Raw genomic sequence first — 58,435 nt, 5'->3', positions numbered from 1 at the left:
GGCACCTTTCCCTGACTTCTCAGAGCTGGTCCATGGAAATGTCATGTGTTGTGCAGGTCTGGAGGTCCGCAGAAATGAAGCTGCAAAGTGAAGAAAAGCTTCCAGGCAGCTATTTTTACCAGGCCTATTTCTCTTCTTCTTGGGTGGTTGACTCTTAACTTCCTGATGGGAGAGGAAAGGAAGGAGTAAAACTACAGAGAGAAGAAATGGAAAGTCAGCTTTTCTGCAGGGTCTGCAGATTCTGTTTAACCTTAAGCTGTCAAAGTCTCATACCCATGTACAGGGAAACCAGTACCAGTCATTTTGCAGTGCACAAACTAGAGGATTTTTCTGACTTTTTTATTTTGACTTTCTTTTCTTACCTTTTTTTTCTTTTTTTTTTTTCCTGCAGTACAAGAAGCAAAATCAGGTTTGAAGCCGTGAGGCAGGCTAACCATATTTGGAAGGAAGAGGTGACATGCATAAGCACTTTTTTTTTTCTTATAAGATTTGTTTGCATTTATTTATATGAAAATGGGCTTTCAGAAACTGCTGGATATCATTAACTCACATGTTATTTTTAATGTAAAGCACTGCAGTACTGTTCTTTGGGAGCAGTCTGTTTACATACAATAGTAGATGTAATTTTTCTCTATGTATTTTGTATCTAACTGTGGTGCTCATATGCACAGCAAATGGTGTCTTACAGGAAAAACAGCTGCAATGGACACTGTGGGACTTCCTGAAGGAAAAGTTCCTAAGATATGTGCATATACACACATGCAGAGAGGAGATGTCACAACGTACGAGCCAGCTTGTGAACATCTTACCTCCTTTGGTTGTAAGCTACTTTTCCAAGTAGACAGTTTGGTTTCAGAAGAACTCCCTGTGCAACTTCTTACCAGCAGTAGCTCGGGTAGCTCAACTGCCTTCAGGTGAATTTGGAAAAAAAAAAAAAAATCACAAACTCCCAAAACAATCAGAATCTCTCTGTGGAAACTTGCAAGATTCTGCAAAGAAACAAGCAGACCATATATACACACTTCCATCAATAATATCTTAAGCAGTTCTACATCATATCTGGTACAAGACTAGCTGACCTGCTGCAGGTACCTCATAACGTAGAAGTAAAACTCGGTATGATTTTCTGTGTTGCCATGCCATCTGGCAGTGTTGTGTTTGCAGAGATTACATATGGGTGTAATTTTGTTTAATGAAAGTCCTGTTCTAACACGAATACGGTTCAGAAATTCTTCTAGCCACACTTCAAGAAAATCTGAGGGGGCACTGGCAAAAGACTATGCAGGCACATCTGCCCCCAGCTGTTGCATACCTCCAGTTGGAAGGGCAATCAAATCCAGACTCCTTAAGATCCCTGTGACATGTTAACAAATTAGTAGAAGTCTATGAATTAACTGAGACCAAATATTAAAGAACATCTGGCTTTAAAAGGGGTGACAAGTCAAGGGATATTAGCTCACCCATTAATATTGCTTACTTGTATTATATGCCTTAGATATATCTGTGCAGTGCTTATTCTCTTCCCCCTATTCATATTGGGGTCACGTCTACTCCATAGTAAAGGGAAACATTATCTCATGCAATAAAGCAGTATATTTGGGGCTCACATATTAGATAATATTATTTAAAAGTGTAAGATGCATGGACCCTCCCATACTGTGTCATTTTTCAGTGAATCTTGGCCATACACAGGTAAACGTGCATCACTAGGAGGAATCAAACTCTAGACCCTGAAATAGAAATGTTGTAGACTGCAGTTACTAGAGAAGAGGCATAAACAAGCAGCTCCTGGATAGGTACCAGGAAAACTGTAAGAATTAAATGCTACTTGATATATTGCACTCCCCCCCCCCTTTTTTCTTTCTTTTCTTGATTTTCCTTTTATCTCAAAAGTGGCAAGGGATTAACACAGCATGAAATTGATCTTATCCAAATTCAGGAGATGCCTCATCTTCACCTCAGCTTCTATTTATCCTCTGTTCCCCAGCTGTCTCTAGAATAGGGCATCCCTCTGCAAAAGAGCATAAGACTGCAATTTTGTCACACTGTGGTGAAAACCATCCATCCTTCCAGAAAAGCCCATAAGATTGTACTTTTTGTCCCAGTGTGGTAAAAAACACCCTGCACTGAGGCCAGATGATGTCTGGCACGATCAGAGTATCTGTATATGAAGTATCTGCACTCTTGCTGTACTCAAGCACAAGGTTGGTTCACATTTATCTTTCAGGAATCTCCCCATGGTGCTGAAAAGCACCATGACAGAGTGTGCCCTTGTGAAGTGCTGGAAATCCATTGTGGGTGGAAGACACAATATGTTGTGTATTCCATGTTCATGCTGTGAGCACCATCATGCATCTCCTTGTAAAACTGTCTGCTGCCACAGAAATGATTAAAAACTGAATCTTAAGCATTCTTCAATAACCACCATGCCATCAGGGGTGGGAATAGGCAGGACTGGTGTTAATCTGACATTACTAACATTAGGCTTTCAGTACCATTTGCTACTATGGGCTCACAGAGTAGGAAAAGCTTATACAAATATGCTGATTGAAAAAAGCACATTATTGGCGGTTTCAGGTGGTATGAAGTAGGCAGCACAGAGGAGCTTCCATCAGAAGGAAAGAACTAGCCACAACATTTACTACATAAGTGTTGCATCCTCCTTTGATTCTTCTTTTCTTTATGATTTATTTCACTTTGATCATATTGCAGGTTTGATTTCTCTTAACCCATGGAAATTCTGATACAATTCTTTTTAGAGCAAGGCACCCTGAGGTATGAGATCCCATAGCCACACAGGAATGGATTAACCATACGCATCAGAAACACATCTCTGCTGATGCAAGTACTTTGCAAAACAGAAAAGGTGTGAGGGAGAGGGGTGTAAGCAAACCTCTAATGCAGATTAATCTTCATTTCAAAAACCAAGCACATTTTGTATAATCTATGTCACTAACAGCTAATGAAGAAAGCACATTTTCAGTGATGCAAAACAATAGATCAAGATCTAATATATTTCTGAATGGCAACAGTAATATCAGCTTTTTTTTAGAATAGGCTATCCAAAAAGTATTTTGACCGTGGTACACGTAGAAAGTCCTATGAGATGGCATGTCATAGGACATAGACACCAATGGCCATAAACCACATAAAAATATACACCCACTGGGAACTGAGGAAGGGTGGAAAGGCCAGAGGCAACAAGGGGCTTTGATTTAGTGCATTTAGAGCAAATGCACTTTGCCTTCCGGTTTAAAGGGCATGTACACAAACAAAGACTCCATTACGGATTAGTCCAATAGAGAATATCAGCAGTGTAGGAATATCAGCAGTATAATGGCTAGAGTTGTACATTACAGATTTCAAAAGCAGAGAAATTCTTTTCATAGCAGCACTGTGAGAATTGGGTAAGTTCCTGCTTGCTAGAAAATTTAGACTTGGTCCAAATATAACAAAACTGTAAGGGAAAAGGCTTGCCTGCTGTGTTGCTGTAGTTCTTTGCTAAAATGCTGTTGAAGCCATCTGGATGAAAACATCCCTATTTACAGAAATAATTTTTTATAGAGAGAACAGGAGAAATAAATTGATGCTTTGAATACTTTGGGAAATTATGTTATATTGGTTGCCAATTCTTGCTTACATATAACAGCTAGCTCCCTTACAGTACGTATAATAGTGAAAGATAATTGTGTTGCTGAAAAACAATCAAAGTTCATCCGTCCAGCAACACTTTATTGATACATAAGGAGTCTATCACTTACACTGGAAAGCAGAAAGTGTATTTAGTGGAAATCTACTCTGAGTTTGAGGAATGATATCCAGAGGGTTTAAAGGAATATTTTTTTCTTCTACTCCCTCTGTCTTTAGAGAGAATCAGAGTCAGGACAGCTTTCTAGCCTTCACATGGCCTACGTTGCATATGTAGGTAAGGTCTGACTCCTCTCTATGTGTTTCTACTGTGCCACAGTCCCCCCTAGAAGTGTCTCAGCAAAAGATTATGGCTCCGTTTCCCAGCATGAGGGAGAATGATGCTTCCTTTCAATTAAGTATCAGCCAGCTGATTCCTACTGACATCCCCATTTCAAAGGGCAGCTGGCTGTGTGCAGGGAGTTCTGCATTTATTTCAGTAATAAGGCTCATAAACATGCAATAAAGAGAACCTTAGACTTGTTCAGAGCACAGGTAAGAAGAACCTATAACTGCATTAAAACTTTAGCGTATGGAGGAATAATATTAAAAACCTGTTTTAAAAACAGGCTTACAAAACTCACTGATTCTGTAGGTGACACTAGGATTGGTAGAATGGTCAAGTTATACTTAGATCATTTGTGGTTCTTGCATGACAGTGTGTGCATGTGTATGTCTCTTGCTTCAGAGCTTCTAAGGTAACTACATTCCCTTGTCAGAGATAACATGGGGGAACCTGAAAGTCCAGCAGAGGTCTTCCCCCTGTAGCAAATAAATGCAATTAAGCCATTATTATGGTTCAATAATCACAGTTCTGGGAACTAAAAGAAACAACAGTGCACTAGCTCTGTTACAGGTACAGTTGAAGAAAACATTTAAACAGTACTGGTGGCAATTTTCTAACACTAGTATGTCCAACTAGGCACCTGCAGACCAAAATCACCAGTCTTGATACTTATGGGCATCAAAACCAATTCCAGTAATTAGATGGACACACAAAATCTTGACAAAATGGATTTGTCCTTGACCTATTAGTTTATTTCAAAAAACCTTCTGTTCATTAAACTTACATACATCAGGGAATGTTGTAGATCTTTGATCCTTTCTCTGGTATTCAACAATGTGATATATGTCAAAGGTGACCAAAAAACTGAAGGGAACTAAAGAAACACCTTCACTGACTAACCAAGGGAAACGCTTTCATAGTTGCATACTTCAAACGTAAGTGCACCACCATTTTTCAGAACAAAACTGCTTAGCTTTACCATGAAGGTAATTTAAAGAAGTTTTATTGCAGTCAACTATGACTGAAATTAAGAACCATATTGTTTTACAATTCTGTCATATTACCCTTTCATCAGCCTTTCGCATTTAAAGATGCTCAGCTACTTAGGCATTTAAAAGGTCAATTTGCAAGGCATTTTGGTTTGCTGATTTCCACAGTTATCTACAATCTTAAGCCATGTTCCAAATTCACTGTGAATCATCTTTGATTTTTCTAGTTCTAAGGAAGTTAATGGAGTGCAATCTATAAATTAGGGCAAACTGGCAAATTTATAGTACTCTTGAGTTTTCACTCAGGCACACGGATTTTTGCCTCTATCCAAACTGTATAAATTTTCTTCAATCTTTTCAGTCCTTGCATCTTTTCAATTAATAACTTTGCAATAATGCCTGAGAAAAATTTGATGAATTGCTGATCTGTTTGAAGCCTTCATATATTGTTGTGGGATTTTCCCACCACTCACACCTAGAAAGGACCAGAGGCTAAATTGGGAAAATTACTCTGAGCATGATTTTCTCATGCAGGCAGCCTCAGTGGCATGATGGTGGGATTTATGGCTCTAATGCCTGCTCGCTCCAATATTGGCATGCCTGAAGAGTTACTGTTGCTACCATACAGGCTATATTGCTCAGAACACATGGCCTCCTGTTTTCTCTCTCTGTAAAATCAAAGTTGTACAGAGGAAAGAAGAATAAGGCCCTAAAAGGAAGGATAAAGGTGTGGAATCTCAACATGACTGGAGTAGGACAATAGATTACTATCAGATTGAGCACAATTAATTTTCCCTATATTGTCACATATACAATTCACTAAGATAAAAGCCTACACTCTCTCTGAAATCCTTTTTACATTCACATAGGAAGATGTGCACATTAATGAATCCTGGGGTGATTTTTAAAATACCTTTCAACACAGTATGTTTCCCCAGAAGAGGAAGAAAAGCTGCAACACAAGATCAGGCTGATGATGAAGTGCCTCTTTACTCCTTTTAACCTAGACATGCTGTTTAAAGGTAACATTTACCATCATTACCACACAATGCATCCAGCAACAGCCTAGGGAAAAAAAAATCGAGGATGAGGGACACTGTCTTTCTGAGAAGCTCAGCAAGAGTCTGGGTAGCATCCATATTTCTTTCACAAGCCAGGGAAGGAACAAGCCAGGCTCTGTGCTCATCATTCAGATGGCCTATAGTATAAAGTCAAGTGATGGCAAAAACATAACTTCCAACTCCATGTGTCTAGGATTTCAGGCACCATTGTGATCATACCTTGATGCAATATTTCCGTACTAGGTGCAGCTTGTTGCCAGAGTGCAAGTAAACTTTGTAACTGACTGCCACGAGTCAGCCTGGGAGCAGTAAATTAGCAAGTGGCTTAGGCACTCTAGTCTAGGAGAAGAGTAAAAAAGGAGTGTGGCTGCAGCACTGGGAACAACAGTCCTTGTTCTCCTGCTTTGATGGAGGTAAACAAGTCCATTGCTATCTGACGTTGCCAAACCTCAAAGTATAATGCTAGAAGGAAAAATAAGCTTCACAGAATTGAGCATATACAACCCTTTTCTTCCCTTCCTTAATTGTATGTTACGCTAGTTGAAACTACCAAAGTGTTTACAGTATGCTATATATATATAATGGCACATTTAAGCTTTTTAAAGGGATTGGAACTTCAGAAATGTCTCTGGTGCTGAAAAAGGCTAATGTATTACAAATTATATATTATTTTAATTCAGAAAAAATATGTTTGGGTATTTTGGCCTAGCATCATAAGGGTTAGGAAACCGAACGAGGATGCCATGAAGCATGACTGACATATTAGTCGAGCTAGTCTGCTTCAGATACGTATTGTGCAAGGCATTATCGCTGCAATCAATCACAAAAATGCATATTTAGGTTTTGTACATTAAATACCACACCTGTGAGCCTATGTAAAAGATATACAAAATATAAATGTCATCAGGACTGTATATTTCAAACTTTTTAAAATAAACACAAAGTATATATATGTAGGGATATAGGTTGTAATTTCAATGTCAACACTAGCACAGTTTGTCTCTTCTAAATACAGACCTGTATACTTCCTAGTCCAACACATGCACCTACAAACACATGATCATGCATACAGCTTTATGTTCTGCTGTTTGCAGAAGAGTCAGAATATACAGCACTATACATTGTTTCAACTCAAAACTGATTGGCAAATTAAGGAAGATGCTATTTAAAAGAAATTCCTCGTGAGCTATTACCAAAAAAAAACCCAAACAACAACCAACCAAAAAAAACCACAGGGCTATAGTTATTTTGTCTCAATAAAAACACTGAAGACCATGGTGATGGTGATCTAAGATTCAAAACACTTTGTCCGGCATGTAGTGGGGGTCGTTCTTGGACAAGATACAACAGTGTAGAGCTGGTTGCTATAACACATAATGAACAGAGTTACCAGTTACAATGAGGCGTAGAGCTTTCACAACACCATCCAACCCAGCTCTGTGTTCAGACTACTGAGGTCTCTGACCGAAAAGAGATAGAGCAGTTATATGTCGTTCTTCTCACAGCAGGTGGTGCTGATGGTGATCTGGATGCCCATCTGGAAGGTAAGCGTCGATTTGCTGGCCGAGCAGGCCGGGAAAAACCCTTCCCGCTTGAACACTTAGCTGGCACAGAGATCTAGAACACAAAGGCAATTCCTTGCTTTAACAAGTTACGACTTCTGTGGAATGCAGTGGGAATGTAGGAAGACATTTGGGGTGACCTCAGAACAGGTGGTCTGAAGCTATTAAAAGTAGCACAGTTATGTGCAGAATGCAAAAGAACAGCTATTTCTATGTATAGGGATTCTCACATCGTCTGCGGTTTAAAATGTATGGAGACAAGTGTCAGACACAAGGAAAGGTATAAAATGTGAATGCAAGCCACAACTGACATTCACTTCTCATTTCTTTACATTTTTTTAAATTTTTTTTTCTCAATAAACACTGTACAGAGTTCTAAATGTAGAAGTCAGAATATCATCATACATTACCAGAGTATGTTCTACATACTTTTCAGGTATTTTTTTGTAGTTGCCATTTCAGCAGTCACATCTTGCTAAGAACTCTGTTTCCGTTAGTGCAATATGAAGCTGTTTACACTTGGTAACTAATTCATAATGTTTAAGTATTAATGCAGTGCCATGCCTACATGCAGAGCCTTATATACACAGGGAAACCAACAGCTTTTGATCGCAGCTACAGTGATGCAAATTGGAAATAATGAAAATAAACTAAATGCCTCATACTGTGTGTAGTTCATTGTATCTTCGTGACAGGAATTCTGCTGGACCTAAAATGGTATCCCCTGATCAGGCAATATTCTACACTTAGTTTGTACAAATAGAAATGACAACATAAACTGTGAGCCTATGGAGAATAAAATCCAATTGGTTCAGTAAAGTTGTTTTGGGCTTATATCAATGTAAACTCAGTCACTATGTCGTCATTATTTCTTCCCTACGTTTCATTGATGAAAATTTGTTTTCCTATCAAAAATTCATTGGATAAAAAAAAGAAGCTTCATTTTTTTTTTTTCTTTCTGTGCTGTAGTAAAAATCTGCTAAGCAAGATGTTGCATCACTGCAAGGCTGTCAGAAAGACATGCAGAAGAAAACCTGCATGGTAAGATTCTCAGCTGTTTAAAATCCACATAGCTCCACTGAAGTTTGTGAATTTGTGATAGTTTAAAGCATCCAGCTGACAGTCTGAACCCATATAAGTTCCTCAGCTCAAAACACATTTGATTTCTCTTTTCTGAGATGCTAAGGGACATATCTCTGTGTTTATTGGCCAAGGAGCATTTTAGGAAAAATTACTTTTCTTTCTTTGTGGCCTTTTACAGAACCTGCAACTTACAATGTATGTTCAAAATCATCTGTTTCTATTTCCATTAAGAAAGAATGTTGGCAAAGGCAGTATTTCTAAGCTTTTGCAAATAAAATTCAGCCAAATATAAATCAATTAGTCATGCCATACTCTCCTGTTTCTGTGAGCCTATGCATGAATATATAGGAGAAGTCTGGAACTGAGATTAAATAAGAGGTCATTTTATTACTAGAAACTTTATGGAATTACAGTACCCTTTTTCATAGGCAGTTCCAAGGATATCTTGAACCAAGAAGCACCCTGGATGCTGAAGAATGCTATCTAAGCCATCTAGGATTTTGATATGGCCAAGTGTGCTTAAGCCTTTTGGGAAGGCTTATGAAATAACTCGTCAGCTAAGGGAAGAAGGGAGGGAGTTAAAATCTGACTGCAGTTCTCACTAGTTCAATCCTTAAATAACTGCAGTGCAGTTAAAATCTTGCTTTACACAATGGTAGCAGAGATCAGAATCTGGCACACGTCTTCACTGATCATTCTTACTTTCAAGCTTCTGTCCTCCCACAATTCTATTATCTTCAGAGGAAATACTCCTGACTCACCCAGATCCTGGCCTAAAGTGTCTATTTTTACCTAATTGTTTACAAAATCTTGTTACCCTGCCTCACTTTAGAATCTAAAGTTTTGTATGAAACTGAACTATTTTGTTCTTGCAATTTTTGTGAACCTTACCTCTCGTAACTTCTGCCTCTCTTTTCCTTGCTTGACTTGCTGCCCAATATGCCTGGCTGAATTCCTCGGCAATTCTTGCTTTCCTTGCTCAATCTGGAGCATTTCTAAAAACTGACTCAATGGCTCACAATCCCCACCGGTGAATTCAGAATTTGCCCGTGTCCACTGCTCTTTGCAGCATTTTGCACTACATGAAGAAGTCACTGTTGATTTTTCATAGTTTTTCAAAAGCTTTTCAACAACTCCATAATTTGACCTTGAGTCAGCTGAACGTGGGCGACCAGATAAATTACTTGGTCTCCAGTCATGCTCGTGAAACATGTGCCTATAACCACTAGTATTTGGAAGTCCATTCATTTGCTTTTGTTGCCCTGCTGTTCTGACAGCTTTGCTAGGGTTGCCAGTCTTTTGCTCCTTTGTTGCAGAGAATTTGGGATTTGAAACACAAGATGTATTTAAAGTTTCTGTCCTGCTAATAGCAGAGTCACTCAGTGGGCTGCAGGGTTTATGATCTTCTGATGCTGCTTGAGGCACCTGGTTTGCTTGCAAAGCATTGTTACATTTATCTGTGTGAAATATAGTCCGGTTAAACTCATCAATCTTTGCTGCTAAAGTTTCATTTCTTTGGGCCTTTCCTGAAATATACCTAGAGTCTTCCAAAAGATCATTGTGCAGGGTAGCAGGGGCATAAAAGCCATTACTGTAACAGGGGCTGCTCTGAGACCTGGGATTTTGTTTCTGGTGCATCTTGTTGCTTTGGGCCATATTTCCATCTGAACAACTCTTTTGGGCTGACAGTGAGGAGGGTTCACTTCTATTGTCTTTTCCAAGTTTGCCCGCATCATATGCCCATGTGTTGTGGCAGAAACTTGTTGGCACACTGCACTCATTTTTGGTTACGGGTATTGCAGCAGTTGCTATCGCGAGACCTTTCACAGCCTGCCCTTCACTTGTAAAGGCTGCTGCAGTTTCATTCTGGTTTATAGGTGAAGGATTCATCAGTTTTCTTTCACTCTTACAGTCCTGAGACTTGCAATTGCTTTTGATGCCTGTATCTCTTATTGACGCTTCAGAAAGCTGTACAACCGCAGAAAGTGAGTTTGTTAGGTGCCAAGAAGTGCTCCGTGGAGGAACTGGTGGAGCTTCTTTCTTTTGCCAAGATCTGAAGTCTGTTTGTTTATCACCAGTAAGACCACCATAAGACATATCCTTCGTCGAGCTCATCAGATTCTTCCTATTATTATGTTCCTCTGTTTCAAAAGCAACTGAAGTCTGTGATTCATTGCTGGACACATGGTTCATCTCAGGCAGAATAACTGTGCTTTGGGTTTCCTCAAATTCCCCCAGGAAAGGAAGTGACTTCATTCTGGAAATAAAGGGAGAGGTGTTTTAGGGATGAGCAATAAGGTTATTCTCCCAGGGGACCTCAGCATGGATTCATTCTCCCTATGAGCAACTGGTTTAACACTGGCTGCTTAAAAAGATCTGGGAGCAGTTTTACTGCAGCTGATACAGCCAGCATCGTATTTGAAACATACATGAAGAATTTAAAGAAAGATCAACGAAAGGAATCTTGTATTCCTTTCTCTTATTTTTTTTTTTTCTGAACCTTTATAGGTGATTGCTTGTTTTCTTACCTATCCTACAGTAGGAACAGTGGAATCTTGTGAGTTCTAATGACTCCAGTGAGAGTCTACCTGACTATGAACTGAATAAAGAAAGCTCTGGACTATAGTGCATCCTGTGTATAGGTTTCCTAACATTATCCATGACAGTACAAATGTGTCTTTTGAGATCTGTTCAAAAATCACCTTTTTCTGGCCAGGATTTAGAAACTATTCATCAGATATGCATTTATTAGCTTTAAAAATACGAACACTAACCCAGCTACAATAATGAGTTAGTGACAGAAAGACAACTGGTTGCATGGAGGGGTATAAGAAGCCCCTCTGCTCTTCAGGAACATCTGAGAAGAGCCTAGCATGATGCAGACTTCCATGTTGTCTCAGCATAGCTGAGACACAGCCTTTCTTAATCTTTTTCATGGTGTGCACCCTGTCACACCATGCGTTCAGTTTTACCTTCTGAGAATTTCTGCACAACTCAAGAGGAAGACGGGTGTTTAGCTTGCTAAAGGGAGACTATGAACATTGAATTTTTAACAGATGAAGGAATAATCATTTGTCATACTTTTCAGGGTCTGGCTTACCATCTTTCCATCAGAACAAATGTATGGTTGTTTTTCTTTTTCTTGCCTTCTTTACACTCTTGGATTGTCAGTTCCTGCCACATCACCCACACTTAAGGCTAGATACAAGCTTAATGTAAGAAACCTCCCAGCCTAACCAACCCATACAGTGTTGTATAGAACTGCATGGAAATGGACCAGGGCAGACAGAAGTATGTGCTCACTTTCCCAATCCTCTATATAGCCATTAGAAACAAGTACAATTTAATCTTGTATAAATAAAAATTTAATTTTGTAGGTTCTACAGATACACTCCATTTTGCTAGTAAAATGTGCCCTTGTATCATATTTCAGTTTATTTCGTTTGAATATTTTTTACTGATCACTGAAACACTAGGAGTATAGGAACTGCCCAGCTCCTAGTAAACTCAATAGCAACTACTCCTTCAAAGAGAACAGAAGCAATCTCATTATTCATTTTCTTCCTCTAATTTAGGGTCCAAACATGTTTGTACCTTCTGTGGTTTGACTTCTTTCGGATTTCCTCTTGATAGCTGCATAATTCTTCACTGACTCTGGCAAGTTCTTTGAGAGCCTTTATAAATATAAAAACAGTCCTTTAATATAAGCCTTTAAAATGGTATCTCCAGAATTATTTTGAAACTTGTGGTCACTTGCATTTAAGACTCACAGCAGAGGGAAGCAGCACAAAGAAAGATACAAAAATGACCCCAGGTTATAAATGGAGGTAAAGAGCATGCTGTTAAAACATCTAAACAGTGAGAAACACTCATCAATAGCAAACCAAGGAGGAAGTAGAGACTGCCTTGGTGGAAAGCTAAAATCAGGGAGATCAGTTCTTTAGGCTACCCTGGCAGGCAAAAGTTTGCAGTATTTTCCTCACCCTTGTAACCAAGACATGCCCATACTTTACTTACTACATTGAGATCACCAATATAATTCTTGGCATTTTTCTTGGAAGTTTTGATGCTGAGGCTGTCTTCAGGTTTGTGACCATTCTCAAAGGCCAGATTGTCCATTAACAGAGCACTGTTTCTGCCCTTGGCTCTGGTTTCTTTACATTTGTGTCCTGTTTTATTGAGCAAACTTCCTTTTTCCATCCTGTCATTTGCAACATTGTGTTGACAGTTCAGCTCCACTGTGTCACTCTCTTCCAAAGTAGGGGAATGCAAGGACAGCTGCAGCATCTTGCTCTGAATCGTATTATTACCATGGACGTTCATATTGCTCTCCCTTCTAAGTTTTACCTCCTGGTAAAGCTGAAAAGACAATAGAACCTTGTATTAAATCATGGTACTGTGATGAACTTCATGGTAAAAGAATATATTCATATTCTGTTTTGAATGATGCTTCACTCAGTAGAAGAATACCAAGTAGAAAGATTTGTACGTGTGTTAGTAAAAATTGATTTTATGATGCTATAACAGTGCACTATGTGGTGGACACATCCCTGATCTGATGGATGGGGAATATGAGGGAGAGAGAAGGCTCTGGCTATGTTACCAGCTGGAAAATTATGTTAGTTTAAGGAGGGAAAGTGAATTCTCATTACATACAGTGTCATCTGCACCAACACAGACTCTTCTAGTTCTCAGGCAAGTGTAATCCTCCCCTATGATTCAAGATATAAATCAGTACTGCAGAATGGTATTATCTGGCAATGTGCTGTCACCTTCTTATCTTCTTTCATGCTACCCGCTGAGATGCAGTGGCTTCATTAGTAAATGAAAAGGTGATAATTCCTGTCACTCAGCAATTTCAAACTAGGGAACTGCGATAAATTATGAATTAGAAAAAATAGCAACATCATAAAAACCTCTTCTGCCTACAGTATCATTTCCAGTGCCAAGAATCCCAGTGCTCTTTATAAACATTCATTCTTAACTTGATTTTGTGAAGAAAACAAAGAGCAGGCACCTCTGAACAGCCATCTGCCTGCTTTCTCACAGTGCACAAGGCCGTCTCAACAGCTTTTGGAAGGACAGTGAAGTATAACAACAGGAAGAACATGCGGCCATTTCATGAGTAGTGCTGAACATCAGAAGTATTCTCACGTTCAGAGAGCTAACACTTGACCTCATCCTGGGCTTTCAGATTTCAGTCCCAAGCCCAGCTGCTCATGAAACCTGAGGGCTGAATTTTGTCATTTCCAAGGAATGAGGGCCTCATACGGATTCAGCATAGCAGTAAGAAGGAAGGATACCACATCGTAACAGTATCATCTCTTAAACCACATAAATCTTCCTGGAGTAATCCAGTAATTAAGTTAGGTTTTGGGGGGCTAGATAAAAATACTAAATAAAAACACAAGCTGAAAAGGTAGCACAAGTTTTATTGAGGAAATCCTTCTGCAGATGATGGCATTTAAAAGGTATCTCCCCTTTTCTCCAGCCATGCGGCTTCTGGTGAAGAAACATCAGGCAACTAAAATCAAGGGCTATAGCCACAGTTAAGGAGGTGACCTTAAGATACCGATAACCTTGGGATACCATCTGTAGTTTTGTCTGGTCCTGTAGCACCCAGTGATTTGCTTCATTCTTGTCTTCTTAGCCCAAATCCATTATTTATCTCTTTTTCTGTCTCTGTCATGTTTTCTTAATCCATATACTAATAAAAAACATTGAAAAAACATGGTCTTTGCTGCCATTGTCAGTACTGCTAATAGCCAAAATACCTTTTCACAACACATTATTGTCATTCCATAGCAGCCCATATACCTAACCAACTGAAATTCAACTACACATGCAGATTGCATCACTAACTTTTGAAGGACTCTCACCTCAGCAGTGAAATTATGCAAGATTGCATAGAAATGTCCTAACACAAAAGCAAAATATGGCAAAGACTATCATACCAAAGTCTGCAAGATCTGCAGGTAAAATATAAGACAGCTGATATTACGGAGCTATGCTGCAGGCTAGTTTAACAGGCAGTGTATGGCTGCAATGCATTTGGCTCTGATAATTTTTCTTCTCATACTTTCATGTGAGCAATCTCTGCTATACATTCCTGTGTTGCTCAGCCACAGGATGGTGTTGGCAGAGAGCAAGCAAAACTACTCCATGTGTATATTAGAATGAAAAATGTGGAAAGCTTAGTGGTGAAAAAACTTGCTTCTATACGTTGCCAAGGCAGATTCAATTTATGCATTACAGAATGCCAGACGGTTCTGCCACAGGGACAATTTGGGAATAAAAAAGTAATAAATAATTACCGTAACTATATCTGGAAGGACATGCATTACAAATGGCAAGGAGTGAGTGTTAGTACCCGTAAACACACATGGTGTCAGGACTTTCATGGTATTTACTGTAACTGTTTTCTCTACTGAAAGCTGTCTATAAATGGAGCAGGTTCTAGCCAGAATGATTCTGCATCATGCAGCATTTAATGTATGATCTTCTTTTTAGTATTACCATTTACCCCAGCAGACCTGTGATATCTAATCCATTTTTGCCAGAAAAATTATGACACCTAGAGTTTTTGCTACTAAATATGCATTTTCTAAACACTGTATATGCAGTTGTTCAGTGTATACTTGAAAAAAGCTTGTATGATATGAGCAGTGTGGCTCATGCCCAGAGAGCTGGCAGCAGTATATACAGCCAACAACATCATAGCAGACTTCACACAAAGCAACATTTAACCACCTGCTTCATATTTATGATTATTAAATGAGCAATTGTAAATACTGCTTAACGCCTGGCTTTGAGTCTTACCATCAGCTATTAGAAACTTCCAGTGACAAATAACAAAAAGGATACAAAAAAAAAAAATTGAAGCATCCCCCAATCACTTCATCCCAAGCGAAAATGTTAGTGTTCAGAGTTTTGTTTTAAAGTACCTCTTCTATTTTCTTCTGCATAACCTTCCATTGACATTCCCATTCTTTCCTTTCATTGTCAAATCTCTCCAGCAATTCCATCTTCTCTATATTCCAGTTCCTCTCAGTATTCTCCAGTTGTTTACTCAGGTCCATGGTTACAGCCTGTTTAACAGCAAGAAGACAGCTCTGCTTTTTCTCTTTCTTCCCTGAATGTTTCCTGGAAGTTTATCAGAATAAACCTTACTTGTGTTTGATTCTAACTTTCAGGGAAAAAAAGACTCAAGCAACCCCCCCCAAATTATGAACTGAAATGTGCTTGCAGGAGACAGCATCATACAACTGCATGATATATATCTGGAGTGTGACTGGAATACGGACAAACCAAGTATTATAGAATACAAACACAAGGGCAGAGAGGCCCAGTCTGAAATGGGGAGAAGTGATCCACATGCAGTACAACAGAATTCAGCAACATCAGCTACAGCGAGCTCAGTATGGTAGCCACTTTGCATTACTTTTCACTTTAAACCTGTTTTCAGCAAAATTCAAGTCTGCATGATACTGAATGGCACTTGAGGACCTTGGCATCCTGCAACATCTGCCCTTGAGGGTCAAAACTATTCTTACGTTTGTTCAAGAGACAACTGCAAGTGTAAAGGGATTATGTTTGCTCATGCACCCCTTTCATACATGCATGTAGCATGACAAAGACTGTGACATTCTTTTGGCAATTGAAGACTGTAAACTTGATACATGCAGATAATTCTCATGGCTACATGAATACTTTAGAATACATGAAGCAAGACAGGACAGGAAAGCTAATAACAATAAACACATAGAGTATAAAGCATCATTCTACTACATAAAAGACTATAGGTCACTATAAAAAGTTAATATATTTTGGATTTACAAATCTAAATCTAAAAATGCTAGTTCTAGGACCAGCATAGGAAAAACAAGAAAATATTCTCAAGTCTAGTTCAAAACCTTGTTCAGAATATTTAACTGATTAGCCCTTCTTCAGAAGTCTTTAGTATCTGTGGATGAAAAATTACCAGTTGAACCACTAAATATGTATATTTTATGGGAAATATTTTGGATCTGCTTCTCTGGCTTTGAAGCAAAACAGTTACAGACTTTATAGGCCTGGTGCTCCTCTTGCTTTCTTAGGCTTTACAGCAAGAACTCCACCAGCACATTTACTATGCCAGCAAGGCCAAAATAACACTCACTTATTCACGATGGCTCCTGTGGTACAATGGCTGGTATACACATATTGATACTTGAGTTTGTTGACTTTGGCTCTCAAAGCCAGCTGTTGTGTTAGTTAGGTGGACATGGAATCCAGTTCTAGTCAGAAAATGCCTCTGCAATATTTTGGTCTCCTGCCATAAACCAAGTGTATGGGCAGGCAAATGAATTATCAGAGAATTAACTAGGAGCAAACCTAGGAATTTGTTCATTTCCCTGACTGATGGTCTGTGATTGCCAACCCACAGGAACTGTCCATTTTATCATTCATATTTTCTTTGATTTAGTAAAAATTAATTCTTGAGCTTCACGTAAATTTCTTCCCCATCCTGTATTTTATTGACAAGTCTTGTTGATTCAGCTGTGGTTACTGTGTAATCTTCTTACCAGTGTCTGCATTATTTCAGCTGACTGGGCAGCTGATGCCAAACTTGAAATCAGCTTCTTTCATGAACAAGTAAGCAGAAGAGCTCAGCTGAAGCCCAGTGGGTTACTTAGGTCTTTGGGTCATAAGAAGTCCTGCTAAAGGACCTCTCAACTGACAACCATCATGGGCCCAGTCCTAATTCCGGGTTCGCAAAACTGGCTGCCCCAAGCAATTTTGGATGGAGCATTTAGAGAACAAGCTGACTATTCTTCCAACATCTTTGTCAGCCTGCTTCAGGATGGTGATAACCATGTCACCATGTAACATGGTACTGGAGCTTAGTCTTTCAAAATCTGACTCACACCTGCCCTGAAGGTCTGAAATGGAAATCTGTCCCTCAGCTATCTACAAACAGATTTCAGACCTTCTTCACCTGCCTGAAAACATACAGGACAGCTTTTATGAAAACATACACCCCTTGAAACTAAGAGCAGCATTCCCATCACAAAAGAAATCAAGCACTGGTTTGCTCATGGCTTCTTAGGGAAAGCAGCTAGGCTACAAAGACTGCACCTCTCCAGTCCAACATTTCAGCTTTGTGCCAGACTTTCATAAAGTGTTGGTGAAAAACAACTTACAAAAACATTCCACTGCACTTGTGACCTACGCAATCTAAACACCTATTGCTAATGAACTTTTAAACCATTTCAGTATTTTCTCTCTGCACTTTTTTTAAGGTTGCAATATTTAGTACAGTCATTTGCCCTTTTTTTTCCTACATTTATGTCTCTATAACCTTTCGAGACATCTCTAAGAAATAAACAAAAGTCAACTCTCTGCTCCACTAGAATCCTTCAAATGTATGTCAGAAAGAAATAAAAACTTACAAATGCTGTAAAGTCATGAACAAGACAGGCAGACACAATCTGTCAACAACTTTCACAAATGGTGATTTTGCTAGTGCACTATTAGTAACAATGACCATGCTTCGATCAGCAACATACTACTAGAAAGTCAATACTATATAGCACATTTTTTTACACACATAAAAAAAAAATATATATAATATAATATATATATAATATGTATTCCTTTCAAACATGCATATAGCATTGAAAAGGCCCCTAGTGGTTTCTTACTGCTGGGAATTACTATTGCTATGTTTACATTCATCTTAACAATTTCCAAATTGCTTCATATGGGAATCTGATTATAAAAACAGATGGGAGACCATTAGAATAAAATCAAGTCTTGGAAGAGGCTAGTTACAAAAATTACAGATAGTCACTTGTAGCTCTAAGATCCAGAAAAAACTCGTGTTGCTTCTTATGCTTCTCCAATTTCCTCCTGACATAAATTCTGAGACGAAAACTCATGTTATTGATGTTGGCAGCTGGATGACTATACAATTTTGCTGCTGTTGTACAGCGGATAAATTCCTCAGAGTGTTTTAGCTCCTATTTCTATGACTTTTTTTCCCTTTTTTTCTTTGGTAGTTTTTTGGTTCTTTTTGTTTCGTTTTGTTTGTTGTTTTTGTTTTTTTTTTTTTTTGAGGGGAGGCTTTGGGGGGAGGATTTTTGTTTGTTTTTTTTTCCCTACTAGCAATAAAATCCAATTTGTCATCCTGATAGTATACCCTCTGCCCGTATAGTGCATCTAGATGTCCCCATGGGTATTTCACATGGGTCAAGTAATCCAAAGAGATGCAAAATGCCACATTATAATTTGCTGTGTAGATCAGAATAATACTGTGCTCTTGCAGTATTGGCACTTTCTGCATGTCCTAGACAAGGTCAGAAGCTCATTACAGCAATCAGATTCAAGCAAATAATCAATTTTGTCTACATCAGCTGCATTTTCCCTCAACTTTTCCTTTAGCTCTTCCTTCTGTCAAGCAAAAAATGTTTTAAGCAACTATTTGATGTTAGTGTTATTATTCCCCCATGTCCTTCCCATGCCTTTCCTATGCACATATTAAAATTGCAAAATAGTTTGCAACCAACCTCTACTAACTTCTGAAAATAATCTGCAGTGACATGAGCTGAAATGCTGTTTTTCAACAGAGGTTAATTAAACTGGATGTGTACAACCATTCAGATACACGAATCTTCCCTTGATTTTACAGGTAAAAAAGCTATTAAAATATATTTCTAATAAAGTGCTGTGGTTTAGATGACTAAGGAAATAGTACATTTATGTATCTGTTCAGTTATAAAAGTGTGCCATGTGTCACAACATTGTGGACTTTATACACAAAAAGAGAGAGAAAGTGAAAGAGAGAGAGAAAGGGAGAAAAGGAGAAAGAAAGATAAGAAAGAGATGAAGAGAGAAAGAGGGAAAGAGAACAGAAAGGGAAAAAGAGGGAGAGTGAGAAAGAGAGAGAAAGGGAGAAAGAAAGAGATAGAAAGAAAAAAAAAAGAGAAAGAAAGAGAAAGAAAGCTAGAGAGAAAGCGAAAGAGAGAGATAGAAAGAGAGAGAGAGAGAGAAAGAGAAAGAAAGACAAAGAAAGAGAGAAAGAGAGAAAGAGAGAGAGAGAAAGAGAGAGAAAGAAAAAGAAAGATAGAAAGAAAGAGAGAGAAAGAGAGAGAAAGAAAGAAAGAGAGAAAGAGAGAAAGAGAGAGAGAGAAAGAGAGAGAGAAAGAGAGAGAGAAAGAGAGAGAGAAAGAGAGAGAAAGAAAGAAAGAGAAAAACAAAGAAAGAAAAGAAATGGAGGGAAGAAAGAGGAAAAAAAAAAAGAAAAAAGGGAGGGTGGGAAAGAAAGAGAAATAATGAAAGAGAAGGAAAGATAGATTTGAGTGCTCACAACGCTACCTGTCATCCCTATCCTGCTGATATATCTGCGTCTGCTCTGAGCACCACATTACATACAAATAACATTAGAGAGATGTTTAAATAACTGTTTTCCACACAAGTAATTTGCTTTCTTTTTTAATCTTAGCTATTCAAACCCCTGATTTAAAATAAACTGTAACCATACCTTTCATGGAATATGAAATCCCTTAGAAGTCTTTCAGTCCATTTCTAAACAGCAGTGAAAGCAATGAAATGCATAGCTAGCTGGGATCCAGTTCTGCAAATCTTGATCTTTAAAAGAAATGAGAAAGCTGAGCAAGACACAACCTTCCAACCGGGGCAGCATTTGTAACTCTCTTTGAATAAGTCCGCAACTTTTGCAAACTGAAAAACAGTTCCGTTCAGCATCATCCCAGCAGCTGGCTTCCACGTGACGTCAGTGTATGGAGGATGGTTTTAAAGCCATCTCTTCCAACCCCCAGCTCTGTAACTTAATATCTCCTCATATTTTGTGTAAACAACTCCAAGTCCAGGACATTTTTAGGTTTTATAGTGCAGTCCAGTCTTTAAAGCCTGCCAAAGCAGCCACTGTTAGTATTAAAGCTGTGACAATAGGCAATTTCAGGTTTCTTTTACTAGCGTCCATGTTGTAAAGGAAGATTCCTTCCTGCCTTCCAGACCTGGTTTTCAGGGTTATATTTTTTACTATGATAATTTTGAGCTTTGCAACTTGATCCTCAAAAACTGAGTTGTAAAGGGGCTTTGTTTAAAGCAGCAGTTTTGTTGGTTAACAGCTAACTTAAAGAGCTAAAAGCAAGCCACTCCCCTAAAATCTTTTTATGTATTCTAACTATGCTATCATGTATGAAGTGCAGAATAATTGAGCATTGTATAATCCTACTCTCTTGCATTCTGGGAATGGTGATAATGGTTTCTTTGGGGTGTACCCAAATATTTCTACTACTTTACAAGGTTTCTACATCAGATTCTCTGGTCTGTTAGTATACTCTGTGTCAGCAAAGTAAAGTGCTCGAAATTGGATGGAGAATCTCCTTTGCACAGGGAAACTCATCCCTAGCACAAGGCTAGCAAGGAAGGTCCAAAACCACATCAGTCTGGATTTAAAGCACTAGGAGTGCCCAATGCAAGTGGCAGCATGGGAAGAGGGAAGAGAGTATATATGACAAAAATGATCCAGCAAGTAAAGCCCATGGGAGACCTTGAAGCCAGTGTAGCGAAATTCAGCTGCTCTCCCTGCTGAGCTGCAGGCACAAGGCGATCAGCTCGCTCCTTGTGTCTCTGCCCACCACAGTAACTCCTGTTGCTACATGTTAAACTGCTTTCATTTGGCACAGAGAGAGACCCCCAGGCAGCAGCTTCACACATACCACTGCCCTGCTGGATACTTGTGCTTGGATGTGGCTGTGCACAGTGACTGAGACCACTATAGTCAGAAAACTCACATTTCAGGGAACATTTTGTCCCCACATGTAACTGGAGAAGGGCCACAAAGTACTTGACTCCTGCATCATAAAATTCTGGGTAAATTCTGCTACCAGATGGGCGTCTTTGAGTGCACTAAGCAGGATTGACATATATTTTTGTAGGCAGAGCAGCCGATGACAAGAGAGTCAGTGAGAAGGACACGATATGAGGATTCGCACATCCTTTGGCTAGTCAGCACTCTCCTCCTTAGAACTGTAAGGCTTTTCTGTGATAAAATCCATGCACTGCATAAGGATTTTAGCTCTGGGTACATTTTATAGTAAATACCAAAGCAGGTTTCAGGGAAAACACATTTTTTCTCCTTATATGGTCTAGCTATAAGTCTCAGTGAATACATTACTGGGGTGCTTATTCTGCTCCCATGTAACTTAAATAATGGGACTTGGGCTATTTGTGAAAATTTCAAAGGCGATCTATAAACTCAACAAAGATGCCCAAGTACAAGACTGAACATTCCACAGCCTCTAAACTCTGAGAATTTAAAAACAGTGCAACAGTGTGACTTTCTTTTGAGAGGTTACATCCCAGCAAGACAGCAGACATAGCTGGGAGCGAACCCTGAGTGCCTGGGAGCAGAACTGAGCCCACAGCTGGAGGCTGGGTGCCACACTGCTGCCTCCTCTCCAAAGCCAGCACAGCTGCACCACTGCAAATGAAGACAGACTCTGAATATGTTTCTTTACTCTTATCTTTCAGAATAGGCTATTATTGTTGTGTTCTTAGTATTGCTAACTCAATGCCCCTTCTCGTCTTAGGTGAACATTCTGAAGTAAAATACAGTAAAATTAAAGAAAACAATAGATTATATCCCAGGCGTGAGTTTTCACTCAGGCAAAATCCTACGTTTCTGTCAGTGTAAGGAATTAGAAATGCGTAAGACTGAGGGGCTCATTATTAGGAGATAAGAGCTGGACCCCATTCTTAGTTCAAAGGGCCATGTTAAACTCATCCTAACATAGGAAAGGCAGAGAAAAGTTGGGACAAAGAAAATATGAAGCAAGCTAAATCCCTGGACTCATTGCTCCAGACACCCTTAAGTGTAGGAGTAGTGACTTTTGCGTTTGAAGAACAAAAGTTATCCAACAGAGACTGTCAACCCTCCAACAGCAGCAGACAAAGCAGCAAATGTAGCTTTCTGGCCTCTGGCTCAGGCAAAATAAGCAGGAAGGCTTATTTTGGATCCCACACACCGCTTCCACAGGCAAAGTGTACTTTGTCTACACCCAGTATCAGCTCTGCTTGTGTTAAAAGTCAGCATCTCAACAAAAAATGTGAAAGGGGATTTTAAACAAGCCCCCTGCTAAATTTCTCTTCAGCATTCAAGACTGAAGACAAGGGAACATGAGTTTCAGCATGGACTATAATCAGAATATATATACTGAGGGTAATATGTATTCTGGTCAATAGTCTCTGCTCAAGATGGTTTTGCAGCACTTACAGTTCTGCTGTACCAGCTTGGTTATGGCACACCCATTTTGCTATATCCACATAAGTTTGGTAGAAAGAAGGAAGAACAATATTGCTGCCACAGTAATCAAGCCAACTACAACATCAGATTCCTGAATGATGTACATCTTGATAATCTTAGCAAATATATCTCAGGAGTGGATATATAAATTGGGAAATGGGCAGAAGGCAATACAAATTCTGTCTCCTCTTACTATTGTGCACTTCTGTAGCAATATATAACTTAGCAGAGAAATAGAGCCAAAAAAGCGTTATGTCACTTCTCCAAGGTTACATTGGAAATCAGTGGCAGATACTTTAGATGTTTGCTTTAAATAGAGCCACTGTAATTTTCCCCATAGGCAACTGCATGTGTAATGGCAAAAGCTGGGTTTGAATATCACTTCCCCTGGCATTTAATCAGACACAGAAATGTAAGCCAATGGGAATTACGTGCCTGACACTGATGCCTTCAGAAGTCTCCTACTCACCTATCAGATTCTAGGGTGATTAAGGGGAAGGGCATCTAATACCCTAAAGTTCTCCTTGTTTTTGTAAACAACTCCCAAAGTTCATGTGCAGTTCATCTCTTTTTATAACACATATGTAGACAGCCATGGTTTTGGCAATTTTCTATTTTCCGACTGCCGGGCATATTTCTGCACTATAGCACCTGCTCTCTTCTAGTTTTGATTCCAAAGCACTGGTGACATGTGTCAGCAGACACTTATTCTATCTCTAACTGGAGCTTCAGGCATGGATATTTTGGGTTGAAAGAAATATCTCTCATCTTGGAGAAGATGAACATTCTAGTATCATGGGAATTTTTCAGTAACAGCAAAGAAAATATTTGTAGAGGTATTTTGTCAGGGCATTCAGAGACAACTCTAAAAAGGAAACAAACTTATCTGGTTGCATTAAAGGAAAAATGTATCTATTTTCTAAATGACATAAAAAATTCATTGGAGTTGCTACTGATTTACACAAGTATAAAAATGCCAGAATTAAATCTACAGATGCAAGATCTCTTCTTTCTGAAAGAACATGGAATGAATTCTATGGGAACACAGGAAACAAATTATTTTTTTCAGAGAAATGTAAAATTAAGGCAATCTTTGAGTTCAAATAAAATATTTACCTGAATATTAGTATTTTGCCAGAATATTCCAAAATGGGAACTGTGAATCTGCTATTGATATAACTAAAGCTTGAACTGATGGGTAATCTGGCATAGCCAGCTTGTTGCCACTTAAAAGCAAAATCTTCCATTTGTCTCATCACTTTTCAGAATCACAAGCTATGCAGCAGACAGAATCTGGTGGATCAGCAGCATTCTGTCCATCTCTGCCTTCCCTGACTCCCACAAACTCCTGCTAGAGGATGTGGACATGTTCAGCTGCACTTACTCCCTCACCCATGAAGTGGATTTTGCTCACCAGGCCGACTGAGTGGGGACTATGTGCCTTTCTTCGAAGTGTAGTTATTGTGTTTCCTTGTGAGACCAAGTTATCACAATTTAGCAAGACACAGAACATGTTCCTTGGATAGATGCTATCTTCTGGCTACGGATAGATGTCCATACTGATTTTATTAGCTTTCTCACCAGCTTCTGGAACAGTGAGAAATGGAGGGCTGTCAACTTCTTTGCAGTATCTGGTACAAACCAGATAAGCAGCTCAAATCACTCCTTTCAAGCTGAATGCAGAAGGACATGAAAACCACATCTCATTTTTCATTGAGATTTATCTGCATGGAGGCTTGCAGGGGTCCTCACCTTTCCCTTGCTCATCACAGATTCAAAGACCGTGGGGAGGTTCTAAAATGATTTTGTATGCTTTGGTATGCTTTAATTTCAGATTGTAGCCTTTACAAAAGCTCCCTAAACGTCCCAAAAGGTCTGAGCTTTCATTTGCTTTGTTTGTCTGACAGAATCAGGATGAGGAAAGCTCCAGCTACATGCAAGAAAAAACACTTGGAGAAATCAATGGAGTTATAATTGTCAGTCCTGTGCAGAGGTGATCACCTCCCCGTTTTGTCTCAAGAGGTTCATCCTCACCTTTTCAGGTTTGTGAGAAAGAAGCAAATCTTTCCCAATTACTTCCAAGATGTATTCAACGTATGACTTCAGTGTATTAAGCTTTCCTACTACTTTACAGGAGTACTGTTACTGATACACTCAGTGTAAATCAAACCCACTCTACTCATCTTCATTAAATACAAGGCTGAGAAAGGTATATAAAGTTTAGATTAAAATCTGACAGCCCAGAACTTCAGAACAGACTGAAGGATTTATTTTTTTTTTCTCTTTTATGGGATTGAGCTACTAACATTTAAGGAAACCCAAATGATCTTATCTTCCCCCAAGGGAGACACTAAAACAGAAAGAAACTGAAAAAGTCAATTTCATTCTAAGACTTGATATGACAAGTTTAAGCCTCAAATTATTATACTTTGAATGTCCAAATTGCAAATCCAGGGGGGTGGGAGGGTGGGGTGGGGATGGGGAGAATTACATTCTCAAGCAGTTGCTGTAAAATTTCTTTCAGCAGCTGCAGAGAGAAAAGCAGCAGAAGAGCCTTTTCCAAGTGATTAGAGAACTATCTTTACAGTTACAGAAATTCACTGTGAAAGGATTATACGCTTCATCGTATCTTGCCATAATAGTTTCTAACATGTGGGACTTTTAGGCAACTGAGCATAACGTAGAGCAGCTTAGAAACTCCTCAAAGTTATTTTCGGCCTGACTTTCTCTTTAATCAGGACATCAGGCAAAGCTACCTATTAATCTCATATATATTGACGCATTTTGCTAATAATGATGACAATATCACCTGGTAGGAATAAGTATTTGGATTAAATCAAGGTTAAGTGTTTTAACTGGTCAATGTTACTACATCTGCAGAGTATGCTGAGGGAAAGCTACACAAACAAGGAGAAAACCAGAAGATTTGTTTAATGCTGAATATTATGAGTTTACTATTTTTTTCTTTTTTATAAAATAATTTTTATTGCCCAATCTCTGCTTTCCTCTGTGGGGTTTCCCTTAAAAAGGTGCGTCTCTTATTTCAGGCAGCAAAACACAACCCAGGCACAGAGATGATCTGCTCTTACTGGGGAATGAGTTAAATGAATAGAGTGCTAGCATGATAAGTTAAAGGGAGTCCTTATTGCCAGCTAGAAAAAAAAAACGGCTTTATTTATTACCACTGTTAATGACTAGATTTTTATCAAGGCATCTGCACGAAAAGAATGGCATTCATCCACTTACTTGTAAACAATCACCTTTGGAGAATTCGTATTTGTGGGACTCAGTGGTTTGGACTCGTAGGTTGAATAAAACAGAAAGAAAACTGAGCTCCAGTGGCATTTCAGATGAGGTTTTCAAAGTGAGACATCTACTGTTTGTAGAAACTATGTATGTCCAGTGTCGTAGAAAGATATGAATTGCCTACGCTCTCACTGCAGCCTCTCATAGGCAAGACAGGAATACCAAGTGACTATTGATGCACACCTGTGTACACAAGATTCTTTCACCTGTGGTCACTCACTACTAATGGCACGCTTAGGCAGGGGTCACTCAGCAAACCAAGAGTTACCATGTTCATTCAAAATCCATTCTGAAACCTGGAAAGGGGATCCAGAGCCCTGACAGCTACAGAATGGAAAATGTTATATGATAAACTCAGTTGCTATGAAAAGATATCTGACATCAGACAAGGTGACTACCCTCACTCTCTTCAGTTCAAGTCAGACTGTGGAGTGGCCATTTTTCTGGAGCAAAGAGAGAATGCAGCCAGCCTACATCTGTTAGAAGACTCCTCACCGACTCTGATTCCTCCTCCTCATGCTTCTCATTCTCAGGGCTCCAGCTCCTTGCCACATTTCCAGATATAGGGCTGTAATACCAAGCGTCCTGATTTTGTGCCTTCCATAGTGTCTAATCCACTTGATAAAATACTGAAAAACATTATCATCACAAGCATGCAAAATATATTCAAGCTGTGACATACAATTGCAGAATACATATAAAATGTGGTTTTACTATTCATAGATGGCTAGAATACAAATTCTTTTTCTGGGAGTGGGAGGAAGAAAGGAACAGATTCTTCACACCCACTCTGCATATTTCTGATTTGGTGCAAATTATGAATAATAAATTGGTTCCAGTCACTCAGGATTTTTTTTTATTAAAAAATTATAAATTCAGACAATGGGAAAAATACCATTTTCTCTTTGCTTACCTGGATCACCATGGTGAGAGGGTTTCCTATTCAACTGGATGACCTTTTGGTATGGTTCTTGCAGGGTTTTTTTTTGGTTTGGTTTGCTTTTGGTAAACAAGTAGTCTTCAGTGTTTTTACAGCAGTTGTTATTACAGAAACTATGTCTCTTGCACTTCTTATCTTGGAGGATGGACAAAATAAACAAACTGAAAATAATACTACAATGAACAGTAAATGATGAATGGCTTACAGTACAAAAAACAGTGTAAAAAGGAAGACAAGTTTAAATATTGTTGTGTATGAAAGGGATGAAAATAATACAAGGATGAGAATAAGTAAAATGATAGGCTGGAACATCTGGGAAAGTAAATACAAAGACAAAGAGAACAGTCAATTAATGGAATAGCAAGTCCAAAGTTTCAACAAAATAAATAGTGAATCAGACTATGCTTGTGGAGGGACCAACTGCCTATCTCCCATTGACTTCAACAGGAGCTCTGCATGGCCAAGCCCTGACGTGTCCAATCTAACTATTGATATTATTTGTTTAGAAATAACACTAATTAGTTTGCTTTAAATTTGTATAAGCCCATGCAGTGCTCTGCCTTTAAGTTAATGGGAGCTCTACAAGCTCAGAGCTATAGCAAGCTCAAAAAGTAAGCATGCTAAATGTTGTTTCTGTTTGATTTCATGCAATACATGTATAGCAATTGATTAGCTTTAAACTCACTGCGTCTGTGACTTTCTGATACAAGGAAACAAAAGACTAATTAGTCAGGAATAAGAAATAACATCTTTCACCTTAATCTGTCAACTACTTTGACCATAAACTGGCAGAACAGCACGAAGTAAATTAACACAGCGAAAGACTTCCTAAAATATTAGATAATATCATGATCAATAGCAGGATTTGTCAACTATAGGATTGCATGCTAAAATAAGAGTAGGCAATTTTAAATTATCATGGCAAAAGATGTTGAGTCAGCAAGGAATTTCCTCCCCCAAAACTCTCTGGAACAATTCTACATAAAAATGAACTACAAAAAAAAAAATGTTAGTCACTACTGCATGCAAGCAGTGACCCATAGGCCTTCAAAAGATACAATCAGTTACAGTAATTCCAATATTCACACTACTGTATGGCTCTGTGACTGTACAGTAGATTTGCATAGTTTATTTTTCTCTGTGGTTTGTCTTATTCTCTATAATTTTGGAAATTTAATGTTTCCTCCTGTTTAAAATTAATAACATTTTCTTTCTATCCATTTAGCAGGAACCTAACCACTAAGAAAACAATCGTGTTCATTTATCTGCCAAAAATGCTGTCTGCGCTGCCTTTACTGGAGCGCAACTCTGGCAAATGCACTTGCAAAGCCAGAAAGGAGTAAAATCTTCCACCTCCTAGAAAATAATTCTTATGATTTCCACAAGACTAGACTTACTCACTGCTCACAAACAGCCCCATTGGTAGAACAAGGCTCCATTTGGCCAAATGAGGATTTAAATAATTTAAGTAGTGATTTTTTCCATTGTCTAGAATTAAGAATTTTGATGTGCCACACATCAAATTTGAGACTCAGTTCACTTGGCACAGCCTTTTTACCTGTAGGCCTTAATAAGTAAAAGTCTACCTGACTCACTGACAAAGGTTCATCTGCACTTCGGTCATCCGAAGACTTCGGAACTTCCAGTCTGTCGATGAAAGCCTGAAGCTCTTTCCTGAAGGCCTTCATCTGTGCATTGATCCGGTAAAGAAGTTCATGCTCGCGTATTCTGCTGCCATCATCTTCCTCATCCATCAGTCCAAAGAGGTCCCCATTAGCTACATAAATTCTCGCCTCTGTTATGATGGTGCTTGTGTCAGAAATTAAGCGATCTATTGTCTTGCCCAGCCGCTCAGCTTCAGAGCGAATGTCCTTCATTTGCTGCCTGTCAGTGAAGTTTTTTTGCCACCCAGATGCTGTTGGATAAAAAGACCTCGTGGGTGTCAGGCAGCGAATGTTGCGTACCTCTTCAGAGTCACTTTCTCCACCGATGGGGCCTTCCCTTTTGCGGTGAGGGGGGCGGGAATCATCATCACTCTCCTTTTTTCCTGCATCACTTTCTGCATCACTGTCTCTGGGACTACCACGGATCCCAAGATGAGAGGCCAAGTCATAGCGCTGCATGTTGGACATTAAGACTCTGTTCTCATACTGGAGTTGCATGACTTTGCCACTCAGCTCATTGATCTGCATTCGCGCGGCTTTTAGCTCCTCCTGTAATGCTTCTGTCTTGGCATTATCATGGTGCCTAGAGCTCTCATGGGCTCCAGACTTGTACTTGTATTTGTTCAGCTCAGCTGTTATGCGCTTGTTTTGTTCTTCCAAATCAGCTAAATTTCTCCTCAGCAATTCTGTTTCATCTTCTACTAGTTGCAAATGCTGTCTTAATTCTGACAGGGATTCACTCTGCTCTCCCAGGAGTGGGTTAGAGGTGCCTGAGAAATCATCTCCTCTTAAATCATCAAGCTCTGCTTTCAGTCCTCTATTTTCTACTTCTAGTTCAACTATTTTCCTCCCAAGGATGTTAGCTTCCTCCTCCACAAGTCTCAGTCGAAGCTTGAGTTCAGCTTCTCTTGTGGTAGGTGGCCCACCTGCTTCACCTTTTGGCAAGGGACTGTCCAAATCCCCATAAAATGATCTATATTTTTGCAGCTCATGTTCAAATCTGTCTTTTTCTTTATCAATTTTAGCCATTTTCTTCCTCATCAAGGCTGCTTCTTCTTTGACAAACTGTAACTGGCATTTCAAGTCTTCATTGTCCTCCTTTGAAAAAAGAAAAAGCAGTATTTGAAGAAACTTGATATAAAATAGGAGACCTCCAGTGTACGGTCTTAAGTTACAAGATTAACAATCACAGTACCCACAGCTTGAGATACTAAGAGATTTTCCTGCAATCATTTTTTCACTAATCAAGAAATTCAAGAGAATAAACTAAATACTCAAATTTAAAAGACAGGAAAAAGCTATTTTACTTGTGATTACATTTCACACAGTGCCCAGAAAATACAGGGCAGGGGGGCGGCAGGTTCAGGGGGGGAAAGATAGGATGAGCTTGTAAAAGATCCCTATATTTTCTAGGCTTGCAACACTGTACTAGACTTCACAGTGTTCAAAAGTCCTGAAGTCAGCACACAAATGGCCTATGATATTGTTTCACCAGTGCACCCATTTACAAGTTTTGCACAAAAAAATTGCATTCATGAAAGCTGGAGGCTTCTGTTGCAGCACCAGTGGGTAGATCATTTTGCCAAGGTGAGGAGCCCCAGAGAGGAGCCTTCAACACTGGAGCAAGGGGAAACACAAGTGTGTAGAGTGCTGGTGTTCTCAACATAAGAAGGGCATGGAGCTGTTGGAGCAAGTCCAGAGGAGGCCACAAGGATGATAAAGGGGCTCAAGCACCTCCCATATGAACACAGGCTGAGAAAATTGGGGCTGTTCAGCCTGGAGAAGAGAAGGCTGCGTGGAGACCTCATAGCAGTCTTCCAGTATCTGAAGGAGGCCTATAAGGATGCTGAGGAGGGACTCTTCATTAGGTACTGTAGTGATAGGACAAGGGGCAATGGTTTTGAACTTAGAAAGAGGAAATTTAGGTTAGATATAAGGAAGAAGTTCTTTACTGTAAGGGTGGTGAGGCACTGGAATGGGTTGCCCAAGGAAGTTGTGAATGCTCCATCCCTGGCAGTGTTCAAAGCCGGGTTGGATGGAGTCTCGGGTGAGATGGTTTAGTGTGAGGTGTCCCTGCCCATGGCAGGGGGTTTGGAACTTGATGATCTTAAGGTCCTTTCCAACCCTAACTATTCTATGATTCTATGATTCCATGATTAGCTGGCCCTTGATGTAGTGTTGTCTGACTGCACATTTGGTCTAAGAGCTCTCAATTTCACAGAATACAAAGAGTAAAGAAAACAAGCAAGCAAAATGCAAATCTACAAATCATGTGCATAATTTCCATAGTGTCCCTGAAGCCTCCACATGAGGATGTAGGCTACAGTTATTACAACGTACCTCTGTTGGTGTCTGCTGTGACTTCTTTTCTGATTTTGGTAGGTCTTTGCTCCCTCTTCTTTTGAGTGATTGCTGCAACAGTAACAAAATTAGATGCACTGAATATTTCACTAAAGAGGCATATAATTCATATTTCGTTAATTTTAAAACACAGCAAGTCAAATGTACCTATAAAGGAATTAATTTCTTGCAATCCTAGAGATACCAAATACAGAGGGTAGACACAGCTGCCCCAAAATGACACAGTAATGTTATACAACTAAAGTATTCATTTAATCAGTCTGTCACTTTTTTAATTTAACGCATTTTAAAACTAGTGCATACTGAATGTTTAACACATAACAAGAGAAGTAAGAAAGCAGATATCCAAAGTGGTAACTTACAGGCGTGAAAGCTGAGGCAAGCAGTGAGACCCAGCTTGATCACTTGATATCAACGTTACTGGGGACAAGGCACTTTGAGATGTATCTAGACAGACATGTAGCCTTAGCCTCTGTGATAGGCAAGCTACATAAAACAGGGTCACTGAGATCCTATTGAGTGTACATTTATAAGTACACCTTTTTCTGTGTCCACCACAGGCTTCAAGCTTGCAGTCATACTCTGTAGGAGTACACTGTAAACAAACTCTGTGCAAACTCACACATAGACCTGGTCACTAGGTTTGTTCTGTTTTCAGAACATATTCAAGTAGATACAATTTAAAATTGCTTGGACTGTAAAGACCTAGTGAGAAACAAATCATATTATCTTAAGAACGGCACCACACACAAGTTATGCACCACCATGTGAGCAAGCTTCTTTGGTATCTTCTCATCTGCTACATAGCCAAAGTGAGTAGAAAAGAAACTCCTGTTTTTAGAGCAGGAAGCACTGGGATGGAAGCCTACTAGCATATCCAGCAAAAATCTCATTATTGCTGACAATAGAAAGTTCATTAGGGGGCAAGTGGTAGCAGGGGAAACGAACTGCAACCATCCTGCTGTCAATGCTCAATACAGATCATCAAGAAAACAGCAGGAGAAAGGAAAGCGAGTGAGAGAATATGTTAATACATTACACCCCACTTGCAGTTATTCCCAGTTTTTTTGTTCCCCAGGTAAAATGTAGGCCTGAGGCAGGACAGTGATACAAAAAACAGCATCTCCATCTGAGACTATTCTCTGGTAGCAGGATCCTTTGTGCCACTGAAAAACATGCATTTCCTTGCACAAGCCAGGCTGAATCTAAAAGCTATCCAGTTCCATACAGGGGGAACTAAAATGTGCTCATAATCCTCAAGGAACAGAGTACAGTGGGCAGGTATGCTGTACATAACAATCCTGTGCACTATTTGCCCGCTGGTACCATTTGTTCTCTTTGTTCTGCAGATCATCACCATAACAAATATGAAATTTGTGGACTGCCTGTTCCAAAGGAAAATCAATGCCATGGAAATGACTCACATATAAATATGAGCAAGCAAAAGAGATCATTTCTCACAAGGGTTTTTTGCTCAAATTTACTATACAGTTATACAGAAATTAAGAAAAGCAACCTCAGATTCAGAATCAGAACCAAAATTCACAGATGGGTCCACTAAGAACCAGAATTAAAATTTGTATATCTCTTGCAAAAACACTGAATGCTCTCAGTAGACAACACAATAAAACCAATCAAAAATCATTAGCTGTGATAGCTAGATAGCTGTGAATTACAAGCTTCTAAAGGAATCCAGAAAAGACATGAAAAATAGTTAAATTAACTTCACTTTTTCCCTTTAAATATAAAGCCAACACTTTCAGGATCCAGTCTACAAACAAAATTATTCTTCAGGGTCTCCCAGCAGTTATCCTATTGTGGAAATGGTATACACATGTGGAGAGTTTTTTGTTATTTTTCTTTTTGAACTGTCAAATTTATAAAGCGTTAAACTTTCAGAGGAGCAGCTTCCTCCTCAGTATTACCATTAATCATACCACTATGTATTATCAGTTTGAAAAAAAACCCTTTCAAATCAGTTAGCACTGCAAAATTCTCCAGGTTCTTGCCAATACCACCCACTGATAAAACAAATAGGGGATAGTTAGACTATATTTCTACTTGATTACATAAATGCCTTCTATTCACCCTGAAGAGCTCAGCATTTCTCCAGATTTAAGGAGGTTCTGAAATGCTGAGCTGCAACTTCTTGAGTGTCCTACAACTTTTCAGAAGGTAAGAGATACATGAAAAAGTTTCTATGCCAACAAAAAAAAAAATTAAAAAACACAACAGAAAAACAAACAAACAAAACATGGCAGGGGGGTTGGAACTAGATGATCTTAAGGCCCTTCCCAACCCTAACTATTCTATGACTCTATTCTATGAAAACAAAACCAAACAAAACCAAAAACCACCCCCCACCCCCCAAAGCCCAATCAACAGACCCCTCCCCCCCAGGAAAAAAACCCCCACAAAAAAAAAAATCCAAACAAGCCTACACAGAGCAAAAGTATTTTCTAGGTTTGACATAAAATGAAAAATCTGTTTTTCCCATTTCTCTCCATATTTTTTTCTGTTCCTTTTTGTAGTTAGGATAGCAACATTTTAATTACAACAATAGCTGTGGCTCTGTAATGACTAGGCACTCCTTTCTAGTCTGTTCTACCGGAATTACAACAAACCATATGTGAAGCTTGTACCATTCACCAATGAAATGATGGTGTTTAGCAACAGAATTCTGTAGTAGAAAGCAATGAAGAATGTGCACAATTCAATTAGCAGGATAATTTGGGTAAGTGGATTAGGCCTAGCTGGAACTGCTATGATCTCTTTTCTTGTGAAAATGAGACAATTTCTGATCACTAGAGGTTAAGATCTCTCCTGCACAGATCTCTGATGACAGATGACACCTTCAAAGTCACAGTACCCTATAACATCATGTTAAAGCACTGAGGCAACGCTCATACTGACTGAAGAATGCCACATATCAAGCAATACATCCCACTGTAAATAAATTTCTGAGAGTTTTTTCTGAGGTACACTTCACAATTTACAGTGGCTACCCTTTCTATCATTTCTCTCAAGACTTGCACTACTCCACTCTTCCAATCCAATTTTTAACATTAAACAATTTACTGCTGCTAATGAAAGAAATTCATCAAAGCAAAACTGAAAAAAAAACAAACAACCATTCAAGTAAACATATGACAAAATCAAAACTGGGAACCCAGACTCCTGCAAGTGAATCTTCATGTTATCCCTGCAACTGAGCACTATTAAAACTTCCTGCATGTTGCTTGCTTTGACATACTAACAAATGTCAGAAATGAGTGATTCAGCCATCTTCATGTACAAAACCTGTTTGTTCAAAAATGTTTGTGTTAGATCATCTTTTAATACAATTCACCACTTGCTAATCCTTTTCCCATGTAACAGTGTGACACAAAGCATATTGTAGTGCCATTAAAAGACACCCCTGCTGTTTTCTCAACTCTAGCAAAAAATCTGCCCCTCGTATTGCAGAACTCTGAAAACTTGTTGTGAAGGAGAATTTGGGAGCTCAGATAGTTTTTCTTCCATAGAATTTTAAAAAATCATACTGAGTACACTCAATGATTGAGTTAAAAAGACAAAGGCAAAGTAAGAAAAACAAAAGTGCTTTTACAGTATCTGATCTGTAATGCTTACCAGACAGCATTACAGTCTTAATAACCTTGAATCAAGTTACCCATCTGCAGAAGAAAAGAATAAACAAACAATGCATATAAGACTATTTCTACAATGGAGACTTTGCTAAACTGCCCAAATAGTAATGAAGTATTTCAACAACACTGGGGATAGTAAGACTAGCAACTGGGGCATGTATATTGTATAATCTACCTCTGGAAGACAAGGAGGTAAAACTGGATTTGACCTGACTATGCTAGCACTCACTGTACAAACACACATGGGGCTATGTGGGTGTCCACAGTTTAGATAAGACCACAGGTAATATTCATATTAGAGTCACAGCAGAGCACATGCAGCAAGCGATTCTGTTGCAATGTTCAGCAGCATCAATTCTCCACTGACCTTCATTGGAGTTTATCCAATGTCTTGCTGGTGCTGCTAAGCACTTCTCAAGACCAGATGGTATAATCCTTCTCTTGACAGACTTAAACTGCAAGCCAAATGTGCAGTCCTATGATGATCAGTGCTTCTCAGGTGTAAAAAGGCCAGAAATCTACTCTGAGAGTAACACAACGCTGAAATAATAGCATCACACTTCACTGAGTAGGAAAGCTGTAAAATGAAATCCTAAACAACAATAAATCACTCAACAATTCATAAAGAAGCCCTATGTAAAATATACTAAGGTTTTTCAAGGTGCTTAAGTTTGACAAGTCAAGCCTGATCTGGGGGTATATAATCTAAAAAATCAATGTTGGCAACCACAGGAAGAATTCCTGTCACATAAAGGGATTTGTGGGTGCACAAAGCCCCCTTAACAGCCCTTACACCTCTTCACAGAGCAGGCTAAGGCAAAGGCTTCTTGCATCTCCACAGCTGCAACCAAACCTTCTCATCTGCACACAACTGTACTATACACGGTCATGGTTAGCTGCCTCCCAACTGCTGTGACAGGTCTGCAGAACTTCCAAAACCAGAGCAAAGTTAAAACCATCTTTACAGTCTTGAAATGTTGCTGAATATTAAACAGCTTTTGGGTGGCACATACTTGCCTCTGTCTGGCACAGAGTGACTATGAAAAGGGAAGTGGAAATATGCCCTAAGACTCAGTGCATTTTCCCTTCAGTCAATACAGTTGAGTAGCTCACAAGGCTGGATCACAACAGACACAAAAAGATTTCTTAATTTACTGCCACTGACTCTAATTCAATGTCTTAGGAAATGTAGGAAAAACCAAATGGACACTATCCATGTTGACATATTGAATATTAATATTCTCAAAAAAAAAATTAAAAAACTTTGGTTTTAAAGTGTCTCTTTTATTCTGCAAGTCTACCAGTGCAATTTGCCAGCAACGAATTTGAGACACTGGCTTTGTCTGCCACTGGCACAAGGATGTAGAATGACACAAGGCTTTACCTCTTTCACCTCCCTTCTAGAGCAGAAGCAGTCCTGAGAATGTCAGTATTCCACCTGCTTGCAAAATTAAGGCAGGAAAAAAAAAAGCAGTGGATAAGTGAAATGCAAAGAAGCACAACACCCTATCCATGAAGCACACACTAAGTATATCCCTACTAGCTCTAGCAATGCTCACTTTGTATTAAAACTGGCATATTTTAAAATTATACAAAATGAAAAGAATCTTTACTACTTCACCATGGAGAGAAAAATAGTTCTTACATAATCTTTTGAATGTCTTCATGTTACTGAAGAAAGGAGCTGCCCTCCAATATTTGTGCTGTTTCACTTGCATTTAATAAGGAGTTATTTCAGCTAGCATTTTCAGATCCTTTACCATTATTCATTTGCCAGTTAAAAAATAAAAAATAAGAGGAGAAAAAAGGTTACACAACATTTTCACTTAACCTCTTGCATTTTGAACCAAAAGCACATTGCTAGAGTAAATGATAAATAATTCTGTGGTATATCTAGGTAAAAGCATTCTTCGTAATGCATAAAATGAAGCAGCACATTCGTGTTTCCTTCTTTTTTTTTTATTTGCAAAAAACAGGATCATCTTGAGCAGTGGAAGATAAAAGCTGCCTTTTCAAAGCTCTCCATATGACCTGGTCAAATAGCTGGCCAAACCCTGATACTTTGGTTACTGTGATTACAGTTCTTCATCCACCAGGATATCATAAAATAGTGGAAGCAACTTCTCTGAAGAGGAAGATGGTCTCCTGACATTTGAACCTTTCAAAAGATTAAAGAGCCAGACATGTTTAGTTCCCCAGCACTATCTAACTACACCTTATTATGGATGCTGAAATCACAGTCAGCTTACACTCAGCTCCCTAATCCTCAAATGCAAAAGCAAATCTCAAAACACCGTGAATATCTTGTAGCGAAAGTGCAGCATAAGATGTTTCGTTGCTAGTCATGCTAGCTAAACCTATTCCTTAGGTAGCTGTTTATTTGTCAGCTCAGCTATTTGTCTTTTTCAGGGAGAAGAGAGTCAGCCTTTTTGCCAGGGTTTGCACAATGCCTAGTACAAAGCGCTGTCCCAGACTTTATCTGGGATTGCCAGTATGATAGACACTATGTTAACATAGTTCAAAATACCATCACATAACAATAGCAATAATCACAGCCACAGACATGGATATGGCAATTATGAATTAAATGCATAAAAGATTTGGCCAAATCTAAAAAAAGTTTTCTTTTGCACACATGTAGAGTTTTTTAGCCTTTGCAGATCTCAGAAGAGATTCCAAATAAATTTTCATGAGAACGGGAAAGCTTGAGCAACCAGATTAGGTTCATTGCCTTGATTACAAAAATGTATGCATATAAACCAAAGAGTATTTGCCATATCCCAACAACAACAAACAAAAGGTTATTCTGAAATTTAAGAGTAATGAAAAGAATGATGCTGCACATGGTTTGTACTTCTATACTGCTCAAAATGTGTACAGAAGCCACTTCTGCAAAGCTGTGGGCTGATCACACATGTACATTTGCTTTCAATCTCATTTCATACTGAATAGTTGAATTAAATGCTCAGACAGCTCTCATAGAACTCAGGTTATTGAAAACAGGATAAGACTCCACAGTGCTCTAAAGCTATACCAGTGTGATGCTGCCACAAATTAAATCTAACTTTAAATCTAAATTTTGTTGAGCAGCTCAGGTAAGGTGCTCTGGAAAAATAAACCATGGAGGCTAGAAGCTAAAATAGAAGGAAGACATTTTAGCAGTTGGGGCATCCCCACACCTACCTTTCTCACTCTGGTACCAGTCTACCATAAGCCTGCACCTAGTCCTTTTTGGGGTATTTCAACCATGCAAAGATGGAGATGAGGGGAAGGAGAATATTGCAGTGCTGTCTGAAGCAGTGTCACTGACTACAAAAGGCTCAGAAGACCTGTGACTGATCCCCATGCCTCTTCCTCCTAAAAGATGACTCTTCGCCTTTAATTAAACACACTCAGGCTCTTAAGTGAAATGCTACTCTCAGCAAGAGAAGAGGCTGTGCCTGTTAGGCTGATTTAAAACCTTCATGTAGAGATTGACTTAGAGACTGTTATTTAAATGTTCCCTTTGCTATAAATGTGAAAATCTCGCTCTGAAATGAATTTGACAGTCTTCAGCTCATTATAAATATTTGATCACTGGGATGCATTTTTAACTGGCTATTATGAACAAACATCAGACTCTTCATCATTTACCATAAATGTCAAGAACCAGCAAATCACCTGCAAATTAATGCCACAGCAGTGCTAATAGGGTTACACAAGAATCAATTCTTGTGTAACTAATTATTTTTTTGCTGCTGCCTGGAAAAAAACAAAATCATATTGGATAAAGACTGCAAATAGAGTAAAGATTGGAGAAATGTTAAATACTGAAAAGGACAGTCACTGTTACAAACCTTGGTGCAATCAAATATCTGGTTTAATATGACTAAATACAAAGATACACATGTAAGAACAAGGGGTGAAAGCTATGCTAAGACAACAGGAAAACCCTAGAGAATAAAGAAGATCTTTTGAAAAGCCACATCTCTGAAAAAGACTACAGGGTCATAGAAGATAATCAGCTGAAATAATGTCCAAGGATAATTTTACGACCAAAAGGCTTAATTCTGTCCTAGGATGTAGATATCAAAAGTTCACTGTACAGTAACTAGAAAGGGATGTGCCTCTACACAGAGTTAAACCACCCTCAGACAAGTGGACTGAATCACTTCAAAAGTGTGCCTTTTTACTTTGAGGGAGGTCAAATTCCTAACTTAAGATAAATGCTTAATTTTTAGACAGCTAAGTGATATCAACCCTAAGCATGCAGATACTTTAAAAAAGCAAACAAGCAAGCAAAAAAAAGCAAAAAAAGCAACCAACCAAACAAAAAGCACCAAAACACTGATGCTGGACTCTTCAATTTAGTGTGGTTGTAAGAACATATCTTTCCTGGCTGGTCACTAACTTTCAGCAAATTCACATGAGAAGGGAGTTCCAAATTTTTAACTGTTCCTGGGACAGTTCAGGGAGAGTTGTTGTACACTGGTCTCAGCTGTCAATTTTTAACACAGAGCAGCACCCTTTTCTGAAAAGTTAAAATAGCTGGGGGTTATTCAGGACAGACTGATCGTATTATACAGTTCTGGCTTTGTAATTTCTGAATGCATGAAACCTGACCAAAGTTTGGGAACTTCGCAACAATATTCCTAGAAGCATGCCAGAAGGAAAATGAACCTTTGAGGGTATCTAGGTGTACCTTCAAGCCAATGTTCCAGTTCAAAACTCTTTCTGTGGCACTGTTACAGATGCTTCTAATCAATTATTTTATCGAAGATTTAAGCTGCTAGCTTTACAGTTAAACTGTAAAAATTAAAATAATTCAACCAAGCTCATAATATAAGACATTCCTGGTAATTCGGCAAGTTGGATGTCACCATCAGTCACACTTTACAGGGATGTAGAAGCGTCCCATTCAGTCTCCTTTCAACTACAGTGACAATACAGCTAAACTTCCCTACAGCTTCCTTCCAAACAAGCAGGACCACACCCAAACTGTCAGTCAGGAATAAGCCCTGACCCAGGCTAGACCCCACATCATGCCCAGGCACTGAAGCAGTGGTAACTGATCCAGGCCAAAACCATCCAAGGGATGTGCCAGCAATTTCTTGTCAGTGTGTGGACCCTTCCTTAGCCTGATTTACTTTACAATTACAGTTTTTGACTAAAGAAAGCAATTGTGTAGCAAATAACTTTGAGAAGAATAACCCAAGCAAAAAAAGGGTCCCAGGTGCTGACTTATGTCCTTTCTCTAAAACATAGTTCCTATGAGTCTGGAAGCTCGGCTCTTATTCTGTGCCTCTGTTCTGGTTAGGTTTGCTTTTGTTTTTTTTTTGTTTGTTTGTTTTAAGGTGGCCATTACTTTTATTTTTTCCTTTAGAATGGAGTTTATTGCAATGAGACTTTGATTTTACTTCAAGACTGTACGTAGTATTGGTAAGAACTTTGATGAGAGAACTTGCAAATCTAAGGCTACTGATACCCACCACAGAAAGGAAAGAAAACAAGGTAACATCCTGTCACAAGGAAGGAACTCCCATGCCCCCATCAAACCAAAATAGCAGTATTATGTTTACAGATTCAAAAGAATTGATCAAAATTTATTCTGTGATGCTTTAAACATATTCCAGGTACACTCTTTTTCACTACAGTTGCCACTCTTTCATTATTACTTTCCCATTAGTAATATTCCAGGTACACTCTTTTTCACTACAGTTGCCACTCTTTCATTATTACTTTCCCATTAGTAATATTCCAGGTACACTCTTTTTCACTACAGTTGCCACTCTTTCATTATTACTTTCCCATTAGTAATATTCCAGGTACACTCTTTTTCACTACAGTTGCCACTCTTTCATTATTACTTTCCCATTAGTAATATTCCAGGTACACTCTTTTTCACTACAGTTGCCACTCTTTCATTATTACTTTCCCATTAGCAAGCAATCCTGCCGCTGCTTTTACACATCCTTGCAAATTTTAAGACATTGCAATAGGAACCAACAAAGCAGCAGAGCAGTTTCAATGACTCTCTGGAAAAAAAAAAAAAAAGTCTCCTAGGCACCTTTACTCACAAAACCCCTTCACAAAAAGATATTTATGGATACTTAGTCTTTTGCCATCATTCACTATTTGCTACATATGTTTTCGAGTTATATTATGACTGACCATCAGGTTGTTTATTTTCAGTTTTGATAAACTCTCTTGGAGCAAATGGCTCATGTAAATTGCTGATGGCTGATACATAATTAAAAATGTAATTTTATGAGGTTTAAGTGTAAACTGCTTCGCAAAGGCACATAATTTGTTCTTGTTTATGGCACGACATTTTCAGAGAATTACTGCAACAGATTTTGCGAGAGATTAATTTCTTACTCCATTATAATTCTTCTCTCATATTCAAAGAAGTAAACTGAAGCAAACTCTATTTTTCCTGCTCACTGTGAAATCGCAGTGTGCTCTGGGCAAAGATGTCAGAATCACACCCTCACAGATTATGAATAGCATCCCTGCTGAGCACTGTTTCTAAAGGAACAAAATATTTGGGCAGGATACCAAAGGTAACAATTTCACACAAGCAAGTCTGTCAGAAGTTACTAGGGGTTCTGCATCTCCAGGCATGCGGTGCTTAGAGAATCACTGAGCTGTGCTTGGAGACGGACGACTGGTTTGCTTTTTCCTGTATAAACTCAGGCAGAGGCTTGTTTCTCATCTCTTTTTAAAAAAGCCTCCTTATTATCCTGTTGTTCTTTTCACCAAAGAAAATTGAATTTTCATAAGGCAACAAGCTGAGATTCCAGATCACACAAACCCTCTGCTTAACTGTGCTTTTAGTAGAAATATTGCTGATATGACTTAGTACTTGGGTTCTCCAAAGGATCCAGTAAACCACTGGGTTTCTGAGAAACCTATTACATCCTCCCCTGCTGCCATCTGGTGCCAGGAGCAAGTAAATTACTGTAACTCTTCGAAGAGTACTGCTTACTACACTGATCCTCTGAAGCTGATCAGCTCTATAAGCAGGCGTACTAGCGTCTCATCTCTCTGCCTTGTATCTACTCCCTCCATTACAAACTGTTTGAAATGAGGCTCAAAACCTGAAGATAAATTAAAACATGAAGTACAATTAGTAAATGCTTGGGGGACAGTATGATGGAGGAGACTCAAACTTTCCCTTTCAAAGCAGCACAACCAAGCATCCATCTCCGGTTACTTGTACACATACAGCATGGGCAACAAACAGAAACTAGAAATCCACAAATATTCACAGAGCTATAGCCTCGCTGGGATCACAGAGACACGACAGGATAGCTGAGGCTAAGATTTAGAATCAGAAACCTTTTCTCCAGTGCTCAGAGTGATGTAGTTGCCATTTCCTAGCCAGAGTAATTCTCCACTGCTGTCAGTCCAGACTCAAAAGTGAAGAGCTACAGCTTGGAAACAAGGAAAGTAACAGAAAAAAACAAGGAAGCTGACTGATTTGTATGTGGGGGTGGAAGAATCAGGAGGAAAGGACAAATTTTGCAAAAGAGAGAAGCTGTAACTAGGAAATGAGGATAATATATTTGGAGTAGAGTAAGAGGAAAATTTACTGGAAAATACTTGAAATCCAGGGAGGAGACTGGATACTCATGAAGAGCTGGACGGATGCAGGGAAGGAGGCAGTGGGAGAGAGAAGGACAAGACTGGAACTTAGGAACCAGAAGACAGAAAAACAGCCACTACTGTAAAACACACTGTGAAAAAAAAATAAATAATTGAGATAAAAAAAACACACACACAGGATGAAGTGCACGAGAGGGAACCTGAGACTCTAACCTATAGGAGAAAGACTGAAAATAAGTGTTTGTGGCTAAATGGCAGAAGGAGCTTAGAGAGAGAAAGGCCTGTCAAAAAGGAGACACACACTGGATTTTTGTCAGACATAGTGGACAAGCTAATATTGGTGATCACGGGGACTAGGATGGGATCATCCCTTACCGGTTCTTTTCATGGGTCTCCGGTTTTTGGTTTTGGAGAGGGGTGTTTTGGGGGTTCGTGGGGTTTTTTTTTAGAGCACCTTTTGTTGCAAAATTTCCGGCTACTCTCCTTATCTCTGTTCAGCCTGAGCACTCAGAGATATAGAGAGCAAACCTGTGCATAAACAGAGCAGCAAAGGTTGAAAGAGTAAGCAGAAAAGTGTAATTACTTTCCTGTGGTCCCACAGCAGGATAGTACCAAAATGAGGAATAGAATTCAGATTCCTCCTCCCAGGTCCAGTGCCCAGTTCCCCAGACCCTGCTGACTTCTTCCATTTCTATGCAGCATATAAAACAGACCGACTAACAGACAGGTACCACTCCAACAAAACACAGACCCATGCAGGGAGGCATAAACTCCTCTGCCCGCAGCGTGAACTGAAGGAACAAAACACATCTCTGGTTCACGTTCCATGTAGCTACAGTTGTCACAAGCTCTGTGTCTGAGCTAATAACTTAGCTTTAGAAGAAGCAAATGGTAGATTGACAACATCACCCTAACGTGGCTGGAAGAACTGAGCTGTCTTTTATCCACCCAGGTTACAGCTCTAACAGAGCAATCTATTTCTCTCTAGAAAGACATATGTCTCTGAAAAACATGGTGCCTCTTACAGTTACATATCCACATTGCAATGAGGATTTGTAAAGCCCAAGGTCCAGTACATCTGTCATATTTTCCCCCATACTTTGTCTCACAACAAACCATCTAAAGCATGGCTGACGGAGCATTTCCTACATAGTTAGAGCAAATGAATGAATTCTTAGTTCACACTATGATCAGCTCTACAAGAGAGTTAGCTAGGCTTTAACAAGTAGTTACCAACGAAGTAATGAACTTTACTTAACTAATACTAATGAATTAATTTACAACTCATTAATTTTTTTATATCTGAAAAAAATACATCTAGCTATAGTTGACTTCTCTTTCTTCTAGGAAACATTTCACAGGACCAGAGAATCATTAGGATTGGAAGGGACCTCTGGAGATCACCTAGTCCAACCCCTCTGCCAAGGCAGGGCCACCTAGAGCAGGTTACACAGGAATGCGTCCAGGCGGGTTTCTCTACTTCACAAAAAGTATTTTCAGCTTCACAAAAAGCATTCCAATTAATAATAACAAATAATAAAGAGGAAATCAACAGCAGTTGCTACAAATGAATTCTGAGAACTGGTAATGCCAATTAAAAAAATTATGTTTCTGTGTGGATGTAAACAAGAATAACATTAACTGAAACAACTTGGGTTGGGAGACCGAAAAGTAGCTTATAGAAATGTATGCTTTGCTGGAACACCTTCCAAATCCTGGATGCTTACAAGCTTCTGCTACCATCCACAACTTCTAGTTGAAATGGAATATATTATAAATATTTTTTCCAAAAGCTCCAAACCAAGAAAGCAAACATCAACTATATCTCTATTAATGGACAAATACAGTCACAAGTCTATATTCACCCAAATGTTCACTGGAGAACTCTAGATTTATCTCTACACAAACACATCTGCTAGCGTTTATGTTTTATATAATTTTCCAGTTAAGTCTGCCATGTTTTTTAAAACAATAAAGAATCTACACAAAGAGAACTTTGACTTTGGTTCTGTTCTGGAGACTGCCTAACAAAAAATTATACTTCTGCCTCGAACATTTTCTACTAGGTCTTTTAACCATTCTCTGCTATCTCACATTGTGCATTATGAAGGGAGATGAAATTTCCCATGGCAGTTATACATAAGTAGATTTTAAGAAGAATTGAAAAGTTTTTTGGTTTAGCAGTACATTTGATGACGCAAAACCACAGAAATCAGTCATTACACACTCTGAGCACTGTTATGCTGTAAAATAAAAATGTTTCATTGTCTTTGGAGATTAACCCTCTCATTAATTCTAAGCTCAATAAGGTGAAGATCACAATCCAAACAAAAGGTCTTGACTCTGTATTTTCATATGTGCTGAGTAGAGAATTTCCTTAAGCAGGAGGTTCCATTGGTTATAATGGCTGCACCGAAATGAGAAAGGATTGTAAACCCATGAAACTAAAAGAAATAACTCACAAGCAAACAGAAAATCAACATTATGACTATCTGAAAATTATATTTAAGATGCTCTAACCCTTCAATTGTCAAAGAAGAAAAGGCATTTGTCATAGAAAAATTCTAATGCACTTCAGATTGCTTTGGGTTGGTTTTATTGGGTTGCTTATTCACAGATTCTGCAATTCAAATCTGTAAGAATTAGTATTCTTTATCAGCATTCTTACATTAGTCCCCCAAGTCACAGCATGCTTGCAAAATGCATAATAATTTGGCTTCACTTCAAACTTGCATTTTTCTGACTTGCACCTCCTCAATCATCCTCCAGCTTCCCCCATGCTGTGCTGAAAGTCCTAGCCTGAAAACCAGCTTTCTACTAGAAGGGACTCAGCAGCCTGTTTGGAACACATAAATGAAAACTCCTGCCTAGTGATCATAATGCATGTAAAGACAGGGCATGGCAGTTCTCCTCTCCAGTTCAGCATAAGGATGTATTTCTGACTCTTTGTCCACTCCATTTCTACTCTGGTGTAAAGTCTTACTGCATTTTTCCATTCTAGCTCAGTGCCCTATTCTATGCCAGTAGTAATTGTCCATCTGTTTCAGCTTCATTAACTTGTGTAGAAGAGCCCCTAGCTCAAACATGACACCCTCTTCTGGAGTCTCCAGTATCCTTCCATTGATACCAACAGCAAAAACAGAAAGAGGCAGACATATTAGCAAAAGAAAGAAGCAGAGAGCTGTATGAAAGCAACAGAACCATAGTTGAGCACAGTGGGACACAGGGAAGAATCAGGATAAGGAGAATGAGACTGATGATAGAAGCCTATTTACTGGGTTAATTTCCTGCAGGTACACAGCACCCGAAGAACACAAGCTATTAAACTGCTACTATACTTCACTTTAATCTGAAGACGCAAGACAAAAGAAACTTACAGTGGTAAGAACTATCAGAGGGCAGGAAGAAAGGATTCATAAATGGGAGTCTACAAAAAGGTAGAGTCTGGATGGGCAAGAAAAACTTGGAGTAAAGCCAAGCTTAACAACAAATTGCAAGGATAATTACAGAAAGATCATGTTCTCATACAGAAGATAGTCCTGGAAACAGATGCATTTGATGGCAGAAACCAGAATGAAAACAGAAGAAGAAAGTCTCAGGCAGAGGAGAGAGAAGCTGAATAAGGCTCAGATTTCATGCCCTTTTCAAATCTGTAATTATCTGAAAAAGCAGAAGAAGGTGGAACAAAAATACCTGTTTATCCTCTACTAACATGTTTGAAATTCAGTTCCTGTAAAGAAAACGTGAATATTTTTAATAGTATATCTCTTAAAGTAAGCATTTGCAGTTCCTAAAAATTGTGTAACTTATCATACAACCAAAAAATTCCTGCCTTTCTTGACAACTGAAACACATCTCTTCTGCTTCATACAAGATCAAAGTAGACACTGGCATTCCTACTAGGGAATATTACTAAAAGTGAAAATGAGTGGCATTCATTGAATTTAAAACACTGAACTGGAGAGCTGTTTCTAAAATTTGTTCTGAGAAGTCATTCTTAGTTAACAGTTTATTTTTATTGTGTGCTTTGTTATCTCTGTTGACCAGGCTATTTCTGCTGTAATACAATTTTCTCCTTACTTAATTGCACAGGATCTTGCATCCATATAGTGGCAAATGGCATAATTTTTAAGTTTAATTAGATATAACATAAAAATATGCTTAGACTAAAAGGCCAGGTAGAGTCTTTCACTTCACAGTACTCCAAACATGACTGAACAAGATGGGGAGGTGGCCGGATCCCCAGTCTCATTGTGCCTGTTAGTCCCTAGTAGTAGTTAGCAAGGCAAAAACACTGGTCTTTGTAAAAACGTGGGGAACGTGATCTGCAAAGTTAGGTGCCTCCGACTCCCTTCAGCACCCTTCCTGCACGTATATTAACATAAGTATATTGTCTCAACATCTCTGAACTCTGTTACCATAAGTTCCACATTTCCCACCTTGCATAGGAAAAGCAAAGCCACAGTTTGGTTTCTGTTTTACATAGGAAACATCAAATATTTTAGTTTGTTCTCAGCTCCCGATCACTAAGGTGTACTTCAGCACTCTATAACTTTCAACTTTTGGCTGCCATATTTTGTGACCCCGAAACAAGTTATATGAAGAAAACCAGTTAGTTCAGCAATAAGAATTTCAGAATTTCGAATACTTTGTGTAGAAGTAAATAGCAACACTAACCTCTTTCATTTTTTCCAGTTCATTCTGTAGTGCTTGTTTGGCAATTTCAACTTCTATAAGTTGCTGTCTTAATTTTTCATTTTCATCTTCTGTTACAGTACGCTTTTCTTCCACATTTTCTAACTCATGATGAAGTCTCACTGACACATCTTTTGCAACCTAAATTAAACGTTATGTCAAAAGAAAGATAACAAAAAAATTACTACTGCAGTGTAACTATTTAGAGATCAATTCTGGATGTTGTGATGGAAGCAATGTGTAAGGAAACAGGTACATAAATATGCTCACAGGAAGAATTCTAAAAGGTTCCAAATTCAAGTCAACTGCTTCAAGAAATGGTACATAATTCCTGAGGACTTTACTGTAAATCACATTAGACATTAAACTCTAACTCCCTCTTAGATTCTGTTATGCTGGTGGTGAAACAGGACCTTCATTATTCCTGGAGACAGTGCAGAATCTACTTTCTCTCAGCCACTGTTAGCTTACGTTTTGCAATGCACAAAGGTATATGGTCTTCAAATAGTTGATGTGCAGAAGCATCTAAAAGCAGGTTCACCTTCTCCAAGCCTTCCTTACCTGTGACTTGCACAGAACAAACAGACACATCTTGATTTTGACCCTGTTAGTTTCTCTCTTCTTCATGGACAGTTATCTTAAATATCTGGCATTAACTGCTATTGGTTCATTTAAAGAGTAAAATATGCACAAAAAACATCTTTACTGACCTTGTGGTCACTCAAACGATGCCAAATATTTTAAATGAAAATGAAAACTAATTTTTTTTTTTTGTTTGGTTTGGGATCTTTTTAACACATTTTCCCAAGAATGGAGTTAAAAGTCACATTGTCATAACCTAATTCCTCTTCTTCACACAAAGTAATGAGAGTTTTGCCATTCAGACCACTTGCCTTGTATTTTGTGAAACCACCAGAAGCTATAATCATGCACCAAAAATATTTAAATATATACTAATCACTGTTATGATGGTGATTTAGACACATACTTGAAAAGCCTAATTTCCTGCTTTTTTTAGAACATTAGAAAGTATAATTAATCCTTCTTACCATTAGCTAGGGGAGCTCAGAGAGCTATCTTTATGGCTTTCATTAGAATGATCTTTATGTGTCAAAGAATTCTCTTTAACATACTAAAACTCTAAACAAAATTATAATTGTAAGCAAGCAGTCAAGAAGAATCCGATCTATCAGGAAACAGCAGCAGCTAGTGACTCAGCCTCCCCTGACAAGAAACCCAGTGTGTGCAAATTACAGATACAACACTGCAGTGTAGCAAAACATCATTCAACAGTCTCCCCCACTATACATGCAGTCAAGACCCATAATGCCTAACAGAAAGGGTTGAGTGGAGGGGAATTTCAGTTATAATCATACTCCAAAGAGACTGCAGGGTGAGCTGAGAATCACACCACAGGGCTATATCTTGATGTTTTTTTCCTACGCTCAGTATTAAACTGCTCATCTGGTTGCCCAACCAAAGTAAATGGAAAATCATGGGGGACATTTTTAACAGCATCCTGTCAGAATCTGTCTTCAGTCCATAGATACAGGCTGGGTAAGTAAATACTACCAAATAACAAAGTCATTACTGGTAGTGATTTTTGACACAAAATTTGGTGGGGTAGCAATTAATGCAGGGAAATCCTACAGAGCATTCTAGATCACATGGGAAACGGGACTAACTTGCAAGATGCATTTTAATACAGCTATGTGCAAAATTGTATCTATGAAGGGTTATGTCACCTAATGTACTACCTATGCAAAATGAACAGCATTACTTTGGATATAAATTCTTCAGAAGAGGGCTTGGGAACATTACAGAAAACTGCGAATGAGTTACGATGGTTAGCCAGCACCCAAATTCAACTAGGCATTCATCCCTGCTCCAAAGCAGAACACATTCATGATCTGTGGGAACACTTTGCAAAAACACTATTCCTTTCCAAAGAATCAGTTATATGGTTATCGAGAAAGACATGGGAGAAATCCTAATTCAAGTGAACCCTTTGCCCAGCTCAACCTAAAGCCTTAACTGGCATCTCTATATGGCAGGCGAGCCCCTAAGCAGAGGCGCCCTCACCATTTTCCTCCCTGGCCCTGCAAGTGTATGAATTGCTGCTACAAAGTAACACTGAGCCAACAAAGAATTCAGCTCTGTAAGATGGACTCACAACATTCACTTGGGACATGAAGTCTCACATTCAAGTTCTGCCTACAAAGGTGCATGTCTCCATTATTCAGCTAAGCATCATTCAGAATGTCCAAAATATCTAATTCTCCTCCCACAGGTTCTCCATGAGAAATGGCAGAAGACCAGTCAACTGAAAAAAAAGTTGGAATTCAGCAGGAGCCTTTAACAAAGTCTAGTAGATGAAAACAGAAATTAAACAACTTCCAACTAGTGCAAGAAAGAATGTATTTTTTCTGTAATTGGACCATTCAGATGTAGAATTGAGATGACTGATACTTTACCAACATCAAGCCTTAAACAAGGACTGACACTTTTCCTCAACAATGGGTTGTGGTCCATTCTGATGTTACAGATGAAATACAGTTGATTACACACTGAAATTTGATGGGTTGTGTCTATGCTTTCTTGTGGATGTGGAAAATCCTGGCTTCACTGAAGGTATCAGCAGCTTTTCCACTGACACCAGCAATGTCAGGATTTCATGTGGTGACTCTGCAAGTATTCAATCTGATGGTCCCAAGAAATCTTTACTAAAGAGTGCTGTAATCCCCTCAAAGTCAGGGGGACTATTCAGTGAGGTTGGTTTAATTTTGCAGTCGTAGGGTATGTTTCATGTTCATCCTAAAAGAAACCAAACCACTAGATCCTAATTTGTATTTGAGTCATTTCTTGCACATTAACTTCACAAAAAATGATTGGACTGAAGCTGAAAATGGACCATCTATGTACTGAAGGGTGTTTAATACCAAGGTACACTTGGCCATTGCTATCCTGCAAGCTGGTTTGGGTACCTGGTGTACAACAGAACAGATGGAAATGCCTGATTCATGAGGACCACGAGCATGGCCATGTCTCCTTTTGAGATGCTCCCTCCCCTCGACACCTGCTCAACATCTACCTTGAGGTCCTGCTCCATGCTGCGCAGGAGCTCGCCATCAATCTCGCCGGTCTGGGCGTAGCGGAGCCTCTTGCGCTCAGCCTTGCGCAGCCGGTACTGAAGGATCCGGCAGTTCTTGTTGGCTCGCTCCAGTTCGTGGCGCATTTCCTGAAGCTGGCAGGCATCCTCCTCGAAGAAACTGTCCCTCATCTCGTCCATCTCTGTCCTCAGCTCATCTATCTCGTTCTGGCACCGGGGCGACAAGGGGACAGGGATGCAACAGGTGGGTCATAAGCACAAATGTTACCACGTATAGGAGAAGGCGTCCAAAATGGAGCTCCTCCTCGCAGGGACGCCAACTAAATACAACCCGGCTCATTAAAAACACTGCAGAGAAGCGCCACTGACCGCAACAGGGCCATCTTAACCCTGCCTCCAGCGCTAGTGCGGGGGGAGCGGGCGGCCGGGAAACCCTTCTCCGCGGGGGAAACGGATGCCGCCCGGCCCTCACCCGGCCCCGGTTACCCCCAGCCCCTCACCTTAAGGCTCTCGTTCTCTTCCCGCAGCTTCTCCATCTCTTCCTGCATCTCCTCCTGCAGCTGCGGGCTGAGGGCGCCCTCGGGGGCTCCGCTCCTGCCGCCGCCACCCGCCTCGCTCTGCCGCAGCCCCTCCGCGCCGGCCGCCGCCATGGCAGAAGGCGGGGAGGCGGAGGCGGCCGGGGGAGGCTCGGCCGGGGCGGCAGCCGCGGAGGAGGAGGCGGAGGAAGCGCTGCCGCTGCTGCTGTGGTTGCTGCCCTTGGTTTGCATCTGGGCGGCCGCCGCCAGCCCTTTCCTGAGGTGGAACTGGATGAGCTCACTCTGCAGGCATCCCTCCTTCCAGTACCCGCCGCCGCCGCCCGCCGCCCCGCGGCCCTTCCCCACACCCGAGGAAGATGGAGGTGCTGGGGCCGCCTCCCCCGCGCCCTTCAGCGGAGACCGCCCCGCTTTCACCCGCCACTGCTTGGGCGGCGGCGGCGGCTGCGGCGCCACCGCCCCCTCCCGCTCCTCTCCGCCGCCGCCGCCTCCTGCAGGGGGCGCCTCCTCGGCAGCCCGTGGGGCGGCGGGCTCGGCGGTGCGCGGCGGCTCCTCGGCAGCGGCTTTCCCGCCGGCGGCGGACGCCGATTCAGCACCGGCGCAGGCGTGGACAGCTCCCGGCGGCGCGGCCCCGCGCGGCTGCTTGTCGGCGGCGCGCCCGCGGGCGGCTCGGGGGGCCTGGCCCAGGGGTGGCCGCCCTGAAGTGGCCTTGGCGGCGGCGGCGGCCGGAACGCGGGAGGCGGCGGTGGCGGCGGCGGGCGGCGGGCGCGGAGGGGTGTCGCGGGCCCTGGCCGGAGAGGAGGCTCGCGGCTGCTTCCTGCCGCTGCTGCCCTCGGGGTGGAGGCGAGGCTCGGCGGCGGCGCCCCCTGCAGGCGGCTGGCTCATGGCGGCGGCTATCTCGGGAAGACGTCCATCACCAGCGGCGTCCTCCGCCTTCGCCGCCGCCGCCGCCCTGAGAGCTGCGGGAGGAGAAGCGGAGAAGACGGTCGGGGTGGGGACGGAGAGGGGAGCCCCGGGGCGGCGGGGACACGGGCGAACAGCCTGCCATCGCCCTGCCGCCGCTGCGCCCCGCCTGCATCCGATCCCGGAGCCGCGGGCATCTGCGGGCTGAGCGGTGGCCAGGGACGAGCCGGCCGAGGCTGAAGCCCAGCGTCAATGCGGGGAGGCTCTGGGGAGGCAGGCCACACTGCACGGCCCAGTCTGTGATCAGCTCCCGCTCCCCTCGCATCTAGGGGCATTTGGTTCCCGGTGCCCCACGCCATGGGCTGCCGGATCCGAGCTGAATCTCCATCCACTCACAACCTTCCCTCTCACTTGACCTCACTACCAAGCAAAGTACCGGTCTGGGTTGCTGCCACTCCTGTTTGCCACCTGAAACATCTCTTCCAGGCATCTAGCACAGCCAAGTGGGGAAGGGCTGCTGTACAAAGGGCTGCACACGTGGAAGCGACCACAGATCCGCTTCATTTTTGAGAGGTGCTCTTCCAGGACAAGGTTAGGCCTCCAAAAGTGTCAGAAATTGAGCACCATAAAGGAAAAGGACCATTCAGTCAGCTTCTAAACCCAGGCTTAGGCCAGGTTGATGGCGCTTTGAGCAACCTGGTCTAGTGGAAGGTGTCCCTGCCAGTAGCAGGGGGGGTTGGAATAGCTTGATTTTTAAGGTCACTTCCAACCCAAACCATTCCGTGATTCCGATTCATCCCAGTTTGTCCTCCAGAAGCATTGTCAAGAATTAAGACTTCGTAACTGGTTGTGCTGACATAGGACTGAAGTATAATCACTCCAGGAGATTTTCCAAACTAAGGAAGCAAGGAGTATATCCTCACCCAGCATGAGATGTGGGGTATTTGCCAAAGGGTGCTCACATGGCATTTTTCCTTCTTAGTGACAAACCCCGAGTTTTCATGGCCACAACAGATTTAAAAGGGCTGTTAAAAGCCATATCATGTTGCTAATGTTCCTTAGTATATTCTGGAAATAATAGCTATGATCCACAAACTGTTTTCACACAGGCTTTATTCAGCTATCCCTAAAGGGACAATGAGGGCAGAAGTAGAAATGAAAGCATTCCTAACAGGGCCTAATGATTCCCTTCTAGAAAGCAGCTTAAGTAGTCCTGACTAGAACAGGGAATAAAGAAACACAGCTGAGCAAAGTACTTGCAGACACTATACCATACCCTGACAATTGCTTCACTCCCTGGAACACACCAAACAATGAGGCTGTGTTTGCTCTGCTCTCACTGGCAGGAGCACAGGGTTTCCTCCCAAATGCACTGTCATTACCATCCTTATTTTTTTTTTTTTTAACCAACATACTGGAAATACTCAGAACAACACAATTTGGCAGAAAATTCACAGACATTAATTAGTAAAAAGGTAGCATGGGAGTGTAAACCTATCAAAATTCATACTTTATATGAGATTTTCTTTGTATCTCTATCAACCACCACAAACAGAATCCCTGCAATATTGTTAGAGCTATGCAGGCACAAAATACCACTTTTCTAAATCCAAACCTAAAGAAACTGTAAAAAGCCATGACTCAGCTTAGGTCCTGCACCGTACTCATTATTATGCCTTTTACTTAATGTTCAAAATTGAAATGAAATCAGGAACCCTGCACTATAACTGGATCTTTTCGGGAAGTTTCACCGCAGCAAAGTCATCCGGCTCCGCCGTGATGTGCCGGGAGCACAACCCGCACCGCGCCTGTCCCAGTTCTGGACCGGCCACTGCCTGCTGTTTGAGTGGTGTTATTTTTAGCTTTTTTTCCTTCTAACTGGTACAACGAAAGGCCCGTTTAAGCTTAAGTCCGAAATCTCGGTCCTCACAGAACTCAGCCAGACAGCCTTCCCCCCCCCCCCCCCCGGCATGCAAACCCACGTGGCGCCAGGATGCAGCGTCTCCGCAGGTTTTCCCGTCGGGAACAGCTGTCCAGGAGGAAAAACGCATAAATAAAACGCAGCAGCAACAAAAGGGAAAAGTCCGGAGGCTCCACCCGCCAGCGTGAGGGTCTCCCGTGCCTGTGGCTCCAGGCAGGGCTTTCCCCGCCGCCAGCCCCTTTCCCCCGCCTCTCGCTCTCCCAGATCCCTTTGAGGTCGAGATGGGCTTAAGCTTTGGGAGAGCTGCTGCCTTTTGTCAGGGTTTAAAAGGCGCGGAAGGATTTTCGCAGGTCCCCTTCATACCTGGCAGGTTTGTTGCATCCGAATACCGACTAACGTTCCCTTCTAGATGGAAATAAATAAATAAATAAATAAATAAAAGGCTTGGGTCTACAGATTCCGCATTACTCACCACCACTTTGTCTGCCTCCGGGCTAGCGAAATGCATGCAACGGAGAGACGGGCACCCGCACACGAGGTACCCGGCGCTGCCAAAGCCGCTCAGGAAAATGAAGTAATATTCATGAGCTGACCTCACTGGGCCTGGGAGACGGAAAGAGGGGGGAGAAAGGAAAGCAGCGAAGAGAAGAGAAAAGAGAAGATTAAACGCAAGAACCCCGCCCAGGCCTGAAGGCTGAGTTGCGTCCCCTTCTCTAGCTGCACATGATGGAATAGGATTACAGAGCAAATGGGGGAAGGACCGAGCTGTATGCAGGGGATGCTCCCGGCTTCCCTTCCCAACGCATGCAGGCAATCGATGCCGATCAATTATTCAGTGCCCCCTCCCAGGGAGCCTGCTCTGTCCCGTCGGGGCGCCACCGGGACAGTAACGGGATTTTCCTTTGTTCGTTCTCTCCACCCGCGGTGGGAGAGCAGCAGCCAGGAGGAATAGAGACAAAGACTGCTCTGGTGGGGATCACTACCTGGTGTTATTTATTCGCTTGAATACGGGAACTACAGGGCCATTGACCCTACCACGGGCAAATCCCAGAGGTGATCATCTCTTTCACCTGCTTATTTTATCACGAGGTGAATTCACCTTTGCTCTGAAGCATCTCAGAGGACTCATAAGATTTCACTCTTGAAGTCTTTCCCGATCACTGACAAAGAAAAGTGGAGGAAAAAGCTTTCTTTCCTTTCCCTTTCCCTGTCCTCTGAGGAGGGAACCTTTCCACCCCATGGCTGTGCCTGGGAGTGCCCTGGGCCAACCCGTGTCCATGTTTTGCATGAATACCCACCAAGAACAGGCTTCAGGGAAGCAGTGCTGGTGTTGGGGCTTTTTCCAACACCATTCTCCCTGCAACAGCTGACAGGGCCTGTGGGCTCCTGGGCTCTGCCCCAGCCTCAGAAGGCACCAGGAGGACACAGCCTGCACTTTGCTCCAGCCAGGAGAAAACTGTTTTAAGGCTGGAAGTTCCTCCCTGGGGACAATTAAATGAGGATTTTGTGCCATAGGTATGCCAGCATATACATACATGCATGCACCTATCTACAAAATATATATATATATATATAAATGCACTGAACAGACTTATATACATAAATGTGTGAGCATACACATATGTGAGCATACATATTATATATATGCACACGGATTTATATATTGTATCTACATATATGTACGTATCTGTACATATCTGTAGGTATATGATGTGAGGTCCTCATGCATCCCTCTCATGCAGGGGGAGGGCAAGCTCAGAGGAGACAGCTGCCTTCTTTCCAGCTGCCCCTGTTCCATAGTCCTCTCTATTACTCTGTTAGGGCAAGTGGGACCCAACACATCCAAAACAACATATCCTGGGATGGGGGAAGGTGCTCCTCCCCATGCAGATGCATGTCTTCCAGTCTTGAGCCCCGGGACTACATAAGCTTGATATACATATAAATGTGATGAGTCAAGGAGAATCAGAAAATAGGAGATGGAACATTTATGCTGAAGAAGAAAAACACTGGGATGATGAGAAGCTACTTTTAAAATTAATCATATTTAATGATTTGTTAGGCCTTTGAAACTCATAAATATAAATGCTGACTGTAGTCATACCAACTAAACAGAATCATTGGTTGAAAACAGGACGAATGAAAGTACAAAATGTTTCTGGAGTTGGAGCTGAGAAATTTTCCTATGAAAGTGGTGGGTAGATTCTGCTAGAATCCCTGGGCTCCTTGTCTCGGTGAATATACAAAATAGCAGTGATGAGGTCATCGCAATAACATAATATTTCATCCACACAGTATCCTCCAGGATATCAGTCCCTACCATTAAGCACTGTACAGGGATTAGCATCCTTTCTGCTCCCTTGGTAGATGAGATCCTTGGAAGGACTTTCCATAGTAAACCAAACATGGGATGTGGTGACATTGCATACCACCCACAGGTTTTATTGTGCTTTTGGAAAAAGAGCCTTAGTTTCTCACAGTAGTGCCCAAATGAAAACCAGGTCATCAGATTATCTTCACCCATATTGTCAGGCACTTGTCTATAGAAAAGATTAGTCTTACGGTAGAAAAACTTGCCCATCTCTCAGTGTCACTTGGGATTTTTGTCTTTGTTCTCAATACTTCTATTCTGCCTAAACCGTCAGTGCCGTCACAGTTGTAAAAACTGACACAGACAAAAAAATATGCTTCTACTCATAACATTTATTCTTCTGGGGGGAATGGATATAATCTACACAAGCAAAGCACTCTTTTGCTAATAAAAGCTCTATTTCCATTAGGAAATTTGCTGCTAGATCTCTGTAGGCATTTTACATCACCAGCAGGTCATGTGTATAATAGATGCAATAATTATCTCTACCCTAGAATAAGTCCAGTATGAAGAGACCTGATAGAAAAGTTAGCACAGTAAGAGTTCCATTTATGATCAATATGAGTCTCTAAAAAGCTGTGGATGGAAAAAATGCACAGAAAATAGAAATCTTAACTTCACATAGAAAACAAGGGGCTCTCTGACTGTTACCATTCAGAAATGAAGCATTGACATAATGCTTAACAGTTGTATAAATACATTGGCTAAAATGTCAGTTCTAGGCAAAACAATGGAATAAAATATTAGAAATTATTTTGGGATAAAAGGTGAAAAAACCGAAAAACTTTGTTATTGCTTCAGTCTTATTCCATTGCACAGATTTTCATTACTGAGAGCAGTTCTGGTCCCCATCTCAAATTAGGCATGATGGAAGTACAGGAGAGGTACACAGAAGGTCTACCAGGGTCTGAAGTGGCTCTGTTCAAGGAATGACTAGGTATAGCAGGAGTCTTCAGCTGGAAATTGGGTGACTGAGAAGAAATATGATGCAAGTCCCCACAAACTTTAGTTAGGAAGGTAAACAAGAGTAAAAGGTTCACTGTTACTCACAGTCCCTTCCCATACAAGTAATGCAAAGATGCAAATGAGAAGGAAAGAAACAAGCAGAAGAACTCCAGAATACAAAATGGTCCTTGTGGTTAAGCTATTCAACTCCTTGGCACAGAGTGTTATGAATATAAGGGTCTACATGGGTTTAAAAAGAGAATGAACAGTCATGGAAGAAAAGTCAGTTGGAGATAACAAAGGATAAGCATGTTGCTAAAAAAGCTCTCCACTGACAGTTGTTTTTGTTGCTTTTTGTTGTTTTGCTTTTGTGTGGGTTTTTTTGTTTGTTTGTTTTTATCTGGGAAATGGTCTGGGAGAGATACCGGTATGTGTTTTTGTATGCTCTTCTAACATCCACTATTGACCACAGCTAGTTAACTATCAGTAAGCTAAAAAGATCTGTGATCTGGCTTCATATGAAAATTCTTATTCTATTAGTATTACTCTACAGTTTTGCCTCTGTGTCTCACATTCTTTTAATTTCTTCATTTCTTTTTCATTCTTCTTCCTTAGATTTGTTGTTAAGCAGGGCATTGGTAACCTGCTGCATCCTGATAGAACATACCTATGACTTTTTCACTACTATTTGGCCTTGAATAGCTAAAAGTATTTTGATTTGAATTAAAGCTGGAATACCTTGTTTTCTAGTCCTCATTATTGCTTGTTCACATAGAGATATAGTTTTTATTCAGACTACAACTGTGTTTAGTTGTATGCAGTTGCACAAGAGATGAAAAGACACCTGGCTGAAAGAGGAGGAGAGGAAGAGAAAGGAGAGGAAAAATTTCTCTTCCAAGCAGAGTTTCAGCTGAAGTCATTTAGGTTTCTTCTCCTAAGTTAAGAATTCCTTTATGTAACACCCTAAAATTATGACCCAGACATGACCTCCTAGCTTTCAGTAGAGAATACTTTAATAAGAGCTTTCAGAAGTGGGTTGGAGAGGACGCTTTTCCAGGAGGATGCCTGGGTGGCACGCACTTGCTGTACATCTACCACTTTGCTTACTCACCTCCTCTGCCCTCTTGGGAATATGCTGGGTTATTCTAGGGCGGAAAGAGGAGCTGCTGGAGCATGCTGTGCTAGTTCATGGTACTGGCACTGCCCCAGCTGGCACAGGATGCAACTTATCTGCTTACCTATGGAGATGTGCTGGACATGACTAATTATACATCAGACCAGAGCCCTTTTTCTCTGTCCATGAAAAATTGAAAGTTTAAGATTAACTCAACAACTTCCAATATGTTGACTAAGCAGCCTGATATCTATAGCACCAAGCAGTAATTTGAGAATAAAAAATGAATACTTTATAACTGTTCTCTTTTCTTATTGACTTGGAAATTGAAAAGCTTTCCAGATGTACTGCATAGCAGAA

At 40.4% G+C, this 58,435-nt stretch overlaps 2 protein-coding genes across 4 annotated transcripts; both read right to left on the bottom strand.

Annotated features, from left to right (window-relative positions):
• Nucleotides 1-7,231: 7,231 nt before the first annotated feature.
• Nucleotides 7,232-20,327, bottom strand: KIAA0408 (KIAA0408 ortholog). The gene is made up of 6 exons (XM_061474985.1): nt 20,190-20,327; nt 15,613-15,811; nt 12,686-13,027; nt 12,263-12,342; nt 9,560-10,925; nt 7,232-7,640 (listed from the first exon to the last, which is right to left on the bottom strand). Exons 2-6 carry the CDS (start codon nt 15,745-15,747, stop codon nt 7,467-7,469), a joined length of 2,097 nt encoding a protein of 698 aa, XP_061330969.1. The 5' UTR covers nt 15,748-15,811; nt 20,190-20,327; the 3' UTR covers nt 7,232-7,466.
• Nucleotides 20,216-54,582, bottom strand: MTCL3 (MTCL family member 3). Of its 3 annotated transcripts, none has more exons than XM_061474982.1 (8): nt 54,118-54,582; nt 50,789-51,780; nt 50,271-50,495; nt 47,162-47,320; nt 31,230-31,301; nt 28,812-29,987; nt 27,199-27,537; nt 20,216-20,296 (listed from the first exon to the last, which is right to left on the bottom strand). In XM_061474982.1, exons 2-7 carry the CDS (start codon nt 51,704-51,706, stop codon nt 27,427-27,429), a joined length of 2,661 nt encoding a protein of 886 aa, XP_061330966.1. In that variant the 5' UTR covers nt 51,707-51,780; nt 54,118-54,582; the 3' UTR covers nt 20,216-20,296; nt 27,199-27,426. The 3 variants fall into 3 exon arrangements, with proteins under 3 accessions (XP_061330966.1, XP_061330967.1, XP_061330968.1); XM_061474983.1 differs by lacking the exon at nt 20,216-20,296 and adding an exon at nt 20,451-20,578; XM_061474984.1 differs by lacking the exon at nt 20,216-20,296 and adding an exon at nt 20,451-20,578 and having other exon boundaries at nt 28,821-29,987.
• Nucleotides 54,583-58,435: the final 3,853 nt, after the last annotated feature.

This window comes from Pezoporus flaviventris, unplaced genomic scaffold (genome assembly GCF_033815535.1).
Source record: "Pezoporus flaviventris isolate CSIRO_AGI_PZ_B2104156 unplaced genomic scaffold, CSIRO_AGI_Pfla_v1 ptg000081l, whole genome shotgun sequence".
Classification (NCBI taxonomy): Eukaryota; Metazoa; Chordata; class Aves; order Psittaciformes; family Psittacidae; genus Pezoporus; species Pezoporus flaviventris.
This window is presented reverse-complemented; position numbering and strand designations above follow the sequence as displayed.

Bases quoted from the DNA above. Each gene is read 5' to 3' on its own strand.
- KIAA0408 (XM_061474985.1), bottom strand. From the start codon at position 15,747: ATGGACCTGAGTAAACAACTGGAGAATACTGAGAGGAACTGGAATATA. The intron at 10,926-12,262 runs GTACAAACATGT...CTTTATTTCCAG, and splicing joins AAGAAGTCAAACCACAGAAG to AATGAAGTCACTTCCTTTCC. The intron at 7,641-9,559 runs GTAAGGTTCACA...TTTGTGTTCTAG, and splicing joins AGAGGCAGAAGTTACGAGAG to ATCTCTGTGCCAGCTAAGTG.
- MTCL3 (XM_061474982.1), bottom strand. From the start codon at position 51,706: ATGAGCCAGCCGCCTGCAGGGGGCGCCGCCGCCGAGCCTCGCCTCCAC. The intron at 31,302-47,161 runs GTTAGTGTTGCT...TTACTGTTGCAG, and splicing joins AACTGGAAAAAATGAAAGAG to CAATCACTCAAAAGAAGAGG. The intron at 27,538-28,811 runs GTAGACTTTTAC...TTACTTTCCCAG, and splicing joins AACCTTTGTCAGTGAGTCAG to ATGTTCCAGCCTATCATTTT.